General features: G+C 43.0%; 1 protein-coding gene and 1 long non-coding RNA gene across 3 annotated transcripts; both read left to right on the top strand.

Moving 5' to 3' along the window:
• The first annotated feature begins 20,985 nt into the window (after window positions 1-20,985).
• LOC148055799 (uncharacterized) lies at window positions 20,986-21,929 on the top strand. Its single transcript, XR_015705009.1, has 2 exons — window positions 20,986-21,402; window positions 21,576-21,929. It is a non-coding gene; the product is annotated as an uncharacterized LOC148055799 (long non-coding RNA).
• A 7,591-nt stretch (window positions 21,930-29,520) lies between these two features.
• Window positions 29,521-66,829, top strand: CNGA3 (cyclic nucleotide gated channel subunit alpha 3). Of its 2 annotated transcripts, XM_087756141.1 has the most exons (8): window positions 29,521-29,688; window positions 37,794-37,925; window positions 44,832-44,948; window positions 47,691-47,870; window positions 53,250-53,369; window positions 55,509-55,616; window positions 56,528-56,634; window positions 60,084-66,829. In XM_087756141.1, the coding sequence occupies exons 2-8, from the start codon at window positions 37,825-37,827 to the stop codon at window positions 61,487-61,489; spliced, it is 2,139 nt and encodes a 712-aa protein (XP_087612267.1). In that variant the 5' UTR covers window positions 29,521-29,688; window positions 37,794-37,824; the 3' UTR covers window positions 61,490-66,829. The 2 variants fall into 2 exon arrangements, with proteins under 2 accessions (XP_087612267.1, XP_009470841.1); XM_009472566.2 differs by lacking the exon at window positions 53,250-53,369.
• Window positions 66,830-67,664: the final 835 nt, after the last annotated feature.

Raw genomic sequence — 67,664 nt, 5'->3', positions numbered from 1 at the left:
TGATTGGGCTGTGTTTTGTAACTAGTCCATGTGTTAATCAACACTTCTTCCTACAGTTCTGCTGCCTTCATGTGTACATTCCTCTCTTATATGAGGAAGTAAGTTCTCCTGAACTTGCATGAGCACTGCCCAATACAGAGATGAAATTTTGTGCTCGCCAAGATAATGTGGATTCAGTGTCATGGCTTTTATATAGGTGGTTGATGAAGCCTTGTATTTCTATGAAGCTTTATACTTCCACAGAGCTGTGGGTCCTGTATGAATTAATGGAGTATTTTGAAATGTTTGTGGTTTGGTTTGTGCTTAGCTAAAATATCCCTGATTGTTAGGAGGAATCAACAACCCATTCCTGTTATTCCCACTCAGGGAAATAACGTTAACAGAAGTAAAGAAAGATTAAGTAATTGTGTTAGTTATTTAGTGTGTATTAGCTTCATTATTGTGTTGATGTGTAATTTTGTTTTATTTATTCTTATTGTCTTATTTAACACATTTTTATTTTAATGTGTATGCCTACTGCTCCTTTTGTGTTAGTTAGTTCTGTACGTTTATGAGAGAGTGAATGAAGTCCTGGCAATTTCTGCTGTTAGTGGGCCCATGATTCTTTGTCTAGGTAACTCAAATAAAACTATTTGATTGAACAAGATCACAAATACTTAACTCACTGGTTATTGCAATCATTGTTTGTATAGATACTTTAAAAAACATGTATTTGTTTCTGTAGAAAAATTCTTCTCCCTGGCTTTCCAGTCTTCTCTCGGTTCTGTAATGCCTAAAATCAATGTTCATTTCACATGAATTCCTTGTTGATTTTCCAAAATGGTGATCTAGTAAAAAACTAAATCAGAAACAATTCAAGGTAAAGTACAGGTATGATACATAGCAATAGACTGCATTGCCTGATGCATTAGCAAATCACAGCTAACAGAGCCCAAATCTCCTTTTTAATTTATAATGAGATGTGACTTGAAGCAATTACATTGATAATCAGTGTAACTGCCAGTATGGGGTAGGTGGGAGACCTTTGAAAATGATCATTTTCTATCCTCTTCTATGGCAAATCTAGTTCCTCCGAATTGGGTTCAAGAGCGTAACATCTGTGGCACCTGGCAGTCTGTGGATTGGCTGGGTTTCCCACAGTAGGATTTCACATTTTTAGCACCCACTTGTTTTCCAGTCTCATTTTCCAGATAGTTCATTCAGTGTTTGGAGAAGGCTATCATAATAAAGCAGTGTTCCCATCTGCTGGTCATGGCTTGTTTAATAAGCAGTTGATGTCAATTCAGCTATGCTTGCATCTGTTACTTACTGCAGCTGTGTGTTGTTAAGGGCTCCCCAACAGCCTCCAGATTTAGCTTTTGTTCTTCTGTTGATAGCATGTTACAACTTGGCCGAAACGACTCTCTCTTCTGTCAGGGTTGTCCGCTCATTGAAAGAGGAAAGTGTGTTAAGCTTTCCATCTCTTTCCCCACAAAGAGTGAAACATGGAGATGTGCGAGGGAAGAAAGTGCAGTTACGTTGGTGTAGGAGACGTGCGTTGGGGTGTCTGAGGGGGAAGAGGAAGGGTAATTCTGTCCCGATTCTGGGAGCAAGACCAGAATGGTTTATTTCAACGTCTTGGGAGGGTACATAGAGAGCACGTGCACTGGGTAAAGAAAAGAAACAGTCTGTGAATTGTGTGTGATGGGGAACACTCATTTAACAGTGCATCTTTCATTTTATTCAAGGCAGCAGTATGGCTGAAACACCTTTCAGTATTTTAGTCTGGCAGTGTTTTTGTACTGCAGAGAGATACCGTCAGCTTATAGGATACGGGCAAGAAATTTCCTGAATCTCATAGACTCCTGTCTCTTAGGTTGCCCAAGAAGAATCAGAATGTTCCTTTTGTGTATGTAAGTGCTGATGTTGTGCATGTATCAGACCATTTCCAAAGTCATGCTTTTGATTTTTAAACCCTCAGCTTCAGGGTTTTCAGTGGTAGCTATGGATGACCAGCATTCCTAAAACTAATCATACTCATGTCTCGTACTCTCTGCGTACTCGATCTGTGCTGTTGCTTCCCCACCCTGTGTATCATAACTTTATTCTTCAGATGCCTCCCACAGGTTTGTTTTCTGCTACACGAATGTTTATTATATGATCATTTAAAACCCCCAAATCCCCCCTAAAGAAATATACGAAGCAAAATAGAGCATGTGATTTTGTTTACTTTGTGTCTTCCTGTTTTATTCTCTTTCATTTTTCCTCCTGCTTCCGGTCTTTTGCCATTCATTCATTATGATTGTCATCGTTTTGTGCCAGGAACGTGCCTAGTAGTTGGTGGCCTCATTTGATATGACTGTAAAAAGTGACTTTTCAGCGACACAGTATTGTTAATAGCAAACCAGAGAAGATAAGCATGGTCATCCTGGGTCAGACACATGTCCATGTTGCCTGGACCCTGTCCCCAGCAGTGGCTAGAAGATGATTCCTGAGGAAGAGTAAGAACAACAGTTGGCATGTGAATAACAACAGCTACAAGCTTAGAAAATGAGAATACTTAAAAAGCAGCCTGGTTTGAACTTGTGAGGATGAAAGCAAAAAGGAAAGCAGTGAAAAGCCTCTTTACACAAGACTATTTCTTTGTTACCATAGTCATGGAGTCATTTGGTCCATGATAAATTTCAGGGTGTGTGTTGCGGGGGTGTTGACTTGTTATATCCAAGCTCATGGTGGGTCAATATTTTCTCTCACTAAAGAGTACCTGTTCTCTCCTAGCATCTTCATTCTCCATTTCATCATCCTGGCATTCATCAAGGCATCAAACTCTGCAGTTGCCGAGTGCTTCAACTCCCAGCTCACCAAAGCATCCATGTTGCTTGCACAGTCCTGCTGTAGAAAAGTCTCCAGAGCCTGGTAAAAGTAACGTCACCAGAATTATTAGAGTCAACATGGAGCAGCAAGGATTGGCAAGACAGCCTCAGCACCGCTGCCCAGAGCAAAGGAAGCCATGTTAAGGGTACATGGTAAAGGAGCTTGTGAGGAGTGGAGGGGGCTGCAGTTAGGAAAGATTTTTAGCACCTGTAACTGTGAAATTTTATTCCTTGACTCAAAATAAACTGACTAGTTAATGCTAAATTATTCATGATTTTGCAGACTTACTTTGGAGGTATGAAACAGTGTCAGAGGTTCAGCTGTGCTGCTGAAAAGTATCAATATGAGAAGAGAGAATGGAAAATTGTATTTGTCTGAGTATCATTTGTTTGCAGTAGACCTATTTGATTTATTAACTGTGGCCTTTCTTACAAAATGCCTTTTTCCAAAACTCCTTTTTCACAGAGTCAGTCTGTAAGGCATCTGGGAAGACCTGCTGCAGGGAGCTTACCCAGTTTTCCACTGGTGCTGACTTTTACATATATTTGTCCTCAAGCTTTTCCACTGAAGAGGACTGTCCCATGAGAACACAGATGAGGTGCTTTGCCCTTGAAGACTAACCTCTTGGTAACACAGACTTAGACCAAGGGCTGAATTCTTCTCTGTGACGTTTGATATAAAGCCAGTGCTATTCTGAAGGCAGAGGAATTGCTTCAGTGTGACGTCATTATAAATGAAAGCAGGAATTGCACCTAGACACACTTAGGAGCATCTCTACTCTTAGCTCCCAAATAATGGATAGGTCACTGAACACAGTAAAAAAAAAAAAAATCACAATAAAGATTCATTTTCTCTGTCTAACAAATGCAATGTGATATTCACTGTCTAAGCCATGACATTTGAAATGGCACACAGCTGGGGGGATGTAGTGTGTTTAGCACTGAAGATCCTCACCTCAACCAAAGTATGACTTGTGGATGTAGTCACACAAGTGTATGCTTGTCTAGGGCTTTCTGTGAAGGTGAAGGCTGATTCTTAATATTTTTGGCATATCAAGGTGCATGGACATTAAAGATTCTCGCAAGCTTGACTTTAGATACCTATGCAATTTCCAGGCAGATGTATGTATTCATCTTTACATTTGAAGTAAAGAGAAGCTGAAAAGATACACTTAACCAAATAGAAACAGAAGGTGGCCAATTAATGTATACAGATGCATATATTGTAACCCAGTGGCACATTTATATTCAGTGAATTCCAGCTTTTATGGTAGCCAGTTTAATCACAGACCTTTTTTGTGTTTCAGATAAATGACACATTTATAACGGGGTCTGACTGCTAAGATATTCTTCTGCTTTGATGTAGCAGTAATATCTCAGGTCTTGCTTTTCCTTTATTACCTCCTCTACACTTTGATTCTTCTCTTTTTAAATGTTTTTCTCAGAGGAAGACTATTCTTAGATTAATATTGCATTATTACATTCCACATATCTTTCTGAATGAGTTAGCAAATTATTAAAGATTGCTGCATGATTAGAACAGAGTAATAGAGACAATTTCACCTTACAAGATGGTGTCTGGCTGTCCTGGCTTTTCTGGATGCCTGGAGTGTAACATCATCACTGCAGATCTCAAATGGCAGTGACAGGGGTGCTGTGCTAGCTGCACCCAGGGACTCGAGGTCCCTGACAGAGCCAGTGATACGGGGAGCCAGGGACATCTCTGCAGCTGAGTGTAGATTTCTGCATGTTGTTAGGGAGGTTTTTGCATAGATAGGTGCGAAAATAATTTCCATCAGCGGCAAAATGAGTGGGACAGAAATACAGAAGACATTTCCTCTGCTCAAGAAAGGTTATCCTAAGTTGGGGTTGGCTGGAGCCTAGGCGTTTTACCATGCGGCTTCTCTTATGGTCTATCTGTGTGTTTGTGTCTGTTTAGAATAATAGTGAGTAAGCACCTTCTGTGAGTGAGAGCGCTCTATTTCATGCAGCACCCTTCTTCTGAGCACTAAATATTTCACTTAGCACAATGTAACCATGGTAGCGTGGCAAGAACCTTGACCTTTTGGCCCTGAAATCTAAAAGAAACAGAGCAATGAACAGAAGATGTCCCAAACACCGTGAAATGCTCAGCTCCCACCAAAGGTCTTTCTGTGTTGCTAGTACCTTGCTCTTGTGAGGTAAATTCACAGTACAATGGAGTGGGTGAAATATTCTGTTTTGATTTTGCAGATGCAGGAAGGTCACGTCTGGTTTATGGCAAAGCTGGTAGAGTCTCCCTTGAGGCCAGGGTGGAGAGAACACCTGGAGCTGCTCGTGGTGCTTATTACCAAATCTCAAGGAGCCACTCGGAGGAGAAGAAAGTGCCACATTATTTTCAGATGTATGGGTGTCCCTGCTGTAGCAGAACTAAAAGTACCATACTTCATAACCCTGCTTCTCTTGGGCTCGATCTACTGGCTGTGCTTCTATATACAAGCACACTGAAAATCTCTAGCCCCACTCTGTCTGTGCTTCACATTTTTAACAGCCATTAATATGAAATGAGAATAGCCTGATGCCATCATTTAGGAGAGAGTATTAAAAAAATTGTATTTCTATAGTCAATGGAGGCAGACAGAGTCTTTGAGGACATATTTTAGACATCTCCTCTTGGGCACTTCCTTTAGGCATATTGCAAGTGCCTACTCTAGGCAGCCAGTTCAGGTGTACACTTGGCCAGGAAAATCCTATCCTCTGTCTGTGCAGGTAAGTATCTCCCAGGAGAACACTGAGCTAACAGTTTTGGGAAAATTTTGAGGGTTTGATCCCTGTTTCTGTCTCAGTGTGGAGCAAAAAAAAGCATCTGTCTATTTTTATTTAGTAAAGGAGAATGATGGAGTTTGTGTAGCCAGAATGACCTTGCAGCCAGGATACTTCAGTGGGATGTGAGAGAGATTATTGAAATTTCTGCCTAGCCTGGTTCAGGAAAGACTCAAACCTGAGAAAAAACCGTAATTCTGAAATGGTCTATCCTGGACGTTGCAGTTTGGATAGTTCATGTTACCTTCTGCTCTGCAGCTCAGGCTCTTTCCTTACTCCATGATGTCCTGGAGTTTGCTCTTGGGAGAATGGAGCTGGCACACACACGGAGTCCCTGGTTATAGGGAGTCGCTGGGGATCTGCTCTACCCAGAGGAAAAATTGGAAGCGATATCATTATACCACAGCATCCATGAAATTTTAGGCCAGGATAGCTGGGAAGAAATATTTCTACTGTGGACACAGAACACTTTGGTTTTCTGGAGGAAATGACACTACCAATGAATGGAAGAGCCCTATAAATTTTGGTAGAAAAGATATCTCAATGAAAAGTTTATTGAACAGAAAATCTACTTTTCCCGCAAGAATGGCTTTCAATCACATGGACTTTGGAATCTACCAGCTCACATTTTTAGCAGAAGAAGGTATGTCTCAATCAGACTAATTCAGCATTGACATGATCGTCTCACCTATGTCTCTTGTGAGTCCTGTGTATTTGAGGCTGAACATGTGCAATTCCAATGACATGAACAAAATGGAGCGTGGGCCAATTTTGCAAGTACATACTGTTCAAGTATGTGCAGATGGATTGTGTGCCCAGCCCACAGTGACGAAGACTGGGATACTCTTCAAAAAATGGCTGAAGAAACCCTAGTATCCCACAATACAAATCTGTGAGAAATACAAACAGGAATGTTAACCAAGCGCAGGATCAAAACTGGCAGCACAGGTAGTCTGAATGGTGAATTCTCCTTCTGCGTAAAGGCTGATCATCAATCACTGGTGGTTCTTTAGACAAGCCATATTTGAAGACTGATTAATTTTAGCAATATTGATGGTGATGGATGAGTTCCCTTTTCACATGTTATTAAGGATCTATTTCACTGTTGCTTTCTGGGTGTGCAGTCTGACCTCAAGAAGCACCTGTCATGGGATAATATTTATTAATTTTCCCTACTGCGGCCTACAAGACTTTTTTCCTGCCTGAGTTTGGTTAAATATTTTGTTTCATTGCTTTGTATTAAGCCTGGGAATTGTCAGGGTGATTTATTCTTTTCATTCGAACATTCCTGTTGGTCCGTTCACACAACGCGAGCTCTGTCCCGAGTTCCACACCGTGCTGCAGATGCACAGGAGGTTATGTTTTCATATGCTTGTTTCTTTCCACTGATCTGTTTTAAAGAGGCAGTAGTGTTATGGTGGTCTGTCAACAAGATGAATTTTCCAATGACATTTGCCAGATGGCTGAGCTTGACCAGGACAGCCTAATTTCAGGTTCTGTCAATAGAGTGTAACCAGATCACTGAAAATCTAGGTTGCTGGTTCCTCGTGCTGCCTCATACAAAGCTGGCAGTGGTGGGGTTTGGGTTGCCTGTCTGGCTTTGTCTGGCTATGCTCAGACTTCTTCTTTGTGATTCTTTTCCAGCTACTAAGATGGTACCTTTCCTATTCACTTCCCCCTGCCCCGTGTTTCTTTTTGATAAAGAAAGATAGTCTACAAAACAAAAAAGCAAAAAAAGAAAAAAGGCATATTCACCTGCACCTGTATTTGTCATTCGGGATCAAACTCTGGACCCCAGGGGTTGGGACTCAGCCCCTGGCATTCAGCATTACATGCATTCATTGGTGCTCCACAAGAAGGTAAAAAAGAAATGCTTTATACTGGACTGCTTGGTTGAGCAAAAGAAAGGCGTAGGAAGAGAACACCTGCCAGCTAGCTGTCATATTGGTAATGTGACCATGAAACTCCCGAGGTCCAAGGGAAGTAAGGATAACAGGGGAAATGAGAGTAAAGGCTTTTGTGAGACCAGCTGATAGAACTGGGGGAAGTGGAAGAGCTTTTGAGATTGAATTCCTTTAGAAAGTCATCAGTAACCTCCTACTCAGTTGTGAAACTGTGAAACCAGATCAATGTCCTATCTGCCAAGAAAAAGGGCAGCTTCATGGAAGAAGTTTGTATAGCAAACTGACTCAATCTGCACAGGTATGCAAAGGACCTTTTCCTCCATGGCTATGTCCTTCCTTGCCTAGTGAGGACACTGCTAGCTTGACTGCTGCATAAATACAACTGAGCTCCAAAGGGCTCAGTCCTTTGATAAACGACACTGTGAGAGATCACATAGCTGCTCTTAACCACACGTCCACACTGCTCCGAGTGGACCTGGGGCCACCTGTAACCACCTCCTGTTGATAAAATGAGGGTGTGTGTTAGCATCAAACCTGAGGTTTCCCCCCAGCTGTGAGGTGCTTCTCCTGGGAGGAGGGGGTTCTTGGCAGAAAAGGGTGCAGGCTTATGCTGACTGGTCTTGAAAACTGAGCAGTTAGCAACACCGGTCCTCCCCACACTGGCCCTGGAGCCAGGCCAACAGCACTAAGCAAGTGCTGCCCTAACCAAGTCACAAGATGAGGTTTGCTGATGAAGCCTTGCTGCTTCTGGAGAGACACACCTCAAACCGGCTCAGTAGTACCTGGGTTCCAATTAATAGAAAACACGCTGAAGGGCAAAACTGTGTGAGGGTTGATTTCAGCACATCGTAAGCTCCGTCTTCTAATTACAGGGCTGTAAGGAAGGGTTAGAAGCACACAAACACGTCTGTGGCCTAACCTGAACACCAGCTCTTTTTGCGCAGTTCTTCCACTCCACCCAGCTCTTAAGGTTGGGGCCTCAGCACTGACAGTGCCACCCCTTCCTCTGAAAGTTGCCCCACGTCTCAGTCCTCGGCAGGTTTAGAAGAGGTAATTGTCCATCTCCAGTTGCATTCCCTGCTCCAGACAGGTTCCTCCATGGGTACCTCAGAGCTGAGCATGGCAGCATCGGTGCAGCTGCTTCTGTCTCCCTGTTTTCCATGTGATCTTTGTGGACAGGATGTAGGGAAATCCAGGACACAGGCTGCGACAGGTAGTCACAGCTACCTGCATGCACTGGTCTTGAGCCCAGTTTTGTGATTGTAAGCTGGCTTTTCTCTATGTCAGACAGTGATGTGGAGGCTGGAGATCCCTGCACACCTCGTCTTTGTTTTATGATGTCCTGTGTCTCCAGCAGAGAGGAGAAAAGGTCAAAGAGGGATGGAGATTTAGGGCAGGAGATGCCATAGTTTTCAGGGAAGCTGCTGAGACAGGGGTATTTTAGAACTTTTCCTCAGACTGCTCATTTCTTTTTCCTCTGGAAATAGCCTTTCATCTGGAGAGAAATGGATATGGACAAGTATACAAGATTTTCAAGGCAATCATTGTATGGCTCAGCATAAAAAGAAGTATGGTGATGTGCTACAGGGCCTCATTTGCCAAGGTGGTCTTTTTTTTTCATTCCTAGAGCTTGCCTTTGATCTCATTGATACATTTATTGCCCAGCATCTGAGTGGTTCTTCTGTGACATTGTGTTGGGACTATTGTCCTCAGTTTCAGTAGTTTAAAAAAAATAATTACTGTCATTGAATTTCACAGGAGTGGGTAAGGCAGGATGAGATGAAAGGCTTTTGATTTTAGGACTGTGGCTAATTCCAACACCTATAGTTTCACTGAGGTAAGCTGTGACTTTCATGCTGAGCTGCGCTCCAAAACTCAAGGCTAACCTGAACAGTCTGGCGGATCCTCCCTGGTTTTGCTGTAAAGATACAGAACGGACCAGACTTATTCAAACCTGCAGCAAGCTTTGTTCCCAGGAATTCATAAGCTCCAGGCAAGCTCTCCCTAATCCTGGAATGTAGTTTGAGTTCCCAGCATGGCACATCTATGTTCACATATAGGTTACCATTTTTTTGCCTCTCCTGCTTATCCTTTTTAACTTTTCCAGGGAGATTTCTGCTGCAAACAGCTTTGCCAGTGCCCTAAGTCAACCAGAAGCCACATGAAAGTGGCTGCTGCAGCACTGAGCCTGCATGGATCAGCCCTGGCGATAAGCAGCCTGCATCAGTTTGGGATTCACCCTGCACTGCTAGAGCTACACAGCTCCTAGTAGGCTCAGAGTTAAAGCAGAGCTTGGTTGCTTGTACTTGAAAACAAAATCCGGGTCAGCGGTAAGTAATAAATACTTGTGGATACTGACTTTTCAAGGTGAGCGTTCTCCTCAGATGAAATCACTAACATTATGTCCTCCTTGGGTTGTCCTCTTAGCATTTACTTGAAGCCACAGCTGGTGCAGTACGTGGTGCAACAGTGCCACTACCGCGCCTGTGCTCCGGGTACTGCGCTGGCCAGAGCTATTGCAGGGTCTAGTTCTGCAGTATGGGGCCCTTCGGTCTTTGGGACATTAGCCTCCCTGCTTGCTGGGTTGAAGTGGACTGTGTTTGCTAGGAACATGATGGGGGATTGCTGGGGGGGATAGTCACCTTACATACCAGCAATTTGTAGAATCACCATCTCCCCATGCTCTTTCTGATACAACATACTGTGAATCTACTCACTTTTCACGGCTAAAACAGAAAACCAAACATTTTATCAAGAAATAGAGTAGAATAGAATAGAATAGAATAGAATAGAATAGAATAGAATAGAATAGAATAGAATAGATTAGACTAGACTAGACTAGATTTATTTCAGTTGGAAGGTACCTACAGCGATCTCCTAGTCCAACTGCCTGAAAAATTCAGGGCTGACCAAAAGTTAAAGCATGTTGCTAAGGGCATTGTCCAAATGCCTCCTAAACACTGGCAGCCTTGGGGCATCGACCACCTCTCTAGGAAGCCTGTTCCAGTGTTTGACCACCCTCTTGGTAAGGAAATGCTTCCTAATATCCAGTCTAAACCTCCCCTGACGCAGCTTTGAGCCATTCCCACGCGTCCTGTCACTGGATCCCAGGGGGAAGAGCTCAGCACCTCCCTCTGCACGTCCTCTCCTCAGGAAGCTGTAGAGAGCCATGAGGCATGTGTGGGGAGTGAATTCAGGCAATGCAGTGAATACAGATGGGGAATATAGCTGAAAATATTTTGTTTTCTTTCTACTATTCTTCACGTTTTTCATCTTCTCTGCCTGTCTGCAGAGCCTGGCTTTGTTCTGAAAGTCTTTTCACACGTACTGCGTTCATTTACCACCCACAGATGCTGCCTGTTTCTTCTTTCCTGTTGTTTTCATTGATCTAACATGAAAGTCACCTTGAACTGAACAAGCTTTGCCCTTGCTAGGCATGCAAAGTATTAAAAAATATAAATATAAAAATAAGCATACAAAATACAGGGGCTAGGCAAGTTTTTGTAGGGATTGCTGTTGTAGGAGGTCACGGATACTGAATCCGTGACTGAGTTGTCTATAAAAAGGCAAGATGCTGTTGGATTGAGTAGGTAACTTATAGCATGGTGGCAGACTAGATACCAAGGCAGGGTGTGTTATAACTTTCAGTATTTATTTTGGTATCCATTTTTTTCCTGAGCAGAAGCGTATTTGGGTCCTTACTGGCCAGTTTTTCATTCACCCATCAAGATGGGTGACACGGGGTCAGTATGTAATTTTCCTGTGGATATATTATAAGAGGTTTATCACTGGCAAAAAAAAAAAATCTTTCACAAGAAAGTTCCTGCCAAGGTTTACCATCAACCCTTCTTTCATGCCGCTGCTTTACAGACGAAGGAAACTCAGACCCTTCCTTGGCAAACAAGAGGCAGCACTTCAACTTAACAGCTCGGTATTGAGTGCTTAAATACTTTTTGGCACGTGAATTTAAAAATATGTTTTCAGACAATTACATTGTGAGTATGCCTACAGTGCTGGCAGCTGAGTGTTGGTCTGTTTGTTCTCTTAATTAAATATACGGCTAAATGCATTTAGCCATGTTAGTGTTGGCTGGGACAAGCCGTGAGGTGCTTGCTAGTCCCATGCAGCTCTGCCAGCCCTCGTGGTCAGAGCAGCTACACGCTGTCACTGTGTGCTTTCATGCCAAGCACAAAAGCTACATATAGACTTCCTTCATGTCTTCCTTGACAAAATTAATTTTCTTTGCCTCTTCTTTCTCCTTTTTGTACCATGGATCTTCTGCTTAATTCTGGCTGTAAGAGCAGCAGGAGGTTGCATGCTTTACTGCCACAGAGAAATGGGTTACACTCAAGGGAAAAGCTTAAGAAAATGTGCTTTTTAAATGGCACAAAAGAGCAAAGCCCCATCATTTTCTGTAGTTGCTGGGCATTTCAGGCATCCTTTCTCCTATAAATGTGTGACAATTCATGCAGGGTGGAATCTGGTCCACCAAGAGGAACTTTCCTAGTGACAAGCTGGTGGCTGACTAGTAACTCGTGGTCCATTTTTCTCCCTTTTCCAAGTTTACCCACCCTGTATTGCTTAAAAAGAGAACAATGCATTCAAATGACCGGTCTGACCAGTTTTACCCATAACCTGTACAATTAGACTGCAAAAGCCTTGAAGTTCACAGCACTGAACACAATATTCCTCACCTCCCACCATCGACTCTGTCTCCCGCTGAAACTTTTGTTCCTGTACATTTGTGATCTTGTGCATGCATGGTTTATATGTGCTGTGGCAAGCGCTTTTTAACTTCAAAGAAGTCAGGGAGAAGCTGAGAGACCCGGTCCACTGTTTCACCGAAACTGGCAAAGACAAATGTGAGAATAGTTATGTAGTAGCTCGGTGGAGCAGGTGATCAAAAAGAAAGTTTTCTTTTATTATACATCGTTTCTACATGCACATCTATTGCTGTTTTGCCTTTTTTTTTCTTGAATTAGATCATGAGTATTTCTACAAGGGCTTGGGGTCTTCTTGTAAGTAAGTGATATAATACTGAGCTCAATGGCACTGCTGTTTTGATCTTTCCAGCAGTGGCCCCAGATAACTTAAAGGGGTTGTTGTTACAGGCACTCTAGACACCAATGTACATGACTTCAGTTAACTCCCATAATATTCACCTGGTACTTATTACTATATAATACTTCAAAAATGTGTCGCATTTTCACCTAAATGGGTTTTTATGAACTAAAATGTGCAAGAGAAAGTTAGTCAAGTCAGTGGTAAGACCCATGCTTGACAATTTTCATCTGAGAGTTGAAATCTAAATGCAAGCTCTTGGTGAGGACTATGTGTGTGTCCAGGACGCAGATTTAGCATCTAACTGAGCTGAGCTAGAGAAAAATCCAGTGGTTCAGGATGTAGATGGGATGCTCATGAATACTGTAGCCCCAAATATGCTTCCTGAGGAAGTCTAAATAAATTAAAGAACTTTAAAAATCTCTCTTTTTTTTCCTCTTCAGACATGCAGAATTGAAATGAATAGGATGAAGTCCCGTTGCCTAGACACATCTGTCTAGTGCTATCTGAGATACTTCAGGGTCTCCAAGACATCTGGCTCAGGCTGGCATATATGGCATAAGACGTATGGAAGACTCATTTGGTCTGGCTGCTAGATGCTGGGTGAGATAATCCACAGCACCTAAAATAGCACAGAGCCCTGTCAGTGAAGCCATTCCCTCTGGTGAATACTGCAGGACAGGCTTAGGTTTGCCTGTTTAGATCCATTACCATTTTTATCTTCTTGATTATGTGAAGAGTGGAAGAAATAATTTTGCCCTTAGAAAGCTTTAGAAAACAAAGACACACCTACTGATACCAAGGCATGCCACAAAAAATCTCACTAAAAAAATTTTCTGAGCTGCTTACCCAGAAAGTCACCAAAAGAACATTTATCCTTTCTGCAAGCTACATTGAAAAAATCATTCAAGTCTAAAAAATAGTCATAAATGATATAAAACCATTAACGTAACTACCATCCTGAAACTTGCTGTTGGCAAGGCCCGGTCTTTTAGCTGGACAACACAGAGAGAGGCATCCTGGCTGAGGAAATAGCACCTTTTTTAATCTGTTGCAACCTACAGGTGGGTTCAGCTGTGCGTGGAGTTTCAGGCCCTGTCAGTGCCATTCTCCCTTGCTGGCCTGCTTTTGTGCTTGACACATTTGCTCTTTGTGTTTGTTCAAATAGTACTTCACTAATGGAAGAAAGAAGCCCCCATGGCTCTTGTCTCATATCAGTATGGGAAAGCAAATGAGAAAGGGAGCTCTTCTCCCTTATATGAGAGCACTGGGGCTCTTTGCTTGGAGCTCAACCCTGCCAGGGGCCCAACGCTCCTATAACGTGGCTCAAAGGCAGTGCAATTGCATGCCCTGGGGTGCATCGAGGTGCCTAAAGAGACAGGCACTTAGGGAGACATTCAAAAATACTTATTTCTTGCCGATTTAAGCAGCTGATGCTCTTGAAAATCCCACAAAATGTGTAAGTAACACTAAAACTCTGGCCCAGGGCTCCCATCAGGGGTATGGTGGTCTGGCACCCAGCAGGATCCAGCCCCGAGCTCTGGTCAGGCCCCGCTGGGCAAAGCCCTTCCCGGCGGCGAGCCCACAAGGACCGCGCTGGCTGCCCCAGCCCAGCTGAAGCCGGAGCTTGCCCTGCTGAATCACTGTGATGTGAGGGGACAAAAAACCCCAACCACCCCAGCTGCACTCTCTTTGGGCACAGAATTTGTGGAGTAAGATTTGAGGTGGGAAGAGGGGTTTGTTTGCAATTCTTTTATTTCTTTACTTTGGTCTTAAAGAAGAGTCAACGGACAGGTGCCCCAGTGCCATTTACACTGAGCCACAGCCGTGCTTCCCAGGGCCTGACTTTTTTGTTGTGAATTGTAGCAAACGGGACATATTCCATATAGTGAACTCAAGTTTTCCTTTAAGCTAACACCCTCTACTGTTCACTCCTGTATATTATGCATAAACAAAATGCAGCCACGATTAAAGTGACTACTGACTTCTGTGTGGTACAGAAATTTCTAGAGTACTGTCCTAATTTTATTTTTGTTATTCTTTGAAACTAGTACAGCAGTGGTTTAGTCACCTGACCTACCTTGTACGTCTGTTAGAGAGTATAACATGCAGCAATGTCACTTTTCAGTAGTTTTGATGTAGTATACAACTTTGGGATTTATTTTTTTAAATATCTGCAATTCCTGCCGTGCCAAGATTAGCCGGATCACACTTTGATGCTGTTGAATGTCAGGGCCTTAGTTTAGCAATCAGAAGTTTCTGAAATTGATTTTCATATTTTTTATGCTATTTTTTTTATGTAGATTTGAAACTTGCATGGAGTTTTGTTGTGAATGGTGATTGCTCATATTTCAGAAGTTTTGATTCTGGAGAAGACAGTCCTCTTCTTTTCTGTGTTTAAAGAACCCATGGGAATGAGTTATCAGACTCTGAATTACCATGTAAAACAGACATCTGGGCTTGCCTACCTCTGAAGTACAGGCACGTGCCATTTGCCAGCTGTTTATGCAGTAGCGTAGTCAGACTGATCAGCCCATGCTTTAAGGATAAAGTCAAGGCAAATGAAATATCCCTAGAATAAAATACTATTTGTCACTGGAAGAAGGGTGCTAAAACCAAAAGGACTTATTTTCTCTCTTTGAAAGACAGCTACACGGCAGTGGAAGAGGCAGGAGGAACTGCTGAGCTCTCCTCCCCAGTCTCTCGGTCACCCTCAGTAGCATGACACAAGTGTCTGAAGTTCAGTTTCAGCCTCCTTATTTCTGCGTAAGAACACCTAGCACATCATGCTTTCTAGCAATTCCCAGCTCCCTTAGCAAGAAAAGGGTTTAAGGATAACCTAAATTTAGGAATACAATTTTCTAGGGGCATGAAACTTGTCCTTCAGTGCTATGTAAGGCAATAAATGGGGAGCTAACCTTTAGGAATATAATCTGCCAAAACATTCCTTTCCCTCTCACCATTACCAGCACCAAATCAGCCTGTATTTGTTGTTCTGTGCGTAGGCAGGTGCAAGCACAGTTAATTCTTATCAGCCACACCGGATTTGAGCAGGATTAATCTCATGAGTTCTTCTGTCTTACTGCCAGCCTCTGAAGCTATTTCCAAAAACTCTCTGGGTCTGTCTCTAGCCCTCAGGTTTGCTGACCACCCAAACTTCTCCCTGAGTTTCCTCTGTGAGGAAAAAAAGAGGCACCAGCCTGGGAAATCCCTTTTCCCAGTGGCAGCTGCGCTGCCATTTCTCACTTGACTTTCCAAGAGGCATCAGAAGATTAGTTGCAATCTCTTTGCAAGCTGCTAATCCAGAGCGCTGTATTACAGTGCCTTGCTGTCCCTCTGAATATGACATTAAACAGACAATAAGCAGAATAGTGTTTATAGGGGCTACAGTGATATTAGCAAAGATACATTGATACCCCTGCCTCGAATACCGCTGAAATAGCTGTGACACCCCCAAGGCAATTCCAGAGACCTGCTCAGGCTGAGGCACAGGGTGATGTGTAGCCCTCCTCGTTCCTTATGCACGGGCAGCGACAACTTTCAAACTTATGTTTTGCTGATAGTTACTGCTATGGAGGGTCTTTGGCCATTGTTATTATGTATGTATTGTATGTAAGTATGTTACTAGTTTGCTGAAGTAAAACTCCTGTTGGTATGGAAGTAGGACAAGCTGGCCCCAAACTAGGATGATTTCACTGTCTTGACGAATATATGCATCCTGATAAGCTATGACAGGCTATGCCAGTCCATGATAAGTTATCATGCTTTAACCATGTGTGTGTGTGTAAGTTAAAAGGAGTTAGGGCATAGGTAGCCTAGCGCTCAGACTACAAAAGAAGCTGTCTCCTTCGAAGAGAGGCAGAAGAGCCATCTAACAGGAACCTGCCTCTCCCATCAAAAGAGCAGTGGGAGCCAGTAACTTGCTCAGTTCAGGTAAATCAGCGAGGGAGCACATTAATCACTGACCTGAGCTCTCAGACAGCTTGTTTGTTTATGCAAAGCTTCCAGACAGTATGTTCTCATGGGCAAAGATTTCTGGTGTCTTTGCTTTTGTTGTCTGCGGTCATCTTGATACCATAATACAACAATTCCCCCCTGCCCAACCAGTGATATTTGCTCTTTAAAAGCATTTCTTACTTTCTTCAGGACTTCAGCTTTGCCTCATCTAATCTGTGTGAGCTGGGGCTGGCCATACCTGTCAGCGATGCCGTAGCCCGAGTACTGCAGGTCTGGCTGCGGGTTGTTCCTATGGAACCATGTCGGCCTGCTGCTGCCCTGCTTTACACTCTGGTCCCCAGAAAGTCATATAAAGACATTTAACTGTGCCAGATAAATGAAGATTCATCAGGACTCAGCGCTCTTTACTGAAATATTGAACTTTCTGTTGCATTTTCAAAGGCTTGCTTTTTATGGCTATTATTAACACCAGTATTAGCTAGGCGTACTTCACACCTTGAGCCTTGTATACAGTAAATGGAAATAAACAGTATTGGCTAAAATAACTCCAAAATAAAGATAGGATTTTTTCTTCTCTTCTTTGCTCAGTGGATGAGGTAAGTCACTGCTTTCTGATTGAAGGCATCAGACTACTCAAAGTGCTGTTGAAATGAGGGTCAGCACATGGACACTTGGAGCCGTCAGTCCCTGGTAGCTTTCTCATACACTTTCTTTCGTTCTTTAGTTTCTTTAGATCTAAGTTTACAACTTGGCACAGCACTTAGAGAAAGCAGTTGGAGACCTACCGCTCATCATTTGTCTGATGTACCTCAGCACACAGCCCATCTCGGAGTCTGGGCAGGCTGTTGTTAGATCCAAGCAAAGATATTTATGGGTTCATGAAAGAGACATCTTTAATCTGTGATTACCAACGTTTGGCTGCCGACTGTCAACTGAGTTTCCTCCAACTCATTAGTGAGGCCCAGCAATGACAGCAACTGCCTTCATAAAGCATGATGAGAAAAGCTTTTAAGCCCTGCTTTATATTTCACATAAGTGTCTCTCTTCCCTTGTGCTTGCTGCTAATGGGCCACGATTATGTGACTGAAAATGTCAATTTGTTCTGTTTGGAGGAGTTGGGCTGTATCCCTATCAGTGCCTCAGGCCTGACTAACATTTTGCCGAAATTCCCCTAGAGAGAGCAGGATAGTTTTATCTTCATTAAGAGATAGGATTGTCCTGAAAAGCAACATAAAAAATAAGCGTACTTCTGTGTGCTTATTACCCCAAGCTAGTCACCTGGGAAACATTAACAAGGCTGCATTTGCAATCCTGTTTATTTAAACAGAGCAGCATGAAAGTTCACAGAAAAATCTCCACAGCTCCCTGAGCATCTGTAGTGCTTCTGCACGGCTCGGCCAGCCTGTGTCTTCAGGCAGTTTGTCTCACACAAGCTGGGAAGCGAAGTCACAGGTCGGCCTGCAGTCAGCAGGAATCTCCACACCTCTCTTAGGCCAGGAGCCGTGTGTGTCCCTGCTGATCCGTACCCATGTGCTCCCCATCCCTCAGGGCTCTCTTCTGGCAGAGAACCGGGCACAGGCAGGTACTTGCTTTTCTGTGAAATGCTCTGTAACCTGGCTGTGCTACAGAAATGATACAGCTGAGAGCTCGCTCTGCTCGGGCAACAGGCAGGAAGGTTCCTTATCCATCTATGCATTGGTCTACTCTTAGGCAAATGCCTCTATTTGCCGAACATCAAACAATATCAGAGGCTTACTGTTCATTCTTTGGAAAGTTTAGCCTGTAATAGCTTGTATCATGATTTTGCTTGTAAAAGTGACTGGCTTTAAGTGGATGCTGAGGCTTTTGTTTACATATCAAGGATGCAGTCCTGTTTGTTACACCCAAATGTGTGGGATGCTTTCCACTGATTTCAGTGGGGCACAGTGCCGACTGCTGTGTGTTCAGAATTTATTTCTATGCAAACCAAGGAAAAGCTCATTCACTTTGGGTAAAAAAGAATTGCACACAGTCCTATCCTTCCCCTTTGTTGTACCTCTCCTGCCGTGGTGCAGATTAAGGTAAAATAAATGGAGTTTATTCACTTACAAGCAGGACAAGATGGCGATTACAGGGCGGAACATTAAACAGGTATGTGCGCCCTTTTGCTTTTATCCAGACATCTCTCGCTCTAGCAGGGCCAGTTTCTGAAAACAGCTTGGCCGTGTTCAGTTTCCTCCAGCAGTCAGTTCCGCACAGGATTAGGCTGTTTCGGGACCGTGAAAATACCTGTGATGTGGATTTCATATGCACCATTTGAACATTTCTATTCCTTGCTTCTGTTCTTTTTTCCTTGTCTTTTGAATCTTTTTGTTTTGCATTTGCATGTATGAACTGCACGGTTTTGTTCAACTGAGCTCCCACTCTGTAGCTCGGCTCCAAATCATAAGTCAAGCTCTTTATGTGCGAGTGGCTTTTTAAGGCAGATCTAATCAGTGCTTCTCTTGGGAATGAAACCAAATGAGCTTCCCTCAGGTTTGCAATTCAGTCCAATTATTTCACAGATCTTTGTTCATTTAATTCCTCTGAAGTGGAACAATCAGAAGAAATGGGTCAGAACTACAGTGCAAACAGTAAATGATGATTTCTCAACTTGAAGAAAATGAGATTTTGGAATGTGTTTATTTATTTAAAAAGCCTTATTCTTCTCTCATGCATCCTAGTGGTGCTTTATTGCAGGCCATAGCAGTCTTGAGAGAACTATTAAAGTAATGTCAGTGCGCCTCACGGCGGAACCACATAGCCAAAGCCTCAGGTACTGTACACAAGCTCAGCTCTCTTATTTGCCCTGGACCTACACCAGTTTAGAGCAGCTGAGAACTTGAAATTCAGTGGAGTGAGTTACAAGGCTATCATAAAAGGAGGAGGTATCACTTCTTGGATAATATCATTACACATGATATCATTAGTCATCTAACAGATTCAGAAGGAGACTTCCAGCAGTGTTAATTGCCACTAAACACGTCTTTTTGACAACACAGGATGATTACGTACTAGAATTTCTACTTTGGTTATTGACCATCTTCCCCACAGGGCCTGATTCTCTCCACGTTTTGGTTGTTCATTCCAACACCGCGTGGTCTGTGAGGTGTACTGCCTCAGCTGACTGAACAACCGGGGATTACGCTGGGATGCCGAATGCCAGCAATGGGCCTCAAGATGTGGAAGGACGGCTCTGACATAATGGCTGCTTCCAGCTCGGGGCCTGATTCAACTCAGGGGAACCAGTGAAAGTTCCTGGGGGAAACCCTGTTTCACAGTATTGAATTTAGCTGATGCAGAATTGAGGCTCGATAGTGGCAGGCTTGAACCAGCAAGTCACTTCTGACAGAGCTAATCTGAAGTTACGATTCCATTAAGATTTCGTGGAGAATGGAGCTCTGCAGAAAGCGTATCTGTTTTCCCCAAGGAGCAATACACAAACGATTCACAGGTATGTATTACGATGTATTTTTTATATTTACAGAAAAATAACAGTCATTTGACTAGGAATTATTCTCTTTTCAGCAAGTCATGTAAGTGTATGCTTCTGTGTAAGGTGTTATTTGTGGTAGCCTTAGATTAATTCATTCAGTCAAGTTGGTACTATACTTGCAACTGTTTCTCCTTGAGTCAGGAGAGTTTGAAGAAATATTACTTCAGATTCCTTTTTTATGCCAAGCACTGGAAGAGTTCAGTAATTACCTTGTATTGATAACATTTTATAGTGTATAAATGGAGTGATGTGATCTCAGCAATCCCATGCAGCCAGCTGATTAGTTCCTATGAAACCACCTTCCACAGGCCCCAGAGAAGTAGTACTGCGTGCCAACCTGCATCTTATGTTCTTAGCAATTTTCTCTGTTCCTCTTTTAAAAAGGATAGAGCCTCCAATAATTCCATACATACACAAAGCTGATTTTGTCCACATCTTACACTAAGTTATCTTACATTGCATTATCTTTAGACAGAGTTCAAGATTTTGGCACTTCAGCAGGCAGGGAACTGCAAAACACAGGCAAATCAGTACATAAAGGACGGTGATACAAACAGCTTTGGAAACTTAAGGTGTTAGGGTATTGTAGTTTGTTATTGTTTTTGTGAAGTTACAATATATCTTCCTGACAGCAGCTCCCATATCGAACTGATAAAAATGTCTCCCTTTGAATAAGGATTAGACATGATGTTAAGAAGTACAAGTGTGAACATCTCACAATACTGATGTTAAAATGTCCAGATATGTGGTTACTCCTCCCCATTACCCATCCCTGGAAAACGGCAGCATACTTCTTTGAAATGCTCATCTAGGTAGTTTCTCAGTTTTAAGACTTCGTTTCCTTTTTTCCCCACAGAAATATGGATAAATGTGACTGCTAACTGAACAAATATCAGGAGATGTGCAGACTGCCAATTACTTACGCGTTCGAGAGTACTCATGAACTCAAGCTCCTCTTGGCTTGCAGAGCAGCATACACATGATGTGAACTTGTCCCAGGCCCTGGAACTCCCCAGAGGGGAGCCCGTGGGCACACGAGAGCGAACCCAAGCTCCTCTTCCTGCTCTCCAGGCAAAGAAGATGTGAGCAGGGCAGAGCACTGTTATTACCCAGCTGAACAAAGTCAAGCCTGAATCTTCATCAATGCTCTGAGCCCAGGCTAGCAAAGGGCAGGGCAGATTTACATAACTAAGGTCACAAGTGTCAGCTGGCTTGATCCTCTTCTGAGATCTACGTTTTGCCTCACAGACTAGACATTCCCCAAATCCTGTCCTGCTGCTGGATGCAGGAGGACACCGCAGCGTACCTTCCAGCAAGTGATGAGTTTTGAATTCTTCCACTCTATCATGGGCTCATAATTTCATTCTATGATGGACTAAGTCAAGGCTCTGAAAACTCCTGTTGCAATTAACTCCTGTTTTTCTGGTGCATTTGGGAGAAGTTACTGCTGTATCACTTGTCTTTCTTTTTTTCTTTCTTTCTCAGAGGCTACTGATGATTAACCTGAAAACTCACAAGCCAGCTGGTCCTGGAGTTAAAGGGAGCTTCAACTTGACAGACTAACTCTGAAGAAATGGAAAGCAGCTGCAGAAAGATACCTGTGCGAAATTCTTTCTTCCTCAGAAGACTGACAAAGTACATGTTATAAAAAAGTGCAATATATGGACTCAATAATTGTGAGTTTTTTTCCCAGTTTTGTTTCTTTTTTCAATTTTAAAGAAAACAGCTCAAGATTATGTATAATTTTTATGGTCATTTAGCCATTGTGTTATTGGCAGTATTTCTCTAACTCACAGGCATCTAATGAATACAATAAAATGGACCTATTTAAAGACGACAGCATGATATGAGAGGCAATTTCATTATAGGCAAGTACAGGCAAATAACCGTTCTGGACAGGCAGCGTCACAAAACACAGAAAAAGGCGGAAGGCTGTTTCCCCATTTTCTCTCCTGAAAATAGGCTAAAAGCCATGCACCACAACTAACTTACTGAAGACAAAGATTTCCTAAAATGTATTGTTTGAAAAAAAGATTAATAGAAAATACTTTGAGAAGTATCACCTCAGCTCACCAGCCAGTTTCTAGCAGTTATAGGATTTTTAAAGCACAGATATTCACTGTGAATTGGTGTTGGAGAGATTGTACTTTGTGTGTTATGCTCGGAAGGAAGAAAGGGATACTGCGAAACTAGAACGGGAGAGCTCTAAGAAGCAAATCTTTTCAGGGGAAGCCAAAGGAATGTGCACTCTTCATCATATCCCTCGGGTTGGTGCAGAATGTTTCTGCAGCATCTGCTTTGCTGATTGGCAAGAGGATAAGAACATTTCATCTTGGCAAGGTCTTTTGCCCAGAGGTTGCTAGGGAGGAAAGGCCCTGTTTTCAGGACACATGGACTGATATTGTAGTTATTTGTAGAAATACGTGTGCAGTTGGAGGAAAATTTTCTCAGTTCTCCAACTCAACAGGCAACTGGTTTGAAAAGTGGATGGGAAAAGAATGAATCAAGAAGTTATTGGACTGCACTGACACTCGAGGACACAAGATGGCTGCCACTCCTGAGGGAGCCATTGCTAGCCTCACGCCCCTCAAGTCTCTACTGGATAAGCCTGAGAAGTGCTTCTTTTTGAGGTGGACTGCTGAGAAAGCCTGCAGGCAACAGAACACTCTCTGATGCCGGTCAGGTTTAGTAGGGAGCGGGTGATTGATACTGCCTTCCTGGTAACAGCTGGATGCCTCATCTTCTCAGTCTACTGCTATGCCTGTGTTCAGTAATTTGTGGATCCTTGTGGAAGTTAATCTTATTACTGGTGCTATGCATGAATGCACATGAATTATTTTTCTTCATTTTACTAACCTGGCTGTTTAACTCTCAGGTATTTTCTGGTTTATTTTTTCTCTTGTGCGGCAAGCTCATTTCTTCACCTGCTTTTTTAACAGCAATCCAAGTACTATAATTTTCCTGCTTTCTATCTCTTCTGCTACCAGATATGCTACTATTTAACTGAACTTCTATACTTCAACTGGAGATGTGGAACAGAATTTCTTTTCCATCCTGTATACTCACTGCACCAGTGCAAGCTGGCAGAGTGATGCTTTACAACTTTGTTCCCTAGTCTGATTCTCTGATTCTGTTAACTTCTTTTTCTGCCCAGCTAAATTTATAAAGTCAATCTTATTGAAATTTAAGCCCTGCCTCAAATTGCCTGGAACAGTACAAATTCCAAGTTAAAAACTATCAAGGATATTTTTCTGCTGGTCCTGGGTGGTATGGAGAGGTAGAGGGCAGGCAGCATATATGAGATTGCAGAAGTGTGGCTGAAGGCAATAACTCTGAGTGGAGCAAAGAGACTTGAAATGTTAATGATAGGCCAAGGAAGGGAAGAAGGGACGACTTACCGGTGTGGTAGAAATGAGTTGCCTCTATGAAGGAAGGCCCTTCTTAACTGATGTCTCCCATGGGTACTTAAGGCTTAGAGGGTTAGAGCTACAGAGGTATTTGATTTACACAGGAGTTCAGTGCCCACATATTTGATTTTGGAGACAGACCTGAGTGATTTGCCACAGGTCACAAGACTTTTCTCACAGAGGAAGAAACTAAAGCCATTTCTCTACGGAGCAAAGTGGGCACCTAACGACTGGGCTATGTTGCTGCCTGTGCGCAGCAGCTGAAGTATTATCCCTAACAACTAACAGACGTTACTTAGAGCTATTCTGGTAATAGTTCTAAGGTGGCAAATGATTCTCACTTGAAAAACAGTAACTGAGGCACATAAAGATTTGTGAAAAAGCAGAGCGCCAGAATTCAAATCTTCTGTGGTCCAACTGGTGCCTTACTCAAAAGTCTCTTCTTCCTCCAAGGTGTCTAGGAAGCAAATCCCAAATGGCAGCAGGCAGCAGCAGCAGAGGCCTAGTGTGTAACAAAACAAGTTTCTAAATAGAAAGGCACTGATTAAGTATTACTTAAATGTTAGTATTTTCCTGGTCTTCAAAATAAACTAGGAAAGTCTTAAAGTGGGTATTGGCAGCTATGCTTTAATTTTATTAAAGTGAAGATAAAACTAAATACACAGTAAAGTCAGACTAGAAATCTAGAAAATAGAATTCTTGGCACAATAACAAAACAAGAAAACATGAAAGCGGGCAGTAGACGGGCACAGCTGAACAGGGCCTTGAGAGTAAATATGAGAAGTTCATGACATGAAAGACGAAAGAAAACAAGAGGAAGAATTTGGAGAGTGGACTGACAGCTGAGGAGTTTCACTTGCAAGCTGTAAATAAGCTGGAAAAGAATAAAATGAGAAAGTGAGCTCTGAGAGAGAAGACTGTTTTTAATAACCAGGTAGCTGAGGACCCAGGCGTGAAAGACTGTAACATAAGGGGTTGGTTTTTCTTTCCCTTTTTTCCCCTCTCTTTTCTATTTTGAGGTGCTGGAACTCCAGATTTTCCCTTTCTTATTAATTATAATTTCCAGCTGCAAACTATCACTGATGCTTTGCTTAATTGCAGACAGAATGGAACAAAACTGATATTTAATTTGCATATAAAACTACAAAACACTTTGTTGAAATTAGACACGGTAATTCATGGTTGTGTTTTCAAGAGGTGTCTATCAGAGACCAATAATTTTAGGCCACTGAGTTAAATCATCGGTAGTGCCTTGCTGAACATAACTATTTGGATGGATGATGTCTTGCAGCTGTCAGCATGTTGATGGCTACTTGTTGATGGCTCTCAGAGGACCGGTTTAATGATTGTACAAATGAAGCACGAGCTAAACTTGGAAAGAAAATGTCATGGAAATTAGGAAAATGTTGGAAAGAAGGGATATTTGTTCCCTGAAAATAATCACGTTTTCACTTATATCTAACAATTCAGAAAATGGAAAAATGAAAAGGTATTTCTTTTTTCCTGTCGTCTTCAATACCTAGGCAACTGTCCAAACTCTGCCACTAGTAGGTTGAAACCTGCTAGTAAGTAGGTTTGAGCAAGAACATAATTAGCCCATAGGAATTAATATGAGAACTGGAAAATGTTGCCAAATTTAACTACAGCACGCAGGATGGTTTTCTGCCTCTTAGTGCCTACTACTGCGACAATGACTGATGACTGTAAACAGCAGTTAAACATTTTTGTCAGTTTGCGTACTTCTCGCTACTAGCCAAGTATGTTTAGAGCCTTAGTGGTTCCATATCAACACCTCTCTTCATTTTGTCTGTATAGCTCTACATTTTAAATGTGCTTGTTCAATCTCTTCTGGGGATCATTTAGCAGAATTAAATCTGTGAGCTTTGCAACTACTCACATTTCATTTTGGACATAATTTCAAATATAATTACTAGCCACATCACTGAGGCTGCCTTTGAAGAGGTACAGTCCCGATACCAATGTCTGGAAGAGCCACCGATATTTAGAGAAGCATTATATTTAGCAAACCAGCTTTTCATTTGGGTAAACTTATGCCAACTAAAAGCCTGTTCCAGCATCTTTAGTGAATTAGCTGAACATTGTGGCACTTAGGAGTCGTACAAAGCCCTCAGCAGCACCTGTGCCTCAGGAGCAGATGAAGCAAGAGGATCAGGAGGAGCAGTTGGTTCAGCAGCTCCCTACCGTACTCTGGCCACACCACGCCAGAGCACGGAGGGTGCTGGAGCCATTTTGGTTCCCTCTCGCCTCGTGTATGTCCCCAGCACACACTTTGTTTGTGTGGTGGAAAGGGGATCTTCTGCTTGACTTGACGTGTAATGGGTGCCTGTATAATAAGCCTTCTTAAAACTGCAGCAAGTTTAAACCTTCTGTTGCCCTTTTTAGTGGGGCTTCAATGCCTGAATGATGCCTGCATCCTTCATAACAGCGGTTCTGTTTCTTGCTATAAGGAGCTTTGCTACCACTTTGTCCTTTTCTTCATAAACTCCCAACTAATCCCACCTTTCCTGATTCTCTTCCCCTTCTCTTCCTTGCCTTTCCTTACTCTCTCCAACAGCTTCGTCATGTTCACCTCTGTTACTGTCGTGCTGCTTTACGGAGGCATGCCTTGCTATATGGACGTCAAATGGTTTTGTGGCACATTTTTCTGGGAGCTGGTATGGAGCACCCTGTCCCAGCTATCCTGTGCTAGCAACAGAAACTGCTCTGAGCAGCTTCGCATCCCAAATTGTCGCTTCCTTTGGAGAGTAGCTGGACTCTCTCAGCTCTATGCAGTGCTCTGTGAAGATGTACCCTGTTCCCCGGGGGAGCACTTTAACGCTCCCCAGTCATTCGGGTGCACGTGGTAGCAGATGGTCAGCGGCTGATAAAAAGTCAGTGAGCTATTGAGAGCTTAACCAAGTCTCTCTCTTCCGTGATCACAATCCATAGGAACAGCTGACATGGAATCTGTGACTGGAGGACCTCTGGCTTTCTTGACAACAAGGAACACGTAGCTGGAAGCAGAGCTGGCTATGCACAGTTACCTGCTACGGGGGCGGGAAGGAGGGGGCTGATGGGGAACCAGTGGTTGTGTGGTTTGGCACCAGTAACGGCTCTGTCGTTCCAGGTAGTGCCCTGTTTGAAGGGAGGAACGGGCAGTGTCTCTCAGTGAATGCAGCTTCTTGAAGAGGACAAAAGGGCTTCACACGAATTTGAAGACTGGGTACTGTTTTCCCTGGTACTACTACAAATTATATTTTTCCAGATTTTTTTAAATGTATTTGCTATGCAAAAGCTTTTAGTGTGGAAAGGGCTGTTTGTTCTAACGCAACAGAAAAGCTTAATATCGCTTATGTCTTCAGTATATATTTTAACAACCCACATAAAACAAAGAATGTTAGTGCTGGAATTTCAGGCTTTAATTAAGGCTTCCACCCCTCTACAGAACTGTAAGTGTAGGCTGGGTATTTCTACAGAGAATGATGACTCCAGGAAGAACCCAGGAGAGAGAAAGGATAACGATCAGTGCAGGCTAGATATTTATACACTGAGAAATCAACTACCTACTCTAAAATTTATGCAATTCAGCTTCACCTAAAAATTGAGAAATAATTCTGTATTTTTTAAAGAAGTTGTTATATTGGCAATACATTACTTTCTTGAATAGAAAATAGTATTTTTAAGCAAACATGCGTGTTATGATAAATGCTTAGACAAATTTAGTTAACTTTCTTTTTCCTTTATGAAACACTTTTTCTCTCAGAGATTTAATTCCATGACATAAAAGATTTGAAGAAACTTAACTTTGATTAAGGTAGGTAAATTGAGGTATTGTGAAGATGTATTATAACTTTAACATAGTATTTTCTCTAAATTTTCTTACACCAATACTACTGAATACCATGACAGACTATGGAAAGTGATGCATTCTAGGTATGGACACTCGTTTTTGTTGATTCAGCCTGATCTCCTTATTGTCCAGATCTGGGACCTTTTGGAAATCTCCACAGCTTTTTCCTGCATTCCCTTCCCAGGCTTCCTTCACGCAGCAACCAGAACACGGGGGTAGGGTGTACAACTAGACCTTGTCGTAGTAGGAAGCCAGGACCTGCAAAGGGTGCGTATCTACGGGTAGTGCCTGGAAAATGAAACCAGTGCTTGAGCCGTTTGAGGGGCAGTAGCAACCTGGCATTGGTGCCCGCCTGGTCGGCTGGCTCCCCTACCAGCGCTTCCAGGACACTGCCTGGTGTTCTTCCAGGGGGAAAATCCACCAAGAAAGGAGGAAAAAAAGCATGCTTTTCAAACGCTTTCTGCCTTCCCAGGCTTTTCTGTTTTGATCCCCCACAAAAACCTGTTACTCTGAAGACCAATGAGACAGCTGCGTGAAAGATCTCGAGTTTCTGATGGGGTTTTAAGGTTTTAGACCTGGTTGGTTCCTCTGATTGGCGCTTGTTGTGTGATGTGGTTCATTTCTCATACGTGAAAGAATTCTTAGCGAGGGCGAGCAGCGCGTAACTCTGCCGCTCCACAAGCACTTAAATGCATTTCTAGTGTCATGTTGTGTTCAATCTACCTGAATTGACATTGTGCAGCAAAGTGCAGTGGCCTCTCACTTACGAATGACATGGCTTCCGCTGGCTCTTGTTCCAGCTGAAGAGTCATCTTATGGAGCTTCCATACATGGTCTTTGTTTGCCGTTTTTCTGGACCCCGCGAAAAGCAGAGTCAGAACCAAACAGGTGACGGCCAGGGGAGTGCGAAACAAGCCTCCGGGGAGCTTCAGTACAAGGAGCGGAGGGAAGCAGGCAGCCTGGCCTGGCTGAGGGCCAGCCTGAAGGCGAGCTCCCTGCAGCAGGTCAGGGAGAGAGGGCCGAAGTGTTGAAGAAGAAACCTATTCAGCGGCACGCCGAGGAGAAACGCCTCGCATGAAGGAGAAGGCGTCGGTCCCAACAGCGGTGCCGTGGCCGGTCTCCTCTCCCCACGGTGCCCCTCGGGCAGGGGGTGCCGGACGGCGGGGCAGAGACCAGCCGCCCCCGCAGGCAAACCCCCCCCGACGGGCTGCCGGGGGCGGGAAACGCTTCCAGCTGGCAGCGGCACGTCCGTCTCCCGCCGTCCTGACCAGGCCCCGCTCCCGCCCGCCCCGCCGCCCTCAACGGGCCGGACCGCCCCGCCGGCGAGGCGGGGGCCGGGGCGGCGGGCAGCCCTTCGCCGGGCCCGGCCCCTCCGCGCCCGCCGGCGGCGGCAAAGGAAGGGGCGGGGGGCGGCGTGTGCGAGGACGCGGAGGCAGGGGAGGGCGGCGGGGAGCCGGCTTTCTCTGGCGGCGCGGAGCTCTCCTCTCCAGCGGCAGCCGGCCCCCTCCGCCCGGTCTCTCCCCGCGGCCTGGACCGCGGGGCGGCGGCTGAGGAGGCAGCGGCGAGCGCGGCCGGGAGCCGGGTGGCGTCGGCGAGGGGACCCCGCCGGGCCGAGAGGGAGCGAGGCTGAGGCGGGCTGCGCGCCGGCTGCCGCCCCGCCGCCCCCGCGGATGGGAGGGGATGAGCGGCCGCCCGGGCGCGGCTGCGCCCCGCGGGCAGTGAGGGCCTCGGGGGCCGGGGCGTGGGTCGCTGCGGCGGGGCTCGGCGGGGCCGGGGGAGCCGCCTCGCAGGGTCACGTCGCGGTTGGGGCGGGGGACGGCGTCGCCGCCCGGGGCTGCGGATCGCTGCCCCGCCAGCGGCCCCGGGCCGGCCGTGCCCTTCCCGCGGCGGGCTCCCGACTTTCCTCGGCGTGGCCAGAAATGTGCCGAGGCGCCGCCGAGCCGCTTTGACGTCTTGATCCTCTCCGAGAACTTAACGGGATCGCAAAGCCCTCCGAGCGGCTTTTCCCGGTGAGCCGGGCTTAGGGGCGCGGGCGGATTACAGGGGAAGCCCGCGCCCCGCCGGGGGGCGGCCGCGGCGGGCCCTGCCCTGCCCCGCCGGGCCGGGCCGGGCCCGAGGGCTGCTGCCGCCGCCGGGGAGGGCGGGCTGCCGCTGCCGGCGCTTCCCGGCGCCGCCGGCCGGGAGCGCGGTCCGCACCGAAACCGCGGCGGGGAAGGGCAGCGCTGCCCGTCAGCGGTGCTTAAGCATAACGGCCCCGAAGCGCCTGCCTTCAGACGGACGGACGGACAGACAGACAGACAGAGCTTCTGAATTGGGATGCTGCGGAGGACGTCGTGGACAGGTGAGACGGGAAGAGGAGGCGGCAAGCCTCCGCCTCTGGTTATGCTTGTGCGAGTGGGATCCTGTCCTGCGCCTGACTTCCAGTTCTAAACCTTCACGCAGAAGCTTGAAATGGAAACGTAACTTACAAGGGTTTTGTTTGTTTGTTTGTTTTTTAAAGAAAAGTGTTGATCTGATTAATCCGTGTATCCACAATTAAATTCAGGACACAAATCCGTACAGAAGTGGGGCCGGGGGGGAATCACCCCACTCCTGTTGACGGAGGCTTAGCTTTGCCAGTTCGGTCCGTGTGTGTCTAACTTCTCTGCTGTCCGGTGCCTGTGGTCCAAGCGTGACTTTGTCAGAGAAAATGCTAGCAAGTACGACGAGCGGAGTGAAAGGAAATCGCTTTCCTGGGATTCCTGGTGCTCCCGCTAAATTGACCTTGCTTTTAGCAATATAACATCTTCTGCAACACTTGTGCAGTGTAAACCGGCCCATAGCGTGTGTGAGAACGTGCAAGATACAATAATGACTGCAATCAGTGTCTTTCTCTGACGTGTGGTCCACTCACGTGCTAAGAAGGAAAAGCCAAAAGAAGCCGAGGAAAAATGACATGAAGGTTACTTTAATTCTCTGAAGAAATGGCGTTAAATGTAAATGGTGGTGGTGGTTAGTAGTGGATGCTTTTTACTGTATTTTGTTTTCCAGATTCAGAGTTGTTACATTCAAAGCAAGTAGTAAGAGGACTGTTGTATTTAAAATCTGTAATTTGCATTGTTACAACTGAGTAAATTGCAGTTTCAGATGTTACAGTTTTTGAAATAGCTTAACTTCGCCTTCAGTCGGCAGAGTTATTTTTTTTCTCTGATATTTTTTATGTTGTTTTTTTTGAGTATGCATGCTAAAACCATCTGATGAGAAAAATACACGGTGCAGATGATAATGGGACCGTCAGGATGTCTAATCAGCAAGGGTAATCATGGTAAACAAGCAGTGAACGACTTGAGGAAAGAGCACATCAGCTTTAAAAAATTACACACCATCCTTGCATGTCAGCGCCTCTCGGCTTTGCCTTCTGCGCACCTCTGCGCACCTCTGCGCATCCCAGCTTTTGTCATCCAGTTTGCACCCAAGCTCTGTCGTTTCGCTTCAGCACGTTCTCCTGCAGCCTTCTCCAGTGTCGCCATCTCTTTTCATTAGCATCTCTTAAATCCTCTTCTGTCGAATGCCTTGTTGCTACTGCATGTGAAACGTGGCACAAATTACCTCTCATGTGTCTTCCCTAGCCAAGCGGGATGGCTGTGAGAGTTTACAGAAAGTGGGCAGGGAGTGAATTTGAACGGGCAACATTCCCAGGCATGCACGTGCACACATGTAAACATAGGTAGATATTTTATAGATGCTCGTTCAGAAATGTAAACCTGCCGTGTTTTACCTGCACTCATGCCCTTGTTGTGCTCACTTTTAAGAGCTATCTTGGGAAATGAATGCACTGACAGAGATGTTGGCACATCTGGTAAATTTTAGACAGTGGTTACAGAAGCCTTGCACAGAGCTTATTTTCTATATAGAAACATGGATACCTACATCACATTAAACCATACTAGCAACAGAAACAACACGATGCGACTTGGTTGTTCAGTCAGCTGTAATTTGTAATTTACTGTGGTTTAATTTACAATGTTAGGTTCAATATCCACAGCTAGTTTCTCCTGAACAGTTTCTGGTCTAAAAAATAATATATTCGTAGAAAATGGTCTGCAAAAAAATCTTAGAAAATTGAACTGTATTACTAATAATTCATAGATATAGAAGGGAAACGCAGTCCAAATAATGCATTTTCTTTAAAAGATTATTTTGCTACTGCAAGGTGGCAGGGACTCAATCATCAAATGGATCAAGGATAATCATATGCGTTTCATTCTAAAACTATAAATTATACACAACATGAATATGCAATGTTGTGTGCAGTATATGCACATCCTAGAGTACTTGTGAGAGACAGTGTATTTGTTTGACAGATCTGTAGTACTGAGATTACTCGGCTATGCATATAAATTACGTGCATTTTCAGGAGATATCGGTGTCCACAGACTATGGAAAATGCATTATGATGTTTCAGAGAGTAAAAACATTCAAACAGTGTACTTCTAAAAGAGGTCATAGTATTTAAGAATCGTTGATTTAAACTGTTAAGCATAATGATTCATGAGGGTGAGGTGGTACAGCCTGCTTATTATTTTTTCAACCCCTTGGGCTTGATCCAGTAGCCTTTATACAAAGCTGATTTCCATGAGAGCGTGCCAGAGTTAAACCTGCAGGTTCATTTACAAACCTCCAAATCACTGGAGAAAAAAGCTGCACCTTGTCTTCAAATCGCAGAGTTGCTTAAAGGTCCAGTGTCCAGGCTTCGAAGTCCATTTGTTGCCTGTACTGGCTGATGCATTGGAACTGCAGACTGTCACGCACAACGTACACAACATGCATGCCATACAGCTGAACTACAACTATTACGAAGTGATGTAACAAGGATCATGTAGGTGGAGGTCAAATCCCAAAATAAATCCCAGAGACTTACCAGGGTTGAACCTGAGAGGCTGTATGAGGATTTGGAACGTGTCTTAACTAAAATGATATAAGTGATTCTGTGCAGCTTATCACTGCTTCCATAGCAGTAAGTAAAATGTTGCTGAAAGCCTCAAGAGCAACAGTATATTACCAACTACACAAACACATAAGAGCCATTATAAAATCATATGTAAAGTTACCTTTTACTTTGTGACAGTGATACATATTTCATCTTGAAAAGGTGTTTTTTGAATTCTGCCGCATTTTCTGTCTGTAGTCCTTTTACTCTAGATAAATAAGCTTTAAGAATATTAAGTGGTGATACAAACTACTTGATCGTCCATCATTACTTGATAAACAACTACATTTACTTCATATCAGAAGTATTAATATTTGTTTGGTTAACAATTTTGAATTAAGTTAGGGTGACTTAACATATTCTGCCCAAAAGGGGAGCTGCTAGAGTAGCCCAGATGTGAAGTTTCAATACTCTTGAGAGGGAGACTATAGTTGTTCAGACTTCTTTCACGAATGTTTAAACTAATATGCATTATTGGACAATTTTGACAGGCTACACAGTCCGTTTTGGTGGCTTAGCTGATAGCCAGCAACTTCCTAAATTCAATATAATTCATAATATTTAAATGTGTGCCCGTGTGTTGGGTTTTTTTTGCTACTGAGCATGTGCAAAATTGCCTGAAACCTAGGCTACAAAGCTGCTCAGAGGCCTTGGCTGTGTCCAGATTGCAGTGGGTGCTGGAAACAGGTATTCCTGCCGCTGCTCTGGTGTGTGTTCTCAGAGCACTGCAAAGTATAGCAAGTATGTGTGAGTGTATCCCATAATCTATTGGCAGGAGGCTCTGGAGAAAGGGGGAAAACTGGTTTTGGCTTGCTTAATTTGAAGCAGACTTGGAAAGTTTCTCATTTTTGAGCTGCAGCTCCTATGCACAATGCAGTTTGCTGCAAATGGGTGAATAGACTTGAGAAAGGGGGGAGTCATGGCTGTGAGCTGGCTGCCACCTCCTTTTGGCCTGGAGTTAGATGCCCAGTTATTTTCAGTCTCCCATTTTAGCTTCAGTCAGTTCATATTGGCTAGCCTATGTAGCTTCCTTCTCAGCGTCTTATTCCTGGGTACCTGATTTTCTGCATGCCTTCTGTCGGAAATCCACTGGATGGTAGAGCTCCTAAAATTTAGATACTGCAGCCTTCGTACCTCTAGTTCTAAGTCTTTAATATTATAGTTATAAAGAGATAAGTAGAACCTGATTTTCAAAATTAGGAAATGCTTGTATGAATCTGAAGCTTTCATATGTTACTTGAACTCGTATTTGTTGTCAAACAACTGGCTGTCTTGATAAAACAGGTCTTTTATACCAGATGGTGCATATAAAATAATTTGACACAAAACATCAGTTGCTATTGAATCCAAAAGGAAGAGGATAAAAAGAGTACATGAAGTATTTGCATTTGGAGTAGGGAGAGCTATCACTAATGTATAATTTGTTATAATTTCAGTAGGATAATACATCTTTCTCATTTAGCTCTAGTTTCAGTCTCAATGATTTATGCACTGAAAAGCAATATTCTTGAGTGTGGAATTATTATTCATCTCTTTCATGTTAGTACAATTGGTAGCAAGGAAATACTAAGTGAGAAAGCATGTTAAAATTCTGCTTGAGTCATTGGTAAAGATATCAATCTTTCAAGAGCTAGGATTGTTTCAGATAAGTTTTATTTTGCTGTTTGACACTGGAAAATTCTTCAACCTGAGGCAGTTTTTGTTTTCTGTAGTTTGACTTGGTGCACTTAAAGATAAGTCACTGAGTTCTGGAAAATTAAAAATCACAAGGATACTTTAAGGATCCAGTTCTCCAATTGGGTTGCCTAAAACTAGATTCAGGCTCAGAGAGCGAGCTATCTGTCTATCTGTCTCTCTCTCTCTTGTGGTGGGTTGACCCTGGCTGGGCACCAGGTGCCCACCAAAGCCGCTCTGTCACTCCCCTCCTCAGCTGGACAGGGGAGAGAAAATATAACGAAAGCCTCGTGGGTCGAGATAAGGACAGGGAGAGATCACTCACCAATCACCGTCACGGGCAAAACAGACTCGACTTGGGGAAGTTAGTTTAATTTATTACCCATCAAATCAGAGTAAGGTAATGAGAAAATAAAAGCTAAATCTTAAAACACCTTCCCCCCACCCCTCCCTTCTTCCTGGGCTCATCTTTACTCCCGAATTCTCTGCCTCCTCCCCCCCGGCGGCACAGGGGGACGGAGAATGGGGGTTGCGCTCAGTTCATCACACGTTGTCTCGGCCGCTCCTTCCTCCTCGGGGAGGACTCCTCACACTCTTCCCCTGCTCCAGTGTGGGGTCCCTCCCATGGGAGACAGCCCTCCATGAACTTCTCCACCGTGAGTCCTTCCCACGGTGTGCAGTCCTTCAGGAACAAACTGCTCCAGCGTGGGTCCCCCGTGGCGTCACAAGCCCTGCCAGCAAACCTGCTCCAGCCTGGGCTCCTCTCTCTGCGGGTCCGCAGGTCCTGCCAGGAGCCTGCTCCAGCACAGGCTTCCCACGTGATCACGGCCTCCTTCGGGGCACATCTACCTGCTCTGGCGTGGGGTCCTCCACGGGCTGCAGGTGGAGATCTGCTCCACTGTGGACCTCCATGGGCTGCAGGGGGACAGCCTGCCTCACCATGGTCTTCACCATGGGAATCTCTGCTCTGGTGCCTGGAGCACCTCCTCCCCTTCCTTCTTCACTGACCTCGGTGTCTGCAGGGTTGTTCCTCTCACATATTCTCGCTCCTCTCTCTGGCTGCAGTTGCACAGGTTTGGTTTTTTTTTTCCCTCTTGAGTACATTATCCCAGAGGCGCTGCCACCGTCACTGGTGGGCTGGGCCTTGGCCAGCAGCGGGTCCATCTTGGAGCTGTCTGGCATTGGCTCTATCAGACACAAGGGAAGCTTCTAGCAGCTTCTCACAGAAGCTGCTCCTGTAGCCCCACCAGTACCCAGACCTTGCCACGCAAACCCAACACACCAGTATTGATTGATTTCCATTTGCCTACATTGGACGTCACTAGCCATCAAACTGAGAAATTGATCTCGTTGATGGGGGTCACCCTGAAGTTCCTTGCACTCCTCTCTTGTTTCTCCTGCCCATAGTACTTTTTGCCATCCTGAGATCTTCTTGTCTCGCTGCTCCTTCTTTTCATCAGCGTCCTTGATGAGAGGTTTTCCTATGGAACCCTGAGGAATATTGTTCTTAAACTTTCGCAGTGGTGAAGGTGACTGTTTAATTCCATTCTTGCTTTTTGTCTTCTAAGAAGCTAGTGTTTCATCCAAAATAGTGTTTGGTTTCATATCCTATGACTTGTTTTGTTTCTTTAGTGGCATAGCTTTTGGAAGTCTAAATAAGGTATACAACTGTTTCTTGTATTCAATGCACCACTGGCGTACTCGAACCATTCCAGGAGATTAGGAATATCTTATTCCAGTACCTATTAGTTGTGTCTAATTCCAGACTAGTCATATCTAATTTCAGGAGATTAATAACATCTGGAGAAGCCATTTCAGTTTGAAGTTTAAAGAAGTACTGTACTTAATGGTTTTTAACCAAACTTTCAGGATCTGATGCAGAAATGACAGGTCTGGAAATCCACCTACAGCATTTGAAATGTAGAAAGGTATTTTTGACTATAGTACTCACTGTTACGGCAAAATAAATGTTCTAATCACTGAAGCGCTATTGCGTGTCATCTATCTAATTCTGTGTAACAAGGTATGTAATGGAAGCAGTAATTATAACTACAAAATGATTTATGAAAAATTTTCCTGGAAATGAGATATTTTTGGCATCATACTTATTTTGAAACCAATTCATTTGGCTGGTTAATTTATTAATAACAACGTTTGTTTCTCAAAGGCTGAATCATTCTAAAAGAAATCACATTCATTGATATTTATAATGGATATGCATTAACAGAAACAGAAATAATTTGGCAGATGTTTTTTGAACAGAAAAAATTGATTCCGTTTGTGAGACTGTTACAGTTAACTTTTTTATACATCGTCATGTTTTTAGCATAAATTATCTGCACTTCAGGAATTAATTCTTCTGAGTGAACATTCAAATCTGAGAGTGGGTTGAAAGACCCCCTTTTTTTTTTTTTGTATCAATGTGTCATAGAAATGCCCATTTTTCCACGGTAAAGCTTAAGTTAACCAGTATGTACAGGGCTCAGTTAAAGATGAGATACAGTTATACATCAATTGACTTGCACTGAGGTAAAATTAAAAGTGGGAAATACTAACCAGATTTCCAGGTGTTAAATGATGCCCTAGGGCTATTTCTAGACTAATTTCATTATTTCTGGTTGCAAAAATCAAGTTAATCTATTTTATATTTTGAAATATAGTAAATAATTTAAAAAGTTACATACGATTCCCTTTAGTTATCTGGGAGTTAACTGAAGGGTAAATCAAGAATCTGTTTTTTAAGAAACTGGATGCATAACATAGACCTAATCATGGATTGTGAGCTTTGCTTCAGGAATAATTCAGGGCAGAATGTTAGTTTCTGTAAGATCTGTATTTCATGTGCTGCTAAAGCTGAATGTTGTACGGTCAGTGAGGCAGGATTACAGGTGAAAAAGGGACAGTAGATGGTCTGAGGTGGTTGAATGATCCCAAGAGAATTTCATTCTAGTCATATCAAACAAAAAGCCTTTCTGAATGGAGTTTCAAAACTTAAAAAAAAAATTCAAAATTCAAAACTTTCACTGACAGTCTTTCAGTCTGTCATTTTTAGAGACACCTGTCTTGGGTCTTAAAACCTGTTTAGTGGGGATAGATGGAAAGGATCTGGAGAGGAATTTAGGTGAATTTCCGAAATCTTGTAGGAGCTGGGCTGCTAAATATCTTAGCAGCTTGTCTTGAAGCATTATGCAATACAAAAATGACATCTGGAAATAAATGGAAAAAAACCTAGTATGTGTTTAATGCAGAGTTTAGATCATACAGAATTAATTCATAGTATATATTAAGCTGAGGGATACATTTCATTAATTATCTGCTTGGTTAATATGTATTTGCAGAATAAAAATCTTCATCATAAAATAGATAAAATTAGCACAAGGGGATCAGCTTAAAGTGGACTGGGTTGCCCTAGCACATGAATTACCTAGCTCTTTTTGGTTGGCTTTCTAACTGTAATCTTCTTTTAATGAGATTTTAAATGCAATTTCACTATGGATAATAGGTATGACAGTGTAGGGATTCAGAAAGCCCAGAGACTAAAAAGAATATAGTGTCATGTAGCCCTTTTCTTTGGTCACGATGAATTTTCTTTGTTATACTTTTACTAGCACTTTTTTCTGTCTAATGCAAATAAATCAAGAAACAGGTATGATATTGTGCCTGTAAATATCACTGGCTATTCTTTAAACGGTTGAATTTGCTTTTTGCTGTTCCATTGTTCTAATAAATCATTCTTCATAAGTACTGAGCACATTTCTTTTGCAGCCTTCACAAAATGTTTTTTTTTTTCCCCCCTGTTTCAGCTGTCATTTAGATGTTGATATGTAAAGCAAAATGGCAAAAATCAACACCCAGCACTCCTACCCTGGTATGCACAGACTGACTGTCAGAACTACTGATGAAGATATTGAAAGGATTGAAAATGGCTATATCAGGTAATATATTCCTTTCATCACAGTACAGAGGACAGATTGCTGCATAATTTGTGGCACTCCTCTAGCTCTGTGTTATGGGCGTGTTGTATCATGATACTGTTGAACCATTAACTGACTTAATGATGTATATCCAAAATACAGAAGAGACGGCAACAGGAAGGTTGTCATGCTTGCAGTTTTGGAACCAGAATCTGTATTACCTCAGGAATAAACCCCATTTTCACATCAGTGGGAATTCCACCAACTTGTTAAGGAGAAACCTTTTTCAGGTCACTAGGCAGACAGCAGGGTCTGTGCTTCCCCCAGTCTGTGGGATTTGGAGAAAAAGGGATCCTCCCAGTGCCATGCAGTGAAAAGCCTCAGGAAGTTTGGTTTTTTTTTTTTTTTAAAGTAACCTCTGCAAATCACCTAGTACCTGTGATGGGGAACATTTGTAGTGTATAAAGAATGTCGACATTTTTGTACTGGCTTTTCAGGGCCTCTCACTGTACAGTGAACCTGTAATGGTTTCTTTTACATTCACATTTCTCTGTTTTGACAGTTTTAAAGTGGCTGTTTAAAATGTGCCAGTGAGCTTGCACTTAACATTTTACACAGTACTAGTCACTTGTCTAGTCTGGGCAAACCCTGCTGGGCCTGCAGGAAAGTGTCCGATGATCCACAGCACCCATACAGACTAGAAAAAGTGTTCTGCTTTTGGCTTGCTACAGTCGACCACCTCCGCTGTGTGGACCTTGTCAGACTGTCTCTTGCTGTTCGAATGTGTACCCAGACTAGAGCACTCAAAATCCTGCTGGGCCGATGGGACTGCCTGCGTTACAATAATTTTGGATTGCATGCCCCTACAATCTAGTATGGATGTGATCCCTGTCCTGTTTGAATTGCTCCTTTTTTTTTTCTTTCTGCTTTGCTTACATGATACTTTCTGTCATGTAGGTGTACCTACACTAGTGAAAATGGAGCTGCTTTTATTCTGCACAGTATGGCTTGCTTGACTTAGTTATACTGCCCCATGGTCTCCTTAGGGAGATTCGCAAAAGCTGTGTCCCTTTGTCTCCATTTACAGTGATATCTGAGAAAGAGGGAAAACACAGATCGAAATGAGCCTCTTCCTTTCCTTTTTTTAACGTCCTTTTTGTAGAGGATGTCAGTGATTAGCAGCTCACAGAATGGAATTCCTGGCAGGGATGTGAGGGTGTGGTTATAAAGGTTTAAATGTAGAATTAAATCACTGCAGTCATCTGCAGTTTCAGAGGTGATGGATGACTTGCTTATGACAGATAGAAGGACTGAAATATGAATTGCACTTTATCATGATGATGATGATGGTCTTGAAGAGCCATTAATTTAAAAGAAAGTTTGCTGTTATCAGCATTAACTACAGGAGTTCAGAGATGAGTAAAAAGATACAATCTCACTCTGTAAAAGAGATCTCATATTTAAGGTTTTGGGATTGCTGAAGTGATTTTTAGTAAGTATATACAATACCTTTGTACTACCACTCAAAGAATTCTGATACGCTTTTTTTTTAATTCAGATTTGTTTTAGAATATGTCTGTACCAAAAGATAGATCCCATCCAAAATTTTAGCCCTTCCTTGTCTTGTAGCAAAATATACAGCTGTAGACATTGGAAAACCCCCAGGTTTTCTAGAGGAGCAGCATTTCTCCTTTGCGTGTATCTTCTTCCAGCTCCTGTTGGCTATAGTTCAACAAAGCAAATAAGCACATTACTTAGTTGTCATTAAAGTCAGTGGGTGTTAAATTTATGCTTAATGCTAAGGATGTGCTTAAGTGCTTTTCTGCTGTTGAATGAGGTATTATCAAGGAAAAGCATTCACTGAAACAGTTAACAGAAAGCTGCTGGTGATCTCTAAACTGTCATTCTCAGTTATGCCGGAGTAGGTGATTCATGGGCCCATATTCTTACAGTGTAGTGTGCTATAAAGTTGGTCCATCTTGTTAAAACAAAAATCAACAAAACAAAAAAATAGCAAATAAGTCTTCGTTTCTAAAATCCAGCCCCTGTATAGAAACAGCTCAAATAGGACAGGCAGCACATTAGCTTATAGACACAGGTTGGCTATCGAAAAGTTGGAAGTGGGATTCAGCTGTGCCTTGTAGACATCTGGATTTCAGTGTCTTTATGTGAGTAGGTGTCTTAAGTTCCCGCTGTCATCAGTGGAGACCTAGTCAGCGCTAAGAGCCAGTGGAGCCTAGGGAGCTGTTCAGCTTACCCTGAAGTTGAATAGCTCTTCAGGCTCGTTTGGCTGGGTCAATTGTGAGAGGTATTTAATTGCCTAAAGTAGACATCTAAAGGTACTTGAGATACCGTAGAGTATCTGAAACACTTAGCTTGGACTAGTGCATATGAGGTGAGACCTGGGTGCTCTGGAGAGGTCAGATAAAGTATTTCGAGGTATTCCAAATGGTAGCAGACTCCTATATTGAGGCAACTGAATCAAGCCCTAAGATGGCAATTGACTATAATGGGAACTTAGATACCCAGCTTATATTAGAAACCCCAATTTAGGTCGCTGCCATCTGGAGCCAAATCCCACCCTTGAAGTCTGGCTCATAGTCATTACTCAAAAGGGCTTCAGCAATTCCTGTTTAACTGATCAGAACTTCAAAACAGTTGCTACTAAATGAAAATTCTGGATTTTTTGCATGCATTTTAATTGAAAATGGTCTTCTAGGCTTTGCTTGAAGATCTTTGTGCAAAATTAGAGCCAAATTAAGTCAAGGCGAGAGACAGGTGCAGAGCAGGTACTGATGTAAGTATCCTTCCCAGGGCTTACTCTGCTAGGTACCTCGAAAGCGTGGGACTAAATTGGCCTTTAGAGAGCTGAAGAGGCATGGAGCAGAAACCGCAGTGTCAGTGACTTTTCTCTAAGATACAGTGACAGTGCTACCCCCGTGGAAATAAAATATTTTTCAGCATAAGCCGAGGAGGCACAATAATCTGCTGAGGTTTCTGCTTTGTAACCTGCTCTTTATTTCTTGGCACACTGCGTATTCTCTTCTCATATTGATTTCAGACCGCGTAACACCCTTGGATAGTAATGGCAGTGGTTACTGTTTTGCTGGAGGTGCCAAACAAACTTACGGAGTCCACTTGGGAATGAGTCCGTCTTTGTAAAAACAAAGTAAAAACTATGGCACGTGCATTGAAGGTGTTACATCAACAGCCCTATCTGTAACTGTCCCTCTGCATCAATATAAAGCCAGCTGACAAATAGGGCCTCTTGTATAATCTGAACAGGGTTGAAGAAAGTCAGGAATGGGTATGTGAGTTGTGTAATAGGGAGTTAGAATAGGGAGTTAGAATAATGGAAGAGTTCATTTTAGGTTTACTTTTTGATTCGCATTTGTGTCAATTAAAAGTGGAATATGTTTGTGACTGCTGTGTAATATCGGACAGGCGCTTTCCTAAGAGTTGACTGGCAGAGTCCTTTGTGTGTTGTTTTCTGATCCTGTTGCAGATATACATGAACTGTATTTGTAAAAGTGAAATGCAAGCACTTTAATAATGTTTCCACAAAATGATTTTGATTTTCCTGTGTTGTCTACACATGTTAAAGCTATAACTTTTTTGTAAGGTAAACCTGAATTTATTTAAAAATTGTTATATTTAGCTAGTTGTAGAAATTCTTGATGCACAAATAGAGTAATCGGAAAATTGTTTTTTGAAAACAGTCAAGCAACCAAAATAAAAATATAGACTTCGAAATTTCACTAGTTGAGTCCACAATCCACACAATTTGATTCCAGCAGTTGAGTCTGAGAGTTTTGCCTTTTTTTTGCTACAGATACAAATTTTTGAGTGAGTGTGCTTGATCATTTATTGGTAAGAATCTGACCAGAGACCAATTTAAATAATTTGAAATTTTCGATTTGTTTTATGGGACTCTGGATCAGAATGGAAGGTGTTCAGATCAGGTCACATTAAGCATGCCGTTTTCTTTCACCTAGATTAAAACATTTCTTCAACGTACTTCTGGCTCCAGACACCAAAAGCCATACCCTGGGGGTGTTAGAGGGTGCCATTAAGTGCTCTGCAGCTACTCCTAGCGAGAGGACAGACAGGTGGTAAAACTCTCAATGTTACAGACACACAAAATATGATGAGCCTGTGTAGGGACAGTGGAGCGCAGCTTTCCCCACTGCTGAGGAGTATGGAGGTGATGATCATGCACATGAAGCACTTAACAGATGATGTACTTAGCAAGTATGACTCTGTGCTGATTCAGTGGAGCTAGTAGGACAGTATTGCTTTTGGTACCTGACCTAGCTTGTTTAGAGCTCACTCATCTCTCTCTGTGCTATTCTCCATTGCCTTCCTAGGCATTTACTCAAAATAAAGCTGAGCTCTCCATTCTTAGCCTTTTATTTGTTGTCAGCAGATGCCCAAGGACAGCAATGTCAGTAATAAGACAGACTGGGACTAAAACAAGTTTACAAAATGAAACAAGAGGGATAGATAACAGTGCATTTTGGATAGCAATTTTCAACTCCTGCTTGGCTCTTGTTCTCACTGATAAACCAGCACAGTTATATCAAAATAGAACATCACATTGTGTTCGTTGTATTTCAGTATGCTTATAAAGGCTAATGAAATTGAGATAGGTCTCCCTCTGAGACTTCAGAGAAAGTCTGATTGGCCTGGTTTCCTGGGCCTGACCTCTGTCTAGGGTTTTCTTAGAGTGATAAAGAACGCACTCTGACAATCTTTTTTCTTTTTTAAATGCTACTTGGAAGGATACCTAAAGTGTTTTAATCCGTGTTTACTTTGTTTTCTGTATTATTATTCACTACTTTATTTTGTGATCCCCTATATTTAATTACCTGTATTTAGAGCAAATGTAGCAACTTAATGTACAGTCACTAAAAGCAGTTGAGTTACTGCAACTTAGTGAGATGCTCCTTATTATGAGTCACTGATTAAACACAAACTTCTAATCCATCCAAATGTAAAATAAAAGATACTGGCTTAAGCCTCTCTGAAAGGCTATCTATTTCTGCAAAATACAATTTTTTTTCACGTCTGAATTGTGACACTTAAAATTATTTTCTAAGAACACCCACTATCTTCTTTTAAAAATATTTTTTCAGGACTCAAAAATAGCAATAATTGGTAAGTAAGAACAGAAATAGCAGTATTAGAATTTATTGCTGTCTAAGATCACACAAAATATCTATTTTTCTGTAAAAAGGAATAAAAGGACTTAAAACCAGCCATAGCAGTGCAGTCTAAAAGACTGACTAGTCCAGTATCCTTTCTCCAGCAGGTCTGTAGGCAGATGCTCCAGGAAAAAGAAAAAAAAGCAGGCAAACTCCAAGTATCTGCAACGTACTTCCCTCTAATACTCTCCCAGCATCCATCTCAGGAGACTTCTTGAGCTGAATGCGGGCTCTGTGTATCTGGTAATCCACAATGGATTTCTGTTCCATGAGTTTGTTCATTCTCCCCTAGAAGCCTTGTTAACTTTGGCATCCGCAATATTCTGAGCACCCGCAATATAAACTAGGCTATAAAAGTTTTTCAATACTAAGGAGTGTCTGTTGGTGTCTTCTTATTAGGAGAGAAGAACAAAACAGTTAAGCTGAGAATTCTGGCAGTGCAGGACCTGTCTTTTTTTAGCATGGCTCTTTGTGTAGAAAGAATAGAGTTTTAATTCTCTGTTTGTCAGTTTCTCAGCTGGGAGTACACACAAAATTGAGTTGCTAATTATCCTTTTGTGGGCATTCAAAATGCTGTTGCCAGTTCTTATGAAGATACTGCAAGCGCTGGAGTCAGTGTTTTCCTGGCAATACAGATTAACAGACTCATGGGAGAGTTTTTGTTTGCATTACAAAGGGGGGGGGGGGGAAGTGATCCTTAATGGATGTGACAAAGTCTTGTAGAAGTGAATACTAAAGAATGAAAAACAGAGAAAACCCTAGGACTCCCATAAAAAAACGCAGAGTGAGCCCTGATAAAGTCCACGTTCCAGTGAAGTCAGTTTCAAAACTCTGTTACTGAAAGATGAGGCTAAAATTTCATCTATTTTTCTCAAATGCTAATTATTTCAGTGCTAATAAGTAGTCTTACAATTACAGGAAATCATGGGAGTTGTCAGACACTGCCTGTAGCTTACCGTTACAATCACTACCTGCAGCTGTGTGCAGCTGGGCTGTTGTAGTGTTTTCGATGCGTGGCAATAGTGCCTCATCTCGTCGCTGCCAGAGCAGCCCTGAAGACCTGTAGCCTGTTCTGCTCTGCAACAGGTGACGTTGCAGTTACGAAGCGAGCAGCGTTAGCCCTGCAGTTGTGCGGCTGGCAGCAACAGGCTGGTCAGAACAGCAGTGGTGCTGCTCAGGACTAACTACTGTAAAATCACCATTTTCCCTTTCAGTCCAAGCAAGAGTGAAAGCAAAAAGAGATGTGTATTTGCTTCAAGTCATAAGAAGGAACTGCACGGGTAGAAATTCCGGACTGTTAAACCCAAACGATGTCTAGGAGAATGACACTGAAAAAAAGCAGTGGGCAATCACTTTAAAGGCCCCTGGGGATGAACTCTATGTTGAAGGAAAGCTGTTGATGCCTTACAGGAGGTGTTAGAGGAGAAACCATGCTCCCCATAATTGTCTCTCTGCACACCAGAGTAGTACTGACCGGTAAAGAATCAGCTTCTGAGCTTGCTGAACGGATGGCAGAGCCTCCACTGACTTCATTTTGTGTTGGATGGCTCCGGGAAAGTAGGAATATAGACTGAGCTCTATGTATATAGCTCAAATGTATGCCGTGTTACTAGGAAGAGGACAATTTGCTGCATTGTTTCCTGATGTAATGGTGGAAAGAATCAGATGGGGAGAAGTCTGCTGGAGGCTGTATGGAATTCTGAAAAAAACTTTGCTTTTGCAGAACCCATTCAATGTGTGAGGATGCATCTTCAGAACTGCAGAGAGTCATCTCTGTGGAGGGAAGACATCTGTCTGAATCCCAGACGAGCTCATTCATGGGCACGGGAGCAATGGCAAGGTAACGTGCTAATACCATTTCCAGTACCAAGTTTAAATTGTTGAAAGAGACTGATCACAATTTGGAGGCAAAGTAAGAAGAACCATCACTTTCCAAAGAAAATGGATGGAGTCCAGCTGAAGAATGTTTATAAAAAGTAACAGAAGCTGCTTTTGACCTTGATTCTGAACTCATCACTTACTCATTGCTAATAAAAACCCTAGAATCCTAGAGATGCTGAATGAGCTCATGCAAATTAGTCTGAATAAAAAAAAATATTTTTACATGATCAGATCTGAAAATACCTTGAACGCTGAGGAAACGTATGAAGTGAGGCCAGACTGTAAAGTAAATGGATAAGTGTTTGGTTCTGGCTGATAGCTGATGCAGTGTTTGTTTCCTATCAAATAAGACATAATGATTGTTCCCTCGTTGGTAGATGGCTCTGGCAGGGGAGGAGACAGGGGCTCTTGTGTTGGGAGTGCAAGAGTTCTGCTCAGCTTTTAGAATCCAGTTATGTTTATAATGGATTGGGAGCCTTAGTCAGCAAAATTCAAGTCAACCATTTGCTTAAGTCATTTACTTTACCGGGATTAAACGTAAACGTGAAGTGGAGCTTCAAAAACTTAACTGTGTGCTTTAAATATTTCCAGCTGAGACTACAGAGCTCTGTCTTCAGATACCGTTGTTATACACAATACAGACTACACTCAGTTTAAGAATAGTGTATTTCAAAGAGCAAAGAAAAAAATTACTATAAAACTAGAGTCATTTGAAGAGTGTTGTTTACACTTCAGCCTTTTGCATGGTGCAGAATAAACTTGTATCTCCCTGTTTCGTTGTCAGATAGTGACACCACTGCATGTAGATTACAGAGTCTGCAAGAAGTTGGAAAACATTTATAGATGTGTGTTTTGTTTAAACGTAAAGCACATGAATATATAAACTCATATTGAGAACTTCCTTTTTAATCTTTGTTTATATTGTCCTTTACCCTTTTTCAGGATAGTTTGAATTACATGTGTGTGTAGCTCCAGTTACTTATGCTCTGAATATGCGAGGAAGCCTGTGATGAAAACATGAATGCTTAGCAATTTAAATATTATGGTAACATAACATGCCTCTTGAATGCAGATTCTCAAGGACCTAAGACTTCACTGAGTATCTTACTTTGAGATCTAAAGGACAAAAATGTGAAAATAATATAGCATGGCAGAAATCAGAAAATTCTATTTTTTTGTTCAAATAGAGAAGCTTTCAATCTAATTTGGTAAATCTTTGCTTCTTAACTAACAGGTCTCATCAAAATGCTTCATTTTCTATTGTAAGTAAGAACATCCATATTAGTAGTTTTCCATACCACTCCTTATGTGAAAGCTGAGTTCTGCTCAGGCAAAGAGAAAAATTCTGTAGCTTAATTTTATGCAGCGTTTTTTGAATAGAGTGAGAAATCTATTAAATAATCTCAGGCTTTTATGTGGAGCTTTTCTTTTCTTTTGTATTCTTGGTAGGCTTTGGATTCTCTTAATTGTTGGAAATTGTAGATGATCTGTATGGTGCTATCTTGGTATAGTGCAAAAGAACCAGAAGTATCTTTTTTTAATTTCTGATATGTGATATTATTCCTGCCTTTTTTGTCCTTTTTATTTCAGGGTAAGAGAATCTGGGCAAGGTCTATGAGGAGGTGTAGTTAGGCCCTTGAGAACTGCAAGCAAGAGGCTAATGTACTTTACCATAAGATTGAAATTGTTCATATCAACCTCTTTGTGGATTCTGAGCATATGTAATACTAGCCAATGCAGAGAGAATGTAAAGAGCTTTCCTGGAGTACCCCAAGGTCTCTGTAAGAAGTTAAGCATTTTTCAGGATTTCGTTACGCTGTTTTTGAGGCTAAGTTTGGGAAACCTGAATTAACATCACTTTCGTCCAAACTAGACTACTGATAGGAAATAATACAATATATTGTGTGGGTAATAAATATAATCACTTTTTTCTAGATTTCAGTCTCCATTATTTTCCATTTCTCAGAAACATGTTTCCCTTTGAACTTCGACAGAAAACATTGTAAGGATTCGTAATGTGAATTAGTGGGTGTAGAAGAAGATACATAATGATACAGTGATAAATTAATTACGTTGTCATGATTTTTTGCTTATCTCATTTTGGTGCTCTGCTAGAAATTTAGGATCAGGAAATAGTGCTTCCTATGCAGTAAGCAGGTTTATATGTGATAGGCAATTAATATGTCTGCAGACAGACCCTTTAAAATCACAGGGAAAGTGGCTGAATTTTTATCATTCCTTATTTCAAAGTCCATCCTCCCTCACCAATTATTCAGATTTTGTTTCCACTGTGTGTACCAGCCCTTGAGCATGTGATCCTGTGAGTATTTTATATCTCCTCATCCTGTCAGGCAAGGATTCCCCCTTTATCCCATAATGTTGGAAGTTTGTTAGCAGTCAACTGCCCCACCCCAACCACTTGGTTTGCCCCCACTTGGCAAGAATATTCTTCTGTTGCTCCTGCAGTGCTGGTACAGTGGACTAGGAACTGATGTGTAAGATACTTTCCTGATCCACTGCAAAAGGTGACGTATGAAATTGTGGGAAGTGACTGGGTTCACACAGTTAATCCATCCAGTTTAATTTCATGGCGGGTGCAGAAGTGGAGAAAAGTCCTCCTGGGCTACTCTTTGTGGAGATGATTTAAGCCATCTGATGTTCTTGTCTGGCTCAGTCAATGTTGTATGTCTGTTCCATGCAGGCTATCACGATTTGTCATATCTGTGAGGTCATGGGCCACAAGACATTTGCACCATGAAGACCAAAGACCTGATTCTTTCCTAGAACGTATCCGAGGGCCAGAGCTCATAGAGGTGTCCAGTAGGCAAAGTAACATCCGCTCCTTTCTGGGTATTCGTGAGCGGCCTGGGGGAGTAAACAGGTAAGAAGATGTGTTTATACTTTAAAGGAAGACGACTGAGGTTATGGTATTACCTTGATGATTAGGATGTAAGTTTTATTTTAAGAAGAAGGTAAGGAACTTAGCCTGGGAGATGAATAGAGTATCTAATGCTGCCCAGGAATCTTCACATAACTGAAGTATTACGGCTTTCAGCAGACTTTCTCTTTCCCCTTCAGACACACTGTGGCAAAGATCTTGAAGTAAAGGATTTTGATCATGCTGCTTCAGGCAGAATGGTTTCTCAGAACTGGAATTCTATCGCATCTACCTGTGCAACTTGATGTTGCTAAACCCCTCTCTACTGAGGATGAATGCAATTTCTATTTCAAGAACCTAGGATGTTGCTAGTTGTGGCTTCTCAGGACATTAATGTTATACACATTATCTGCAAGCGTTAGGAAACTCCAAACAAGCAGTTGCACAAAATGTGACGTTGCTTTATTACACCTACTCGGGAGTTCAACTGCTAACATTATAGAAGGCTTCTGATGCAGAATTGAGAAAATCTTTTGGCTGCTGACTTAACTTATTAGCACATAGTCTTTGGTATGGAAGGCAGGTTTAGTCTTATCTTAAAATTTTTCCAATAGAACAACAGAGGCTTGCAAGAGAAACCTTTATGTGTTTACAGTCTTTTGACTTGATGAATTAATATTACCTTATAAATACATGATACGGTGTTTTAAATGTAACTCCAGCTAAAAGAGGAAAATGAAGTCCCAAGACAAAAGTTGACTTTCTGTTTGGCATTATGCTTTGAAGCATAGACTCCCATATTTTTTTGCGTAGTTAAAGATTGGTAGGTAAGCAAGTAATAAGTCGATTTGTTTCAAAATCTCAGCTAGTAATTCAGATTAAAGCAAGAACCTTTGAAGGGCTGTGCATGATACAGGTTACCTTGACTTGTTGTGGTCAGCCTTATTATCTTTACTTGATCTACTCCTTAGAAATTCAGCTCAAAAGCACATTTTGTTGAATTAGCCAGACCGTTGTCTGATTTTTGAGACATCTGGATCAGTAGCAACTACAGATTCGAAGTAATTAGAGAGGACAATATTGATCCTGGGCCAACAGACCTCTATGTAAGGCTATTAGAGGAAGTGAATATGGGAGTATCCGTCCTTGTCTTCTCAGTTTTACACTGTTGCCCCGTGACAGTAGCTCCCAGTTGTTCTGTCGTGAAGGCTTAATTCTTCAGGAATGGTAGGTATGCTTGTTGCTTATCCACAAGCCTTGGCACTACATCTGTGAAGAAGACTTGAAAGGATTGAAGAACACTTAAAATAGTAGCCAAATGAGTACAGAGCTAAAAATAGTGAGATGCATGTTGCCATGCACTAATATGCCTGAGAACAAGCTTCAGACATCAGATGTGGTCACAAATGTGTGTGCCAAGCACATGGTAAAAAGAAACTGGTGCCTTGAAATAGTTATGCAAAGGGGCTTATCACTGCAGTCAAAGTTGACCTTCCTAATCTTATCAGTGCATATGTGAGAAGCTAGTAAGTCAGTCCATCATGTCGGTAAACACATGTATGAAATACCAACAGTATTTACACTCTTTAATGTGTTTTATTTAACTTGCTGCAGTCACTGGCCCTTGGCCAGGTTTAATGTCAACTATAGCAACAACACCAATGAAGAGTAAGTACTGATAACTTCCAGACACCTTTCTACTACTAGCTCCTTCTCTTTTTCCCTTTCCAGCCTAGTAACATTTGTAGTATAAACTCCTTATCTCTTCCTAAGCCTTCCCTAAGAATATAGTTTAATTATAAAGAAAGATCTAGTTTTCTTAGTATGAAAAGCATCCTTCATGCTCCCTGTGAACTTCTTTTTGTCTGAAGTTACCCTTACCTCTCAAGGAGTGAATTCGATTAAGCATTTAGACCCTACCTCCTCTAGTTCAGCTGGCTGATTTTACTGCATTGCCAATTGATTTATTAATTCTTCAGTTTTTAAATGAGATTCACGTATTCATTTTCTAATAGTGATTTTCCTCTTTTAACATACTAGTCCCTTTTTGCAAATCAAGTGCCCCAAAAATTTCAGGTTGTCAAATGAGAAGTGGATACTGATCAGGGTACCAAGAAAACACTCACGTGTGCAGTCTAAATGAAAACTAACCATCGTCTTAAAATGTGTGTTTCAGTTCAGCAGATGTTGTTGGTGTAGATGTAGAGAGGGTGACAGGCAACATAATAAGACTTGCATTGCAACAGAAGCTCTGACAGAAACTGTCCTTTGGAGTCTATTTTATATATTTGACAAGCTATTTCACAGTGTTACACCAAAGAGAAATCTCTTGAAAAGGTGAAGAGCTCCTGTAATTTAAAATCACCCAACACCAATGTTTGTTACATGTCTTAGACCACAGCTATCTGCGGACATATCTGCTCTGTAGCATCCAGCAGTAGATCTATTCTCACGCATGATGATAGTTCATTTTTTTCATTGCTTTCCAGATGAAAACAAAAATTAAAAATAATCAGGATAGTTTCTGATTATGTCAGAAATACTTTTAGGAAACCCTTGTTTTTTTTCTCCAAATAGTTCCATCACGGGCGAGCTCAAACTGTACATTTTAAATGATGCTGCAAACCTTTGTGCACATACCTGAACAAGAGGTCTTCCTGCTCCTGAAGCAACTTTTTGGTTTGGTTTGCATAACTTTTATTAAAAAGGAAAATCAGTATGCAGTGAACAGTGACAGAAATGTGCAGAATTTTATTTAGACTGGTATAAAAAAAGTGCTAAAAGCCTGGAGCCTAGCCTGCTGGTCAGGGCTCAAAGGACCGATTAGGATGGAAACACTGCTTTCTTACTCTGTTTCTGACAATGACTCATGTACCTTGGGCAAAACTTTCGTCCTTCCAATGTTTCATTATTTTTAAGTGAAGACAACATCTGTCTGTCTACCTGCCTGCCTGTCTGAAAAATACTTGATTTGCAAAGTACTTGACAGATGAGAAATGCAAATATTTGACTCATTCAAAGACTATGACAGTGTTTTTATAGGGGCTGATGAAGACATGTTTTCTAAGTCTGAAGGTGCATGCTCCTTTTAATGTGCTGGAAAAACAGAATGGATGCCACTGTATTGCTGTGAAAGAGGACAGGCACAAGATGTTTTATTAGTTACTGGATTCCAGTTTACTCAGTAGTACTGATAAGAAAAAAAGATGCAGGTCTTTTTGAAGCTTTGGCGTTTTCATTATGTTAAAGACCTAAGAGTGCCTGCTCTTGGGGAACTGTAGATGATGCTTTAATGGCTTTGATTATGGCCAACCTTTTCCTCTGAGTGACTTCCACTGCCAGACTACAAGTCGGTGGGAGTATGATAACTTGGAAGTTACCACAATAGAGAGATGAACAGAGGCCACAGAAATGGAAGAATCTCAGCATTTTTTTAGCAAATGAGTCTGGACTTTTCTGGATTACACTGTGGTGCTGCATCACTATGGAAATGTCTAAGGGTAAGAACTGGAACAGGTGCTCATTGCTGATAGGTGAAAGCTACTATGATCTTAAAATTGGTGACTGTTGTCTTCTCCCTTGGAGTGCTTCTTTCTCATAGGCAGACTGCCATTCACAGCGTAGACTTTTTCTGATCTGAGTAATATGAGCAGGTATAAGTGAAAAGCACACGTGAGCTCACTAAACTTTTTACCTGTTGGTTCAAATCCTGTCAGCAGCACTTTTCCAACTGTTATTACATATTCTGTCTTTGCTGTGGGATGTTGCTGTCATTGAACTAATTTGTCCTTTGTTGACAACAGTGCAAGGGGAGAATTGGACCCCATCTTGGCAGTACAGAGGAGAACACGTAGCTCTCGTGGGAGCAGGGGTCCATGGCTTTCATTCAAACCAGACCTTGTGTGTGGAGAGTTATGTTTATATATGCATTATCCACGTACGCTGTAGTGTCAGGAACGTTTAGTCTTTTCTGTCTAACCAGTGGGGACACTTTGTGCTACAAGGAATAAAGACATTTCAAATACAAGACAGGGAGATCTCAGATGGTGGATTTTCTGCTTGTGCAAATGAGTGCAGTTCTTCAGTTTACGTAATTCTTGACCAATGCATGTTGCAAATCTAGCTCTAAAGATTGACAGAATCTTAGGAAAGACGTTAATTTTCTGCAGTTTTGAAGAGGATGCGTGGGCCTATCTGCATCAGTTAACATAGCTCAAGACTCTTCAGTTCACACAAACCTAAGAATGGGGGAAGTCAGATCCATCTTTATATCTTGCTTATCACATTCTAATGAGCTAAAGGATGTACATACTTGAACAATATGAAAATCCATTATCTGGAATTAAATCTGGCAGCTTGGGTCTGTGCTGGACAGTATGGAATGGTAGGATATAATTATGTTAAATGGTCCGTATTTTACTTTCTTGCATGAAAAGCAATTAATAAACATGGGGACAATCATGATTCCATTAAGTCTAAGCAAAATTCCCATTGATTTTAGCAAGGATGGAACTTCATGCTTAATGCTCAGCCTTTTAATACAGTGGCAATCGAATACAGGCAGAGCAACTTGTGCATGGCTCCTCTGATCAGACGTAGACACCTGCATCTGAACTAGGCAATCCATTCTTCCTTTACAGCTGATGGAAAGAAAAAAATGCTTTTGGGGCACAAGTCATCTCGTAGATATGGACTATGAGATATGGACTATCTTGTCGATACAGTAGATCTCTACTGTAGAGATCTAAAATAGGTTGGCTTAATCATGTTGACTATAAAGCAGTTATAAAATTAATAGTATGTAGTTAAATGAGACACACCTCTTTTCCCTACGTTTGGTGCTTTTGTTCAAACATTGACTGGGATTCTTCTCCAAGGCAATTGTTGAAGCCAGAGGTAATGAATGAATTACAGCTATGTTGGTTTTAAAGAACTGTGAGAGGAAATTCAGCCTCATTTCATTTAATTACCATTAAAGCTGCAGATGGTCACTGTGAGGTTTTGGATACACAAAGAATGTCGACAGTTTGTTAAACCGTTTCAAGTTCTATTGTAATTTGATAGATTTCTTTTTAAATACCTGAGTTCTAAAGAATGAAACAAACTGGAAGCATTTAATTAAAATCAGCCTGGTACACTGATGTCTGAAAAGGTCAAGAAAGCGTGGGTGACTAATGCACAGAATCAGCCAGCTGGTTACCCGATGTGATAGTGTGGTGGTGTCAGCTCGAAAGGCCTCAGCCCGTAAACCATTTTTACCAGTTGGATCCCTGTCCTGCTCTCTCTGGAGTCTCGTCTAGTTTCCTGTACCTCAACATCCACCCTCTCCCTTAACTGCTAAAATATCGGTAATATTGCTAAGCCTTACATTATGTTGTACAGCAAAAAGGAAGAAAAGAAAGAGGTTAAAGAGGAGAAAAAAGAGGAAAAGAAGGAGGAAAAGAAAGAGGAAAAGAAGGAGGAAAAGAAAGATGACAAAAAAGATGATAAAAAAAAAGAAGAGTAAGTATAAAGAATGTGAACGTGTGTTTGTAACACACTTCACACACTACGAAGCATGGTATGGCATTTCATTGTAACACTTCCACGACAATTATTGTGCTGTAGGCTGCAGAATGTTCGCCTGTCAAATCTTTAATACGTTTTCCCCTTTGGAAAGGTACAACGGCTCAATAGACTTGTTGCATCTTTAAGACCTGTGTTTAGACCTGTCAGAAACAGCTTCCTAGGTCAGTGAAAGGGAGTTCAGCTACCTCTGGTCACTTTGATGTGCTGTTGAAGATCACTTTTTTACTATGAGGGCATTTTAGGATAGCAACCTGCTTTGCAGATCTGCACAGGCTTTTCGTTGTTCCAGAATGTCCATAATGATTCAGAGCAGATGAACCAAAAGTCGGGTTTGGACAAAGAGCAAAAATCTTACATGTAGAAAATTACAGATTTACGCATAAGTTTAGTTACTACACTGATTAGCATATTTAATTACTTAGTATGGTGCAGTTCATTACTAGTGATCACTTAAGTTTGCTTCTGCTGATTAGGAGATGCTGTATTTCTGCAACAAAACAAGATCATTTGAATGCTTTTGACAGAAATGGATCCTGCTCTTGTTTTGTTCCCCCAAAACTGACCCAAACATAGTACAATTTAGTATTACCAGTCATTAAAAATAACAATGGCAGCAGATAAAAGAATGCATTTGAGTGGACTTCACAATTAAGGAGTATATTAGAGTAATATACTGCAAGTTTATATGTGTGTATATGGTGGCATGTGCTATGTAGGCATGGGGACATGTAATTAGAAATCACTTCCAAATGGCATCTGCTTGATCTCAAGATCTTGACTTTCTTAATCAAAGGTTTGTTTGATTAGAAAGCCTTTGTTCTAAGGATTCTCTTTCGGCTTCAATTACTGTGTAGTGAGAGCCTGAGCTTTGCAGCTTTCTTTTCAGCAAAGAAAATAAATGTTTTAATGTCTAGAAGGTGGTGTACTCTCATATGAAGACCATAGTTCATGGTTACCAGTTTTGAGGTGGTGACCAGTATTTTAGAAGAAATGGCTCAAAACCTGTTGTGAAGATGGCAAAGTGAATACTTTTTACATTAAAGCTGCTTCCTTTACTAACATTATCATCTGGACATTCAGCTGACAGCAGGGATAATGCCAGAAATACACACAAATATGAAATAAATTATCATTACATTTTAATATATTTACATTCTTGGAGATTAGGAAAAGTCACACAACTGCATATCCAAGCATTGCCCGGTCACATACTCCCCACACTGTTACACAGTTCACAGATCACACTATCACATGTTACTGTTGGAATAACTTCTGCAGCCGTGGACCTCACAATCCGCTAATACATATTTCCTCTGATTACATACAACATGCCTAATTGCCGTCTATTCCGTAGCAGCCTTTCTCGTGCTGGGGAGGGGCACTTCTGAGCATATTCTACATGTGCTGTTAGCCATGCTGTTCTTTAAATTTTCTTTAAATTCCAGGCCCGTATGCTTCATTGAGCATCTCTCATTGTTGTGAGGCCTAGGGTGCCAGGACTGCGAATGTGTGAAATTTGCTTTTACGTAATAATACATGTTTTAGTTCTAGTCACACACTATATGTGTGTATGCACACACAGAGTCTTACTTGTGTAAACATGTATTTGAATACATCACTTTTACTTGTTTAAATGCATGCTCGTACAGTCATTTCCATAATAAGATTTGCCAAAAAACCATAAACATTAATCTGCAAAGGAAGGCTCTTTCTCTAGCAATGGACTGTAGCCTTCTAGCTGGAATGATAATAAGAAACATTTAACATTTTACTTTTTTTCAGCGGGGGGTCATACGCAGAAAGGCTGTGGTTTTCAGCCTGGGCAATGTGAATGTCTGTGTTTTTCTTTCCACTCTTACTTACTTTATCCAAAGTTGGGTCAAACAAATAAATACAGCATGTCAGATGGGATGAAGCTAGTATTTGGTACCTCACCTGGAGCTGCCTGCATGGGTACGTTCTCCTCTTAGGCAGCTGTGAGCTCATCATGAGGTGAGCAGCCTCCAGAAGAGGGAGATCCAGCAGGTCACTTCATTACATTTCCTGTGTAAATCTGCACGTTTTACTTTCCAGGAAGAAAAAAGAGATCTTTGTGATAGATCCTTCAAGCAACATTTACTACCACTGGCTGACCATAATTGCCGCACCTGTGTTCTATAACTGGTGTATGCTAGTGTGCAGGTATGGATTTAAGTTAATATTAAATTCAGGTTTCAAATTTAGTGTCTCATTATGTTTTCTATGCAAATCATCCTCTTATCTCCCTGCGGTGATTTTTGGGTGGCTCACCTAGGAGACTTACAGTTCATATACCCTTAGGGATATACGGTATACATACCGCTGGGAACAGATGGCCAATGTTTCTTTTTCTCTTTTTGCCTAAAACCAATTTGTTGTAACTTGCAGTGAGCGTCCGCATGAGCGCTGGCTGTGGCCTTTGTGTGCCACCTGCTGGCTAGCTCCAGAGATGTGCCTTGGCCACCGGGGGCTCGGTCACCCCTGCTAGAGAGAGGTCTTCCAGACACCCCGGAGAGAACAGAAGGGAGGGGGGTGGGCAGGGCTGGGTCACCTTAAGTTAATATCATGCATCTATAGATGCTTGAAGGGCAGGAGGATTTTACTCGAGTATTTATTTTCCCCTGTCAAATGTGGAAATCAGTTTGAGTCAAAGTAATGGAGTGCTGCGGAAATGGTTCGCTTAGGCTGTGTCAGATGGCAGGGAGAGATGAGGATAGCTTGCCACTCAGAAACCTTTTATTTGGGAATTGTCTTAATGGAGATGTCTATCCCACGAAATCTGATGCATGTTTAATTGTAGGGATATGTGTATTCCTCCATAAGTACACTGTGCGGTATATATGCGTTTGAGTTTTGCTCCTAGCCTAAACACCTTTGAATCCTGAAAGTTCCTAGTGTCTGTTTAGACGTAGCTCTAGTGTGCAGATGCCTAGGCTTGGAGATATGCTACTCTTAATTTTTCAGTGCCGTTAATGTGCACTAACATGCTGCTAGGACACACATTGCAAGTACTCTGCTTACGCATTTGGTGTAATTTTTTTTTTTTCTTTTTTTTTGTATCTTTGTTTCTTTAGAGCCTGCTTTGATGAGCTACAATTTGACCATATTAAATTATGGCTGTTCTTGGATTATGGCTCTGACATCATCTATGTTCTTGACATATTTGTCAGATTCAGGACAGGTGAGTCTTTCTGGGCTTTTACAGTGTTTTCAACTACAGCATCAATGTAAAGGCTGGAAACAGAAATTCCCGTGTGGGGCCTGACCAGTGTAGTATCCTGTCTCCAGCAGAACCCGACAATGGAGGCTTTGGGAAGATGAAGTGTCTGACCAGCTTGGGTTGTTTTAAGGCTGGACATCCCAACACCTGCACTTCACTTGTCTCTAAATTCATTTCTCTCAGTGCTTAATAGGCATGCCAGACGCTGACTGAATAGCCACTGTAACAGGCTGCGTGGGGAAGGGAGAATAAGGCACTTAGCATGTCATGATCACTCTGTGCATGATCTATTGCTTGTGTTCATTAGAGTGGGCAAAAAACCAACTGGTTTCTTAGCCAGGTTGTGCAGCCTCCTGCTCAGAAATGATTATTGAGTTGGTCAAGTGCAAGACCTTGCACCCGTCTCAGCCTCCAGTCTGCAGTCTTCTGCCTGGAACCGGCAGTGCTGCCCCTCTGCCACCAGCTGTGTGTCCTGCAGCCTTTGCGAGGTCCTGGCTGGGTCTCCCACTGCCTGGTGGTGGTAGAGGGTTAACCCAGGAGGGTGGTAGTATGGGATTAACCCAGGCACCTCTGCTTAGGTCCTGCCTTCCTGAAGGAAGCGTGAATCTGAAGGATCTGTGAAGACTGTGCCATGTCATGCGTGAAGTGCTTCTCTTCAGCTTCCCATCCCTGTCTCTGTAGTCCAGACCGGCTGAGAAGATTTCATATTTGAGCATGCCCAGCTGATACAGATTCTAGCCTTAAAGGGCAATCTGTTTTAAACTAAACAAGGTCATAATATAGGTCTAAGCAATGATATACAGCGACCCGTACCATTAAATTGCTAGAATAGTCCTTGATGTACTTTGGTGCCTGCACTTTGGCCTGTGCCAGCTATCACTCTCTCAAGCAGTGTCTGGGCACAGCTGGGAGGACAGCAGAGGTTGGGTGTTGTTCATGGTGTCATTTTTGGAGGGGGGCTGGGAGAACTTACATGTGAATAGAAACTGTCATGGTAGCTGCTCTCACGGCCAGAAAACGTTTCCTGGCTGGTTCTATCTACTGGTACAGACGCAGCCCTAAAATGTCCCTTGGAAGGGTCTGAAACTGCACTGGTCATTATAAAAATGAGAGTTCTTTTAAATCTTTGATTTTTACATGTTGTTCTTTTTTTAAATCATGCTGACAGCTTGACATTAATTATGGCTTGTGACAAGTTGTAAACATAATTACAAGACAGAGGCTAAAAATGCTGTCACTCCGGGCAGCACATAACTCATAGCAAGCCAAATTCTTAAACTTAGCAAGTACCTTGTTCAACAGGAAAGTCTGTTTCAGAGAGCAGCCTAAATCACAAGACGGCCTTTTTTTTGGGGGTGGTGGTGGTGGTGGGGTGGTCCTTAATCATCTTTGTGTAGTTCAAAAGTCAACCGTGCCCACGACATTTCTCTTCTGCAGTTATATCTGTTATTGTAATGGGGAAGAACTGAGCAGAAATCGGGCATGTACAGGCAATGCAAATTATAAACTTTCCAGGGCTGTCCTGATAATGATTGTACAGCTGTTAAAGCATGGTTAGAAGGCTGGCTTGGCAGGCCTGGATTGGGACTGCAGAATTGCCACAGAGATCTCCTCAACGCTTCAGTGCAGGTGTCTGCTGCCGTTTCAGGTACTCAAATATGGGAGTCACATCTTTTAGGTGTTGAAATCTTTGTCAACTCACTTGACAACGCTTCCTGGCTCTGCTGGTGCCTGCTGCCTTCTCTCAGTCTGCACGGCCCATCTGCCTTGGGGACAAAAGTCCTGGAAGCCTTTGGGAAAGAGTGTGACCCCCCCCCCCCCGCTGTCTAAGGGCAGGGACTGGCTTCGAACTGGGATCTAGGTAGCCCCACAGCGACTGTGATCCATGGCAGCTTCTCTGTGGCGGACTACTGTCTAGCTGCAGGGCCTGTTTCACTGTATTTCGCCTATTTAGTGACTGCGTATTGTGAAACAGAAAAGATTCCTGTCTCTCAGCAGCTGGTCATGCTTCACGTACCCCCGCATTTTGATGCTTTCAAAAGGTTTTACTATAGGACTCCAGTTCTGTGAGGGGACAAAAAAGAGCTGAGGGGCTTTTGTCTCTCTTCAGTAGGAAGGTGTTTTCAAAATTATTTTTAATAATTGTGAGTCAGAAATTCATCTGCCTGGCCAACTGTTCTGTTTAGTTGCACGACTCTGTTAATAAGGGCATATTTGACCAGCTCTTTTCAGCAGTTTTCTGGGAGATAGCACATTCGTGGCACAGGAACTACTTCCATTTGTAGCTGCCATCAGTTTGCAGATACCCGAGGACAGATACACACATATACGTGAGGCAGCTGTACAGATACGCACGCATTCCAGAAATACAGCCGTGCTGTGTAGGGCAGAAAGAAATGCAGCTTGGTCTTCCTCAGGAGATGCTTCCCTGAGAAAGCTGCTGCTTGTAGATTGCTAAGGGATTAGCAAAATGTGATAATCTCTGATATACAGGGAATGTTTTGCATTTCTGTCAGTGGGCTTTTCCTCCTGACTGGCCTAGTGGGCAGGCAGCTGGACATCTCCTCTTGCAATTGCAGCAAATATTTTGCAGTGCATAGGCTGTTCCCTCTGGAACATTTTCGGTGCTTTCAGAGGTACAAAACAGCGCTGCAGCTGTACTGCTCAGGCAGCCTTTCTGTCAGAACTCTTACACAGATGCAGTTTGTTTTAAGGTCTCTTACCATAGTTTGTGTCTTCTAGTAATTCTTAAAATGGAATACTTTCCAAAGGCTTTTGAATAAAGAGAGAGCCATGTACAAAATTCTGCTTAGTAGCTCTCTCACTAGAAACGCAAAAAAAGTGTAAACCATTTTCCTGGAATGAAAAGGAAAATCCTGTCACTTTTAACATATTTTTAACAAGAGAAAATGCATGGCTCAGGGAAAAACAAGTGGATTTCATTATCTCAAGGGTGTCTATATTGTTCTGAGAAAAACCTCGATCCATTATACCTGCTTATTCTTGCTATTTATTTAAAAATATTCCACTCTGATTTTATACACAATTGCTTAACACTTGCTTAACTTTAGTTATGACTCATGCCAATGATTCATGGAAAACAAGGCATTTAAATCTCCCCTTTCTTTTTGCAAAGATGATACCTAAAAGACAGAGATACAGCTGTCCCAGAATAGAGTGGAAAACTGTGGGGAGCACTGTGGTAATAATAGTTGTTGCTCTACATCATTATATATCAGCTTTGAAATTCCATTGAAATATTTAAATTTGCAATTAAATATTTTTCATTAAGTGAACTCACAGTGTATCAATGTCTGTATGCATAACAGTACAAGTTTTAATGTTCCCAGGTATCTGAAATGTAAGTCACTCAGTACTGTTGATGGTAATTGTATTTTTATTCTTTGAAGGCTTCCTGGAACAAGGCTTGCTAGTTCAGGATGAAAAGAAATTGCGAGATTATTATACCAAAACTATGCAGTTCAAACTGGATGTGCTGTCTCTTCTGCCAACAGACCTGGCATATTTGAAGCTTGGTTTGAACTACCCTGAACTGCGATTTAACCGCTTGCTGAGGATTTCTCGGCTCTTTGAGTTTTTTGACCGTACAGAAACCAGGACAAATTATCCAAACATGTTTCGTATTGGAAATCTTGTCTTATACATTCTTATTATCATCCACTGGAACGCGTGTATATACTTTGCAATTTCAAAGCTCATCGGATTTGGAACCGACTCTTGGGTCTACCCCAACGTGTCCATCCCAGAGTACGGGCGCCTGTCTAGAAAGTATATTTACAGCCTGTACTGGTCAACGCTCACGCTGACGACCATTGGAGAAACACCTCCCCCGGTGAAAGATGAAGAATATCTCTTTGTGGTCATTGACTTCCTGGTGGGTGTGCTGATCTTCGCAACCATTGTCGGTAACGTGGGCTCCATGATTTCCAACATGAATGCCTCCAGGGCAGAGTTCCAGGCCAAGGTCGATTCCATTAAACAATACATGCATTTCCGAAAAGTGACTAAGGATCTGGAAGCCAGGGTTATTAAGTGGTTTGATTACCTCTGGACCAACAAGAAAACAGTGGATGAGAAGGAAGTTCTCAAAAATCTGCCTGACAAGTTGAAGGCTGAAATTGCCATCAATGTCCATTTGGACACACTGAAGAAAGTGCGTATATTCCAGGATTGTGAAGCTGGACTTCTCATTGAGCTGGTGCTGAAGTTGAAACCTACGGTCTTCAGTCCTGGGGACTACATTTGCAAAAAGGGAGATATTGGGAGAGAAATGTACATCATTAAAGAAGGAAAATTGGCTGTGGTGGCGGATGATGGCGTAACCCAATTTGTAGTCCTAAGCGATGGCAGCTACTTTGGTGAAATCAGCATCCTAAACATCAAAGGTAGCAAATCTGGCAACAGGAGGACAGCCAACATAAGGAGTATTGGTTATTCTGATTTGTTCTGCTTGTCTAAAGATGATTTAATGGAAGCCCTCACAGAATATCCAGAAGCCAAAAAGGCTCTGGAAGAGAAAGGGCGACAAATTCTGATGAAAGACAATTTAATAGATGAGGAAGCAGCCAAAGCAGGAGCTGACCCAAAAGACTTGGAAGAAAAAGTAGAAAAACTTGAAACAGCTCTGGATGCGCTGCAGACTAGGTTTGCTAGGCTCTTGGCAGAATACACCTCATCTCAACAAAAGGTGAAGCAGAGACTTGCCAGAGTAGAAACCCGAGTGAAAAAATATGGTAGTGGCACCTTATCAGTTGGAGAAGCTGAGGCTGAAAAACCTGAGGAGGAGAAAAAGTAGTAATGGAGTATTTGTATTTCCTCATTTATTGGAGAAGGTTGAAGCATGTGATAGCCATAAAAGTATGTAAATACGTGTGTGCATACATAGACATGATTATTTTTATATGAACTCAAGAGAATGGTTTTGAGCATTTTTAACTGAAGCAGTATTTTCTTGTAAATAGAACATTGTCACCTTCTTAGGGGGAGATTTTGGTCTGGCATTTGGGTACTTTTTTGTACTGGGAGTTGGTTTCTTACAAGTCGTGCTCAGAATGCCTGTTAGGTATGGTACATGTAGGTCTTGGTACATTGTCTCGTCCCACACGTTGCATTAAGAAAGCATTGTACTCAGAGAGATTTTTTTTTTTTTTTTTAAGGGCTTAAAAAAATATTTATAGGGTACATACTCTACCTTGCTACCTTAGTAGCCGATTAAATGCATGGACGCACATTCAAGCTTCTCAAAAATTTTAATTCTTTTACAGTGAAGCGTCTGCGCAAACAGTTGGGCTGCAGCTAAGCAGCAGCACGTACCTGGCCCGCGCAGCGCTGCCCTGCGCGGGTATGAAACAGCCGTGCACCCCGATGCTTTAGTGTGAGTCTTTCTAGTGAGCTGGGCGCTGCACAAAGGACCGTGCTGACAGAGTAGCAGTGCTGATTCACGTCCTTTCTGGCAGGGTCTGCGACAGCCTTTGCTGCTCTGCAACTGCTTCGCTTGGGGAGAGAGTGGGAGATTCCCCCACCCTGTCCACACTGGTGAAACCCTCACTTGGAAGGGAGTCCCCAAAAGCTCACTTGGTGGAAGGAGTTTGTGCCAATATGGCTTCACTAAACCTGGGAAGAGAAAAGAGGGCCCTGGTGCCTGCAGGTCCTGTATGCAGGGTCTGGAGTAAATTCCCTCTCAGCAAGTGGGCAGTCCCAGAGGGAAGCTACTAAGAAGCTGCATGGGCCGGCAGGCGAGGACAGCCTGTTCCCCCCAGCTTTCCCCCAGCAGGGTTTCTGCGAGGCAGGGAGAACAAGCCCTGTGTTGCAAAGTCTTTCCTGCTACTAGGCTTACGTTGTCTTCCTCTTTATTTCATTTAATGATGCCTACTCCACCTCCTTTCGCTGTTTAATGCCAGCTTTTCTCTGAAGCAGTTGTCGCGCTAACATGTTTCCAGTAGTTAGAATGAAGGCATTTGCTCACGTCATGCTGATAGCAGCCTAGTTGTGCTGGTTGCTTTTCTGCTCGCTGCAGAGTAGTCTCCTCTGCCAACAGTCTGGCTCCGAGGTGAAGACACAGGTCTGGTCCACTCAGCCTGCCGTGATGTTCAGGGCAGAACGGTACTGAGAAGGTTTCTTGCTCTGTCACGCTGCAACCTCAGGATTTGCCTCTTACATACCCCTCTTAGCCTCCTCCACCCCACTGCTTCCAGTTTCTCTCCAGGCTTTTCTCCCTCCCACTGAGGGAATTTCTCTAATATTCTCCCACTAGGAAGGCAGTAGTTTTCATTTTTTTCTGTACAGTATTTTTGTGTTGTGTAGGTTTCCCTGTGTCACTTTTAGCCTTGGGTACCTCACTGACTGAAGAAGAGTTTGGAGTAACAGAGGCTGTTCAGGATCTGTGGCGTGGGGGCTGGATCCTCCAGCGGCATTAGGTATTACCATGGTCAGTGCTCTGCCTTTTAGTTGTCCTCAGCCCTGATTTATGAGCCCTAACAGCACATGGGAATAGATGGCCTGTTGGAAAATTGATGAGAAACCCACTGAGAAGAGAGGGGTTTAAACAGATGGTAGTGAAATGAAAAGAGCAGTTGCTTTGCTAAACTGAGTACAACTGCTCGGAGTAAGTGCTCATCTCTGGGCAACCAGCTGTCCCCCTCCTAGTGACACTTTTGAGCCTGGTAAAAGAGGCAGATCTGACAGTGACTAAGGAATGGGGCTTTGCCAGCAACACTGGCAAAGGGACCACCAGGTAGTAGATGGCCCATGTCTAAACTCCTGTTATCATCAGCCTAGAAATCAACTAGACTTAGGTATCTACTGTAGGCTGGGCTTAACCTTAATTGAGATTTCCACTGACTGTAACGAGGGCTTTGGACAGTAGCCGAGACCTGTATGCGGCCAGCAGAGTTTGGGAGTTTTGGTCCTTCAGCTGAAGCTTGTATTTTCTCCATGGGCTTGAGACAAATGGGGGAGGTAAGAGAGGCTGCTTGTGGCAGGGGTCCAGCGCCCTCGCTCCCGCGCTGAGGAGGGCAGGGTTGCGGTGGGGCTGGGTGTTGGCTGGTTGCAGCGTAGCACTGTAAGCACAGACAGACGGTGCGGTCACAGGCTGCTGACCTTGTCACCCAGGCAGGTACCGCGCTCGCCTGTGGCTGACGTTCACTGTTGTGTTATTCAAATGCCGTATCTGGTAGGGGTTTCATACGTATCATCATGTTCTTCATCAGTCATCACTCTCTGTAAATATCTACCTATCATCATCTACCCAACGTACGACAGCTGTTCCAGCCTACTAGGTGTATACAAATAGAAATGTTTAAAGTATTATTTATATTAAATTTATACCTGTTAAAAAAAACCCCACAAACACAAGAATGCTTCTTTGCCTGATGGATCAGAACAGCTTAATCAAACACGTTTGTTCTTCCCTTTTCCATGCCTCTTGGTCTGGTTTCCACATGCCAGAGCTATTTTGATGCTATTGGCTTCAGTCACTTCAAAACACATGGCTTTTGGCATGATGAAATCGCATCCTTTGACATCTTTCATCTCTCTGAGATCGTTTTTCCTCTTCTTTAATGTGGCTACAGCATGTACATTAAAATATTTTGAGTAACATTCAAGCAACTCTGTATTTTCTCTTATCCATATCCCCCTGGATTTTCATGACCGCCTTTGATAATACCAATATTACATGGCCCAGAAAATCATTAGCTGGAAGAGAGATCTGACGCGACAGAAAATCAAGTGGGAATGGCGGTGTTCTCCCCTCACCGCGGGGCAGCTGGCAGACGGCTTTGGTCCCATGCCCAGTTTTGACACTGTCACCCGTGTTTGCAGGTATGGCGCCAGCACGCGTGCCCGAGCACTCCACTTCCCCGGCGGTGCCAGGCCTTGTGAGGAGCAGAGCCTCCCGGGCTCCTCCCGCCGCTGCCATCCCTCTCCTGGCCTCCCCTCCCCAGCGCCATGCAGGGTGGCACAGCGGGGATGGCGCCTTGTCCAGCAGAAATATAAGTGGCTGCAGCTTTCTGCTGCTTGCACACACACGTCACCTACCAAAAATGCCCCCCCAAAGCATTGGGCAGTAACTGGCGTGGGCTGGACTGGCCCTTCAGCCCCACCGCAAGAGAAAGCAAGGAACGGGACCGCTCGCTCTTACAGAGCGGTTGAACATTCGCCCTGAATCTGCAAACGGGTTTAATGGCCACAGCGCTCACTTCACACAGGTACGGGAGCCAACCTGTGCCGAAGCAGGCGGCCATGGGGTGGTACTGTTGTTCCAACAACGGAGACACAGGACAGACAAGGCCCGAGGCGTTTGAAGGTCTGCTGCAGGAGCAAAAGGGAGGGAAGCTGGTGGAGCAGCACCGCCATGTTCCAGGTACTGCTTGGAGTGAGGTTTTCCAGGGAAAGGGCCGCGAGTGACAGCGCCTGCTCCGTAACAGCAAATGGTTCAAGTCCTGCTGCTCTCCAAAGTGCTCTCAGTAGCAGCACCCCATCCTTTTGCCCTCATCCCCTACTATTATTTTACAAACAGTTTTTACAGTAGAAAGCTCTGCTCTGGAAAATTCAATGGACTGAATCTGACAACAGAAATGGCGGTGCCAGCAAAACAGCACGGCTCTGTGTACAGACCCCTTCACATACAGCCGAGGGTTGGGGTGAGCTTGACTGTGCAGCTCTTCTGCAGAAACAGCCCGGGGAAGGAACAACCCTGCGTTTCGTTCTTTTTTTAGCTGCTTTACAGTTTAATTCCTGCCAAATATTTATTAACCTACAAGCAGAGAGGGCTCTGCTTTACATTAAGAAACAGACTGTTCATTTTCCTTTCCCCCACAAAAAGCGTTAGTGCTTTCTCTGAGCTGGTCTGTACGTTGCTGATTTGGAAGACACATTTGTTTCTGTATCGCTACCGATGGTGAGGATGAGAGAGGATTTCACAGGCCAAACCTAGTCCAGGTTGTCCAACGAGATAATGCAGCCAGGCTGACTAAGGGAGAGCTGCTCTTCATCCTGAAGATTTGGGAGATGACAGCATTTGTACTTGGCTTCGAGGTCCCCTGGCTCTTCTATTAATGTTTCCATCCTGGAACACACAGAAAGAATCAAACCCTTGTTTACATAATTTAGCATTCATAAAAACCCTTTGTGTACCCCTGAGAGCAAAATGAATGATGCGCTAAATGGATCTGGCAACTGTGCAGGCAGCTAAAGCACAGGATTTCAGCTGCGGCAGCTTTCCTGAGGGAAGCCATCAATCCAGGAATCCCCCTCTCCCCCCAGCCCCAGCCGGGAGGAAGATGCTGCCTGGGGAGTCCTTACAGGGAAGATGGGGAAGCCCCATTCCCTTCCATTCGGCCTTGGCTGGAAGGGGATGGAAACGCATGCAAGCCCTAGGTCTAAAAATGGTCAGGCCTTTTGTTCCTGAAATTCAGATTTTGCAACTGTTTCCAGCTCACAAATCAAAAGCCAAGGCTTGCTCCTGCCAACTGCCCTCACAGTGGAAAATATATTTCTGCCTTTCTGTGTTTGCAATCCTCCCTGCTCCGCACCCTAAGAGCGGAGTGAGGAGGGAAGGGAAGATGTGCATTATTTAAGCCAAATTGGTTTCTGCAACCTCCAGAGCAGGACAGCAGGGTGTCCTCAGCTTCAAGGATGAATACAAACATTAGCTTTACTCCAGAAGCAGCAGCAGCTCTCACAAAGAGATTTTCTTCATCAGGTTTACTACTTCTGCTCAGCTTCTGCAGGGAGAGCACAGGACACAGTGCCAATGGCTGCAGCTCCCATGCCAAAGGCTGTCCTCCCAGGAGGCCGAGGAGGACACCGTCCAGCTCTAACAGAGACCTGTCTTATTTCTGTAGGTAAATTGGGGGCTGGTTACTAAACCCAGAAGTACAGAACCATGGAAGGAATTTACTAATGGCTGCTATTCCATTTTTCTTTCCTTAACACGTGCAGTGGCTGGTATGGATCTTTCTGTAACAGAGCAACTGAAGAATATGCAAAATCAGGAAAGCACAAGTGTAATACGGACTGATGGGCAGCTTGATGAATAGCTATGAATTTCTCGTCTTTTTGTCTGTTTTGACTTGTCATTTTTTTTTAGTTTCCTGACAAAAAAAAACCCCCAACATTCTGTTCTTATTGCCAACAACAGCTCTTTCCCCCCCTGCCCCCTGGAAGGGGAGCCACCCCCAGCAGCCACTGCACCCAAGCAGCCCCCCGGCAGGCAGCCCGGCAAGAACCAGCGGGCACTGCCTGCCTCCCCCGAGAAGGAGACAGAGAAGCACGAGAGGAATTTTTTTTTTTGGGGGGGGGGGGGAGAAGGGAGGGCACAGCTTGCCAAATCAAACTGACCACACTGCAAAGATCTACTCTTTTAGGAGATCCGATTGCCAGTTCCCCACTGAAATACAAATACTTTACTTGCAGAACAGTACAGATAACTCATCCAACAAGCTTCAATGGGATTCCCTCTATTTTCAAATTATTTTCAGGTTTAGGCTGTTTAAAGCAAGTCCTCGGGGTGCTTGTTCACAGGTACTCGTCCAATGCTCAGCGCAAGGAAGCTTCTCTTACAGCAGAGGCTTCGGGCGCTCCACAGTGGAGGAAAAAATCCAGAGGTGGGTTTTTTAATGGATCCTGACTGCTGAAGACACAGTGTCTCATCTCCTTGCAATAACACAGCTGCCTCTGACTACACTTAGATGAAGGTTAGGAAAAACACTTAGGTCTAGCAAGAAAAAGCTGCAGAGCTTTTTTAAGAAAGCACCTCATGCCTTTCCAAACACATCAGTCGCCACCACAACCCATTTATCCCGTTAGCCACGGCTGGGCTTCTCCATGCATGGTCCAGACCAGAGCACTGACAGTACGGGTGAGGCTCTCGGCTACCAGGTAGATTGACACAGGAGCTACCCCAAGCAAAACACTTCCAGTTCAGGGTTTCAAGGCTGACTGCTTTGAAAAGGTTTCACCTGCTGTTA

This window comes from Nipponia nippon, unplaced genomic scaffold (assembly GCF_047370975.1).
Source record: "Nipponia nippon isolate SJK-2023a ecotype South Korea unplaced genomic scaffold, ASM4737097v1 scaffold_2, whole genome shotgun sequence".
Lineage (NCBI taxonomy): Eukaryota > Metazoa > Chordata > Aves > Pelecaniformes > Threskiornithidae > Nipponia > Nipponia nippon.
This window is presented reverse-complemented; position numbering and strand designations above follow the sequence as displayed.

What these genes read in the sequence shown, in the direction of transcription:
- CNGA3 (XM_087756141.1), top strand. Translation starts at nt 37,825, where the DNA reads ATGGCAAAAATCAACACCCAGCACTCCTACCCTGGTATGCACAGACTG. An exon ending in GGCACGGGAGCAATGGCAAG is followed by an intron (nt 44,949 to 47,690) that starts GTAACGTGCTAA and finishes TGTTCCATGCAG; the next exon opens with GCTATCACGATTTGTCATAT. An exon ending in TGGTGTATGCTAGTGTGCAG is followed by an intron (nt 55,617 to 56,527) that starts GTATGGATTTAA and finishes TTGTTTCTTTAG; the next exon opens with AGCCTGCTTTGATGAGCTAC.